Here is a 72,089-nt window from a genome sequence, read left to right on the forward strand (position 1 = left end):
GTTAGTGTGAGTGTGTTAGTGGTAGTGTGTTAGTGTGAGTGATTGTGTGAGTGAGTGTGTTAGTGAGTGTGTTAGTGAGTGTTAGTGAGTGTGTTAGTGTTAGTGAGTGAGTGTGTTAGTGAGTGAGTGTGTTAGTGAGTGAGTGTGTTAGTGAGTGAGTGTGTTAGTGAGTGAGTGTGTTAGTGAGTGAGTGTGTTAGTGAGTGAGTGTGTTAGTGAGTGAGTGTGTTAGTGAGTGAGTGTGTTAGTGAGTGAGTGTGTTAGTGAGTGAGTGTGTTAGTGAGTGAGTGTGTTAGTGTGAGTGATTGTGTTAGTGAGTTTGTTAGTGTGTGTGTCTGTTACTGAGTATGTTTGTGTGCGTCTGTCACTGAGTGTGTGTCTGTCAGTAAATGTGTGCGTCTGTTCATGAGATTGTGTGTGTGTGTGTCTAAAGCACTTACCTTTCTCCAGCGCCGGGCTCCCTTGGCGCTGGGGATCTCTCCGTCCCGATCCGCCTCTCAGCTCCGAATGCACATGCGTGGCAAGAGCCACGCGCGCATTCAAACCGCCCATATAGGAAAGCATTACTCAATGCTTTCCTATGGACGTTCAGCGTCTTCTCACTGTGATTTTCACAGTGAGAATCGCAGAAAATCCTCTAGCGGCTGTTAATGAGACAGCCACTAGAGATGGATTAACCCTCAGTGAAACATAGCAGTTTCTCTGAAACTGCTGTTTTCAGCTGCAGGGTTAAAACTAGAGAGACCTGGCACCCAGACCACTTCATTGAGCTGATTTGATCTGGGTGTCTGTAGTGGTCCTTTAAGTGTATGTGTTTATGCATGCACTGGCGTACATACCGCGGTCGCACGGGTCACAGCCCTGCGACCAGGTGCCCGCCCGCCATGTGTTGCGGCCCCAGCCCGCGCAGAGTAAGCGGGGGGGGTGGGGGGGCCCACAGATCAGTTTTCGCACCGGGGCCCGATGGGTTGTGTGTACGCCACTGGTGTGAAGGTACCATATGGCTGCAGGTTACACAACCTAAACATTGAATACTGCCACGTTTTTTAATCTTTTCTGCTTGCATGTAACTCTGTACGGGATCTGTTTTAACTAAAATGTCCCGGAGATTTCTATTCCGCTTGTAGCATATAAGTGGCTTGTGTCTAAATAGCGGTGGAAGGGAAGTGTCCTGTGCCAAAACATTCCAATTCCTTTTAATGGTATTTGATAACTTCACTGCCGTATCGTTATAAGTTATGGGGCAAAGCAGTCGATTTTCCATTTTTGTTGAACTTCTAGGTTTAAACTCTCTTGCTTGTTGTAATGCTTCCTCAAGCTGTTTATTCTTATATCCCCGATTTAAAAACTTTTGTTTCATTTGTTGTAATTGTTCTTCTTTCTTGGCTTCACTTGAATTGTTGCGTATAGTTCGAAGAAACTGAGCCTTGGGTAAGGAAGCCTTTAGTCGTTCTGGGTGTGCACTCTGTGCATGCAGTAGAGTATTGCGATCTGTCGGTTTTGTGTATAAAGAATATTGTATGCTATTATTTTCAACCCAGATTTGGAGATCCAAAAAAATTTACTTTGTCCATACTTATTTCAGAAGTAAATTTAACTGGACTATCTAATTGATTAAGATCCTCAATCATCTGTTGTGCTTCCTGTAAAGATCCAGTCCAAATAATGAACAAGTCGTCGATAAATCTATAATACTGTTATCACCATACACTGGGAGAATGTTAGTGGTTTCATACATATACATAAAAATATTGGCGTACATGGGGGCCATTGCTGCTCCCATCGATGTTCCTGCTATCTGCAAAAACCAGTCTTCCTCAAATCGAAAGTAGTTATTAGATAATGCCAATTCCAGTAATTGGAGAGTATATTTTATAGGCGGACCTGCATAGGATTTGGAGTCAGTTAAAACTTGCCTCGTAGCATCAATGCCCTGTGTATGAGGGATAATCGTGTAGAGGCTTTTGACGTATGAATCGCCAAGCCCGAGTACAGAGGCGAAAAGCAGATCCCAGTCGGGAAGCATACTGAGATCGTGCAGCATGGAGGGGGGAAGGCTGCAGAGAGGAGGCTGCTGGGGTTACTTTGCTGGAAGAAGGCAGGGCCCTGCAATTCAACTTATCTGTTCCTGTGTCGGGTCTGTCCGGTGTTGCGCTGCTTGGAGGGTGAAGAACGATTCATAGTCGTCTAGACGGCATTCCTCCGTTTGTCGCCAAGCAACTGGTTTTGCAGGGACAGCAGTACGCATGCACACCTACTGGACGAATGAAGAGGCCCACTATGTTAGAATGTCTGTGTGTATGTTAGAATGTCTGTGTGTATGTTAGAATGTCTGTATGTATGTTAGAATGTCTGTATGTATGTTAGAATGTCTGTGTGTATGTCAGAATGTCTTTGTGTATGTCAGAATGTCTGTGTGTATGTCAGTATGTCTGTGTGTATGTCAGTATGTCTGTGTGTATGTCAGAATGTCTGTATGTATGTTAGAATGTCTGTATGTATGTTAGAATGTCTGTGTGTATGTTAGAATGTCTGTGTGTATGTTAGAATGTCTGTACGTATGTCAGTATGTCTGTGTGTATGTTAGTATGTCTGTATGTATGTTAGAATGTCTGTGTGTATGTTAGAATGTCTGTGTGTATGTTAGAATGTCTGTATGTATGTTAGAATGTCTGTGTGTATGTTAGAATGTCTGTATGTATGTTAGAATGTCTGTATGTATGTTAGAATGTCTGTGTGTATGTTAGAATGTCTGTGTGTATGTTAGAATGTCTGTGTGTATGTCAGAATGTCTGTATGTATGTTAAAATGTCTGTGTGTATGTTAGAATGTCTGTGTGTATGTTAGAATGTCTGTGTGTATGTTAGAATGTCTGTGTGTATGTTAGAATGTCTGTATGTATGTTAGAATGTGTGTGTGTATGTTAGAATGTCTGTATGTATGTTAGAATGTCTGTATGTATGTTAGAATGTCTGTGTGTATGTTAGAATGTCTGTGTGTATGTTAGAATGTCTGTATGTATGTTAGAATGTCTGTGTGTATGTTAGAATGTCTGTATGTATGTTAGAATGTCTGTATGTATGTTAGAATGTCTGTGTGTATGTCAGAATGTCTTTGTGTATGTCAGAATGTCTGTGTGTATGTCAGTATGTCTGTGTGTATGTCAGTATGTCTGTGTGTATGTCAGAATGTCTGTATGTATGTTAGAATGTCTGTATGTATGTTAGAATGTCTGTGTGTATGTTAGAATGTCTGTACGTATGTCAGTATGTCTGTGTGTATGTTAGTATGTCTGTATGTATGTTAGAATGTCTGTGTGTATGTTAGAATGTCTGTGTGTATGTTAGAATGTCTGTATGTATGTTAGAATGTCTGTGTGTATGTCAGAATGTCTTTGTGTATGTCAGAATGTCTGTGTGTATGTCAGTATGTCTGTGTGTATGTCAGTATGTCTGTGTGTATGTCAGAATGTCTGTATGTATGTTAGAATGTCTGTATGTATGTTAGAATGTCTGTATGTATGTTAGAATGTCTGTGTGTATGTTAGAATGTCTGTACGTATGTCAGTATGTCTGTGTGTATGTTAGTATGTCTGTATGTATGTTAGAATGTCTGTGTGTATGTTAGAATGTCTGTGTGTATGTTAGCATGTCTGTATGTATGTTAGAATGTCTGTGTGTATGTTAGAATGTCTGTGTGTATGTTAGAATGTCTGTATGTATGTTAGAATGTCTGTATGTATGTTAGAATGTCTGTGTGTATGTTAGAATGTCTGTGTGTATGTTAGAATGTCTGTATGTATGTCAGAATGTCTGTGTGTATGTCAGAATGTCTGTGTGTATGTCAGAAAGTCTGTGTGTATGTCAGTATGTCTGTACGTATGTCAGTATGTCTGTACGTATGTCAGTATGTCTGTACGTATGTCAGTATGTCTGTGTGTATGTCAGTATGTCTGTACGTATGTCTGTACGTATGTCAGTATGTCTATGTGTATGTCAGAATGTCTGTACGTATGTCAGTATGTCTGTGTGTATGTTAGTATGTCTGTATGTATGTCAGAATGTCTGTGTGTATGTCAGAATGTCTGTGACTGTCTGTGTGTGTATGTCAGTATGTCAGTATTTCTATATGTATGTATGCCAGTATGAATTAATGTATGTCTGTGTGTATGTATGTGATGTCGGTGTATGTGTGTGTAAGTCCTCATGCATGTGTGTCTGTATGTATGTATGTTAGTATGTGTCTATCTGTCACTATGTATGCCTGTGTGTCTGTATATGTGTGTATGTCTCAGTATGTGTGTGTCAGTACGTATGCCTATATGCGTGTATTTCTGTTTCAGTATGTGTGTCTGTTAGTATGTATTTTTGTGTGTGTGTGTGTGTGTGTCTGTGTCCTTTTGTATCAGTGTGTGTTTTTGTGTCTGTGTGTATTCCTGTGGGCGGGATTTGGAGGCGGACCCTGTGGGCGGGATTGGAGGCGGGCCCCGGGGGGCCCAGACCCTGAGCTGAGTTAGGGGCCCCAAAATTTCTGGTGGCGGCCCTGACTGCACTTAATCATTCTTGATAACAAAACTTAGTATATACACTATCTAGGCAATTATCCGTCCTTAATAGGTACTTGAGAACCGTCTCATGACAATAATTGCATTAAACTTCATAACTAATACATCTCTATATATGGACATTTCCAATATTGGATCTGTCATAACTATCATTAAAAAAGTATAGAGGACCTTCGTCTTACTTGTGTAATCAAGAGGAGATATAGTATATTTCAATTCTCGCTGTAACTCCAAATAAGTTTTTTTGAGAGAATATCTAGATTAAATATCCAAATTGCCATTTATAATCAATTAAAGTGAAATCTCAAAATACACAAGAAAAATGTATGCCTCTATTAACTAAATCCTCAATTAAAGCAAGAGGGATGATATCACAGAAAGGAATGGTATGTTAACATCTCGTTAAGTCCTCTAGGTGAAACCGTATCAAGCCTAAATATCCAGCAGGTTTCTCTGTTGAGCAGTAGTTTTCCTCTATTACCTCCCCTTCGTGGCTCAGGAATATGATCAATTGCTGTGAATTTAAGCGAAGAAAGTAGATGTTGTTCATCCAAGAAATTCTTGGCGACCGGCTTGTCACTATTTCCATCCCTGTACGCTGTACGAATATTAGATCGATGGCCACATATATGGTAACATAAAGCAGTTTCTGCTTTACCTATATAAGATAGGCCGCAGGGACAAGTGAGCTTATATATAACGAACAACGTTTTACAGGTAATAGTGAAATTTATATTGAATTTCTCATTAGTATGTGGATGATTGAAAGTGTGTGAAGGTACCATATGGCTGCAGGTTACACAACCTAAACATTGAATACTGCCACGTTTTTTAATCTTTTCTGCTTGCATGTAACTCTGTACGGGATCTGTTTTAACTAAAATGTCCCGGAGATTTCTATTCCGCTTGTAGCATATAAGTGGCTTGTGTCTAAATAGCGGTGGAAGGGAAGTGTCCTGTGCCAAAACATTCCAATTCCTTTTAATGGTATTTGATAACTTCACTGCCGTATCGTTATAAGTTATGGGGCAAAGCAGTCGATTTTCCATTTTTGTTGAACTTCTAGGTTTAAACTCTCTTGCTTGTTGTAATGCTTCCTCAAGCTGTTTATTCTTATATCCCCGATTTAAAAACTTTTGTTTCATTTGTTGTAATTGTTCTTCTTTCTTGGCTTCACTTGAATTGTTGCGTATAGTTCGAAGAAACTGAGCCTTGGGTAAGGAAGCCTTTAGTCGTTCTGGGTGTGCACTCTGTGCATGCAGTAGAGTATTGCGATCTGTCGGTTTTGTGTATAAAGAATATTGTATGCTATTATTTTCAACCCAGATTTGGAGATCCAAAAAAATTTACTTTGTCCATACTTATTTCAGAAGTAAATTTAACTGGACTATCTAATTGATTAAGATCCTCAATCATCTGTTGTGCTTCCTGTAAAGATCCAGTCCAAATAATGAACAAGTCGTCGATAAATCTATAATACTGTTATCACCATACACTGGGAGAATGTTAGTGGTTTCATACATATACATAAAAATATTGGCGTACATGGGGGCCATTGCTGCTCCCATCGATGTTCCTGCTATCTGCAAAAACCAGTCTTCCTCAAATCGAAAGTAGTTATTAGATAATGCCAATTCCAGTAATTGGAGAGTATATTTTATAGGCGGACCTGCATAGGATTTGGAGTCAGTTAAAACTTGCCTCGTAGCATCAATGCCCTGTGTATGAGGGATAATCGTGTAGAGGCTTTTGACGTATGAATCGCCAAGCCCGAGTACAGAGGCGAAAAGCAGATCCCAGTCGGGAAGCATACTGAGATCGTGCAGCATGGAGGGGGGAAGGCTGCAGAGAGGAGGCTGCTGGGGTTACTTTGCTGGAAGAAGGCAGGGCCCTGCAATTCAACTTATCTGTTCCTGTGTCGGGTCTGTCCGGTGTTGCGCTGCTTGGAGGGTGAAGAACGATTCATAGTCGTCTAGACGGCATTCCTCCGTTTGTCGCCAAGCAACTGGTTTTGCAGGGACAGCAGTACGCATGCACACCTACTGGACGAATGAAGAGGCCCACTATCACTCAAGTTTGTAAATAGGTGAAAACATCATGGCACTCAGTGAAGGAGGAAATCGTTCAAAAAATGTGGCATTAGCAATGCTTTGGATGGAACCAAAGATGGTATCTTATATGAAGATAGCGAAGAAAGTGATGTCATTGATTGTGAGCAAATGAGCTTCATAAATTCTGACTCTAGCAATGATGAGTTCTTGGGGTACACAGAAAACTAGAGTACTCGAACCTTAAAGTCTCTCTTCGTTTGTTAATGACAGTGATGATGGTTCTCAATGCCCCTGTTGACTGCTGCTCACTTTACATGGTTGAAATATTATTCTGATATCGTTTATTAAATAGTTTAGTACACCATTTGATTTAGAATATTTTTTTATTGTTTTCCTCCTCTAAAAACTAGGAGCGTCTTATGGTCAGGTAGTCTTATGGAGCGACAAATACAATAAAATCTACACTCTAATCTATAGTTAATACAATGTTAAACAAAAAAACTAAAATCTGCACACCAGTCAAGCCATAAGACTTGCTTTTGCCACAGAAATCACAAATTTGCAGTGCTGTTACTGCCGCAAAGGACACATTTTTGCCTCATTCCATTTTAAACATGGAATCCTGAGTCTGTGTTTGCTGTATAAAACAGCTTTGACACACAACTTAGGAAAAGATGCAAAGCCAGTGAACCACTAATGGACAGTGGTTTCATTGCTAATGCAAATCATCAGCTTGAGGTTGGTTACTGGTTTGCTATTGAGGCTTGGTAGTGGATTAATTCCTTTAATAAAAACTTTTCCTGGTTCAAGCAGTGAAACAACTTCTTGATATTTAACATATATATATGCACAAGTCATGGGCTCAAGGGTCACCCCACCCACAAATTCTTCCCACAATGCCCATGTTTTATAAAATGTTGGAAGAGAGTTGTGGGCATATGCTGTCAATTTGTCCTGATCATATGGATCACCACTTCAAGCAGTGGCATCACACCCAGATATACCCCCACATATAATGATATGTTTCCCTATGAGCGCAACGTTTACAACAAATGCCAAAGTCAGATTTCCCCATGCAAAATATTTTTATTTTTTTTTGGTAGTTCTTTATTTTTGTTGTGCACAAGATACCAGGCAAGCAAGTACTGCAAATTCAAACATAAAGAAACATGTCATGGCATAGACAACTGCACATATTTTTAAGTAATAAACAAACATTCTAGATCAATAGTATAATGTTGCGTTGTGAGATTAATCCCCCAGGAGGCATACCTGCTAATGAAGCAAGGAGAGCAGGATGCAATATGTCAGACCAGACCCCAAGAGAATATAAATAAAGATAAGCAACAGCAAGAGGTGCATCAAAGTTAGCACTGAGCCCCAATCATTACGGTCCCCTCATGTTAAGTAACTGAACCTGGAAAGGTAAGTGACCAGGCGTGCTTTATGGATCAGTCCCAGTTCACCCTATGCAATCCACGGGCAGAGCACTATCCAGTACATATTGCCCTTTAAGCCGATATGTGAGCCGGTATGTCACTGCAGTGCAGACACAGGTTCCTCGCAGTACCTCTGGCTCTTTATTAGGCCCAGCTATGTGCTGCATGGAAGCTCACTTCCGTGCCGCCTGGTGTCTGGGCCGACCTTGTCGTGTAACCTGTCACCATTTTAGGAACAAACACGTAGAACTGGGGAGATCAGCTCCTGTGTATCATCTAGATCACCCCGCCTTCTCTTTCTGTATGGAATGCCTGGTGACAATGTAAGCCAGTTAGTCAGATAGGTAATAAGAGTACAGATGAAGCAATGACATCCTTTTGTGGTCGGTGCAAGACACCCCAGGCAACCCTGTGCCATTTATTTTGCCAAATAAAGTTTTCAATGGCTATCTGTAGATGGGCTAGATAGTTTCTAGTGACTAGAATTGTCAGGGACTGAAATAATAAACAGTCTAGGGAGGATATTAATTTTCACAACATGGATATGCTGTCTACCCATGCATCCAAGTCTGTGATCAGAGAACGGATTAGGGGCATATAGTTCTGATCATGTTAGGATGAGCCATTATGTTGATCCCAAGTCATTTAAAGGAATCCACAGTGAAACTAATGGGGAAGGAAGACCCAATGAGTGCTGCGTCCACAGCTGATTAATAGGCAGCTTATTAGACATTGCTGAACATTTTGTTAGGATAACCTTATAAACAGAAATGTTCTTAAAGTCTTAACAGCCAAATTCAAGTGATGCATGAAGGGGAGCTGACTAGTTATAGTGAGCAACAAATCATCTGCATAGGCAGATACAGTGAATGATGTAATTGGAGAGCCAAAGAGTGTGGACTGACTATGTGGCCAGAGCCAGCAGATCCATGGATTGCAAGAAATCCCAGATTTCATCTATGTGGTGTGTATTTGTGTCTGTGTGTTGAAGGAAAGGGTTATATAGAGTAGCAAAAAAATTTTATTAATTCCCTCCGAAGAGGTGATTATTTCCCCTCTGTCATCCATAAAAGGGGTAATAGGTTTAAACAACGGGCAAGGCCTAATGGCTTGTGTGAGCATGGTATCCATTTAATTCCTTTTTCATAAATTAGTCGCTTCAACCAGAAAATACAACAGGCGACCTAATTTGGGCCGTATCTAAAGACTCTGTTGGGGAGTTAAATCTTCCCAGCCACCATTAAAAGCTTTCCCTGGGTGCTCCTGGTTCGGCACTTTCCCTTCATTCAAATGGAACCAAACACTAGCTCCCTGGCGTCTGTTTGCATAAAGAAACCCACGAATTGGCCTAAGCGGTACCTAGCCGCGATTGTCATGGAACTAAAATCAGCATGACGACTTTGTGGGTTCCCGGTCACCTCAGCGGGACTTAGCCACAAAGCTTATGGAACTGTTTTCGGCATGAGGTGACCGTGCGGCTCCCGGACAACTTGATCCGGGAATTTTATCGACTTTGCAACCCTCCAGTAGAGCGCATTTGGAAGGAAGGTGTCTGAGACTAAGGGGAACAAATGCTACATGAGACTGAGGAACAGCACCCCATATTGCGGCCGCAGGAGCTGCCAAAAGTTGACTGGCCAAAGCACCAAACGCCCTGGAACTGTTTTGGGCATCGGACCACGTGTGCGGCCGGTCAGACCCCTATACTGGGAGCAGGAAACAACAAAAATACAGGGTGCGCTAGGTGGAATGGGAGGTAGTAAAAGGACAAGTCTCAAATACACAAGGGGGTCTTGGGTAGGTCTTCTTTGGTTCTTGATGAGGTCCTCAGTGGTTGATATGAAAAACAAAAATAGACAAAAAGGAAGACCAATAGTGCACAACCATAAAGGATAGTGTCACGGACAACACAGAAGTGAAAAATGACAACTCACAATCAGTAGAGCTATGCCCAGCTCTAGGTAAAACAGCATACAGTGGTATTTGAAACTCCCCACATGTAGGATATAGCTGGACAATAGGTGATTCTTCAATACTTTGTACAACGACTCAAATGCGTGTCAGCATATAAAAAACATAAGGGAAAAAAGCGGACCAATGGTACAATAACGTATGACACCTGCAGCTACAGACAAACACTGAAGTCCTGAGAGTGCTAACTTACAATAAAAAGAGCTATCACCAGCTCTGAGTAAAACAGCATACAGTGGTATTTAAACTCCCCACATGTAGGATATTCTTCTGGTGATGTATGGAGTGCAGGATTTATGAAAGACAAAAGCACAAAAAAGGGCCCATAGTGTTCTCAGTGAATAAAATAGTGCAAAAGGTAAAAATGAAACATACTTACAATAAATAGAGCAGCCACACTGCTCTATGAACCAGGCGTGAGTGGAATAATCCCCACCTAAGGATTTCTTTGCAGTACTGGATCTGGAGCTCCACTCTCACTCATCGTGGGTTTTCTCTTGGTGCCTTACAATATTTGGTCCACTGGAAGGGTTATGTGTGTGCGTTTTATGCTCGTTTTCCTCTGAAGCCATCTGCTTCCCGCCTTCCTGGTGATCCTTAAGGGGCGGGTCTGTCAGGCATTCTGCCTGCTTACCTCTTAACTCTCTCCAAATTGGTGTTCCCAACAGCCATATTGCCCCGCTACAGTCTGTAATGAATGCTGCCGCCAGACTGATTTTCCACTTTAGTTGGTCCTCTCACACCTCACCCCTCTGTCAGTCCTTACATTGGCTTCCTGTATCCTATAGGAGTCAATCCAAAGTGCTAACCCATACCTATAAAGCACTGAATAATTTTAGCCCCTCTTATATCTCCTCACAGATCCATAGGTATGCCCCTTCTCGGTCTCTCCGCTCTGCCTGTGACCTTCTTCTGTCCGCTGCTCGTACCCGTACGGACAACTCGCACTTGCAGGACTTTTCGCGGGCGGCTCCCGTCCTATGGAATAGCCTGCCTACCGCCATCAGACTCTCCCCTAGTCTTCAATCATTTAAGAAGTGCCTTAAAAGTAATTTCTTTAGGAAAGCCTATGGCCTCCCAGACTAACCTCTACCTCACATACCTGTCTCTCATAAAGGGCAGCACTCTACTCTCCCCTCCAGCTCTGCTTCACTCCCACCTATTTTGACTTCTATTCCCTGTCCTAATGTGTTTTATACCCCACTTCCTATAGACTGTAAGCTCGTTCGAGCAGGGCCCCCTTCAACCCTTCGTTTCTGTGAGTTTTCTTGTAGTTGCCTTATTTATAGTCAAATCCCCCTCTAATAATATCGTAAAGTGCTACGGAATCTGTTGGCGCTATATAAATCGCAATAATAATAATAATAACCTGTTGGCTTGGCAATCCCCTCTTGCATACCGTCTGATGCTGCATGCTTGAACAAACAACTGAATTTGGCATTGGCAGACAATCTTGGTGCGTACTGCGCATTTGCAGCCTGACACACAGGACAATGCTGCTGCTCCTATGTTTTCTGTTCCTGAACCTGTTTCTGGAGTACCAGCACATACTGTCCACATGACACTCCTACAACACTATAGTGGGGATCCTATGTTATGTTGTGTGTTTCTTTTTTTTTTGTAAATATATTTTTATTGTCATTTTTATATTCAATGTGAGACTCTCAGGTCTCAATAGCTGTAACATATTCAACATTCAAGTCGAGACTCGCAGGTCTCTTTAAGATTGGTAGAAACAAAGCACAACATGTGCTATAAAATGTAGGTTGGAATTGGAGCACGCAGGCCCCCAACAGTGGTGGACACGCAGGTCCTAGGAAGTGTGAACCTTGGTTAGGCTTTTGATAAAACATTCGTGTGTCCCTCTGGGTTTAACTACATATGAGGTTGCCACTGGTAATTGTCATGGTGCTTAGATTCAAAATGGATGTAGCTGCGGTTCATTGGATGAGGGGGTTGGGTAACCAAGTGTGCCAAACATCTCTAAGTCACCGTAGGTGAGCATTATGCGTCTACGTGGCTGCCTGAGCCTTCGTACAGTAATCATACGTGTCTCCGTGCTGTCGGGGCATTTGCCTACGCCCTTAATGGGGGATGTGGGAAATGCTAGAGGGGGGGGAAATGGGGGGTAGGGGGGGATCCTGAAGGGGGAGGGGGTATGAGCACTATGGTAGGTTGGGTAGGTGGGGTGGTGGGGTCAGTCCGTCCCGTCGTGTGAGTCTCCTGCTTCCAGGTGAGTGGTGAAGTCTGTCTGCATGGTGGATACAATCCAGTGTGTCCAGGTCTCCATATATTTCACAGTGGTATTAGTGGCCCCTGAGTGGAGTTCTTCTATAGCCCTGAGGTCCTCCATTTGGTTGAACCAGGCTCTTAGGGGGGGGGGGGGGGGTCTGTCCTGTCTCCAATATTGAGGGATGATCTGCTTTGCTACGTTGAGGATCCTAATGGTCAGGGATTTTTTATATCTAGATCTGGGTATTGTCGTGTGGTGTAACAGCATCGCCGCTGGATCCAGCGGTGGTGGTGCATCTGACAGCCTCGACAAGATATCGTGAATAGACTTCCAGAATGGTGTAATCTTACGACAGTCCCACCATAGATGTAGTATGGTGCCTGTAGCCTCTCCACATCTCCAACACAGGTCGGAGTGTGAGGGGTCTATGGCATGTAGTCTGTGTGGGGTGCGGTACCAGTGGCTCAATAGTTTAAACGTCTCTTGCGTCTTTGAAAAGGTGGAGCAGTGGTGTGTTAGATAGCAAATTTTGTCCCATTCTGTCTCTGTAAATGTCCTCCCCAGGATCGTTTCCCATGTTCCCTTAAAGGCAGGAGTCTCTGTGGGGGTCTCTCTCTGTAGCAGTGAGTACAGGATAGAAATGCTGTGGGGAAGGGGGTCTGGTTGGATACAGTAAGCCTCGAAGGTGGTCGGTTCCCTAGCGTAGTTCTGTCCTCCGGGCAGTGAGTCAATGTAGTTCGAAAGTTGTTTGTATTTGAAGGTTTGCATGAATGTGGGGTGTGTACATTCCGTCAGTTGCGTGAGTGTCTTCCGTCCGTTATGCGTGTGTATGTGGTGTAGTCTGGGAATTGGGTTGTGGATGAGGTCTCTGAAGGCCTTCGGATCCAGCCCAGGTGGGAAGTCCCGGTCATGGACGAGTGGCAGTAAGGGTGAGGGGTGTCGGGTGAGGCCATGTACCCGGGACGCTCTATGCCATACCCGTAGGGTATGTTGTGCCAAAGAGGAGCATCCCCGGCCCAGGCCCCCTCCGGAGCACCATGGTAGGGTCGACACCGGCCCTGCTGTCTCCGTCTCTTCCACCGTTTTCCATTGTTTGAGGACGTTAGTCTTGGTCCAGTCTAGGACCCTCCGTAGGTGTCCTGCCGTGTAATATAGATAGAAGTCGGGGATGGCCAACCCCCCCCTCTCCTTAGGTAGAGTGAGGGTCTGGTACTTGAGACGTGGTCTTTTCCCGTTCCATATGTATGCGCTAGTCAGCGTGCGTAAGGCAGTGAAAAATCTTTTAGGGATTGTTATAGGGAGTGTCTGGAATAAGTAGAGTAATCGTGGGAGAAGGTTCATTTTAATTACCTGAACCCTTCCCAGCCACGATATATGTGGGTGGGACCACTCGGCTAGTTCCCTTTTGAAAGTGTTCAGCATAGGGGTGAAGTTTTCTCTGTATATGTCTTCTTTCTGTCTAGTTAGCCATGTACCTCAGTAACGTATTTTGTGTTCTGCCCATTGGAATGGGAAGCTAGGGCGGATGGGGGTAGTTCTGTTGTCAGGTAAGTCTACATTCAGTATATGGGATTTGGAGTAGTTTATTTTGAGGTTGGAAATGTGTCCGAATGTCTTGAAGGCTTGCAGAATGTTGGGGAGAGAGATCTCCGGTTTCGTGACGTAAAAGAGGAGGTCATCCGCCTAGGCGGCCACCTTGTGATGTGTGTCTCTTTTGTGTATGCCCGTTATGTCGTGGTGTTCCCTGATGGCTATCATAAAGGGTTCAAGGGCAAGGACGAAGAGCAGTGGGGAAAGTGGGCAACCCTGACGGGTGCCGTTGTGTATCGGAAATTCGTCCGTCAGTGCCCCGTTTACTATGACATGAGCCGTGGGCCCATCATACATGGCTGTGATCCAGTCCTGCATGTGGGGTCCCAGTCCTATTTGACCCAGGTTCTGGAATAGGTACTCCCATCCCACTCTGTCGAAGGCCTTCTCCGCGTCCGTGGATAGAAGGAGAAGGCCTCCGGCGTCGCAGGTCTTGTTATGCATAAGGGCAAGGGTTCGAATGGTATTGTCTCTCGCTTCACGGTCTGTGACAAATCCGACTTGGTCGGGGTGTACCAGTACGGGGATGTGCGGTTGCAGGCGACCGGCAAGCATCTTCGCCATCAACTTAATGTCGCAATTGATGAGGGAGATGGGCCTGTAGTTCCCGCAGTGCTCCGCGTCCTTGCCCTCCTTTGGAATGATCGTAATGTGTGCTGTCAACGCCTGTTTGGGGAAATGGTGACCTTCTCTAATCGCGTTAAAGGAGGCCAGCATAGGTTGGTACAATTTATCTGCGAAGTGCTTGTAGTAGCAGAGAGGCAGGCCGTCGGGACCCGGACTCTTGCCAGGTTTAGTTCCTTTAATCGCCCTCGACAGCTCCTCAATTGAGAAGGGTTCATCAAGCTGGTCTGCCACCTGTTGATCTAGTGTGGGTAGTTTATGGGTCAGTAGATATTGTCGGATGGAGTCTTTTAGGTGGGCGGCCGCTGTCTCCGACTTCGGTCGGGGAAGCGAGTAGAGTTCTGAGTAGTAGGTTCTTATCGTTTGCATGATTTCGGACGGTAGGCGGCGCGTCACTCCCTGTTTGTCTCTTATTTTATTGATGTATGTCATTTGGCGTCGTTTCGCCAGCATCCTGGCTAAGAGCTTGCCACTCTTATTGCCGTGTAGGGAAAAAAAGGCCCTATGTCTGAGGGCTTCTCTATGATGTTTGGACTGGATCAGGGAGGTCAGGTCTCGTCGCAGTTGTAGGAGTTGTGTGTGGTGGGCTGGGGATTGTTTTTGTTTGTGAAGCGTGTCGTGTTTGTGTATGTCTGTTATGAGTTCTGTGATTCGGGCTTCCCGTTGTTTCTTGAGTTCTGCACCCTTTTGTATGAAGTGTCCCCGTATGACGCTTTTGTGTGCTTCCCATCTGATTGTCGGTGAGGTGTCCTCTGGTGCGTTGTCCTGAAAGTATTCGGTCAAAACTCTACCAAAGTGTGTGGTCATGTCTTGGCGTGATAGCAGGTATTCGTTCAGTCTCCATTTGGTTATTGCGGGTCTAAGAAGCGGGGATCGGAGGGTGATAAGGACTGGGGCGTGGTCCGACCAAGTCGCTACTCCTATCTTCGCGTCTCGTATTAAGGAGAGGTGATAGTGTGTGGTGAGAAAGTAGTCTATGCGAGTGTATGTCCGGTGGGGATGGGAGTAGAATGTGTAGTCCCGTTCGTCCGGGTGGTGTGCCCTCCAGCAGTCAATTAGTCTGTGTCTATTCAGTAGGGAGGTTATTGCTCTAAGGTGTTGTCTGGGGAGGTGGGAGGTGCCCGTGGAGCTGTCCCAGGTTGGGTCCATGGCAACGTTCAAGTCGCCCCCTATTATGAGGACCCCCTCTGTGAAAGCGTGAAGTTTCTGCAGAGTGCTTTTAAGGTAGCGGTGGTGTTTGTAGTTCGGTGCGTACAAAGTGGCAAAGGTGTAAAGGTGGTCGGACACTGTGCCTTTTACAAAGAGGTATCTCCCTTCCCTGTCGGTCATGCTTGCCTTCTCAACAAACGGTATTTTCTTATTAAACAGTATCGCCACCCCCCTGGATTTCCCCTCGTGGAAGTCACTGTAGTACCCTGTTGGGAAGTGATGGTTGGTCAGCTTGGGCCTGTCCCCATCTCTAAAGTGGGTCTCCTGTATCATTACTACGGATGCTTTCTGCGAGTGAAAGTCCCTCAGTGCCCCTGACCTTTTCTCCGGTTTGTTAAGCCCTTTGGCATTTATGGAGAGGACAGTGAGGTCGCACGGTAGTAGTGATCCATCGGTCATCGTGGGCGTGTGCACTTGTCTGTGTTGGGTCCAGTCAGTGCGTGTCGTGGGTCAGTCGGGTCGTCCGGTAGGGGAGGGAAAGGAGGGAGGGGGAAGGGGGGGGGGGACAGGTACGGGGCAGGAAGGGGAAGGGAATCTAGGTGGGGAAACTATGTACAGTGAACCAATCAGCCACTCGGTGGTGGCTGTTTAAGGGTCGAGCGTCGGGGGACAAGGAGTGGTGGGGTCCACCAGTGGTCCACCAAGTCCCGTCCACCTATCTGTGGGCGCTCTATTCCTATTGGGGAAAGCGGAGGAGGTCGAGGGTCTCCGTACGAGTCCCGCCCAGGATTCCCGGGGTTGTGTGGCCTCCCGTGCCCTCACACCCTGGGCTCTCGTGCGCCGGGTCTCGTCTGGAACCTCCAACTCCCCTGCGGCTTCAAGTGTGGGCGGTGGGTGAGTGATTGTTTCATCCTCGTCCTAAACTCGTATTGGCCGGAGGCTCTTAGTGGGTAGGGTTTGTTTCGTTGGGCGTTTGGTTTTGGTGTGGCGTGTGGCCCGGTGGGCAAGTCGGTGAGCAATAACAAATAATAACAGTTTAAATGAACATATTAAGCAAGTATAACAGTTTAAATGAACATATTAAACAAGTATATTGAGCAATCTATCTACCATAGAAAAAGTCCCGCTTCCCCATTCCTCAGGATTGGTCTCGGCCTTCCCATGCTACTTTACGGTTATAAGTTCCTTTACGTTCCCTGATTTTGTATGAAGGTTAGGACAGTATGCGACTCTCATGGTGTGAGTGGGAGGGGGTACCCCGTCCGTGATTTTAGCGGTTGCCGGGGGTGGGTTCAGATTTCAAGTTTGCATTCCTTAGTGTCTTGCACCCATCCCTAGGTCGAGGTAGGCCCTATATTCGTCCTCCGCCCACTGGTTTTAGTGTTGAGTTAACTCCCCTATTGCTATCTAGGAGGGGGGTCGTGCCCCGGGTGAACCGCACCAGCATCGGCCTCCGCCTCTGCTCCCCCACCGGTTCCTTACAGGGCGGTATCACCTCCGCGGTACGGTCCAGCCAGGAACGCCCCCCTCGCCCCTCCGCCAGGGGGGGTTCGCTAAAGTCGACTTAGGTCGTGTGTCTGGACCAGGGGGTAGTGATGGTGGGCCGGTTAGGATTTGCTCGGATGTGAGCTACCTGTCTCTCATGGAGTTGTACCTCTAGCGGGGTCCCAGGCTGCCTCAAGGCATTTAGCTCCTCTCCCCCCCATCCCCCTCCCTCCCCCCTCCCCCCTCCCCCATCCCCCCTCCCCCCTCCCCCCTCCCCCCTCCCCCCCGTTACTTGTTGTAATGATTCAAGTGGAGTCTAGTGGAACAAAAGGAAAAAGTCTTGTATGTGATGCATGGGTGATCACAGTCTCTGAGTTCATGAAGCGTATTAAATACTTGCGGTTGGAATCAGAGGTAGAAATGTCTCTCGGCTTAAGAGGTTGCTCCTGATTGGCGTATGGTCTGGGCTCTGGTTCTCCGTTGTCTGCGGGGTTGTGAGACCGTTCCGGGGTGGAAGGAGTAGAATGCCATCGGGTCTGGCCATGTGAGCTGAATAGGCGGTAGTTGCAGTTCAGTAGTCAGGTCTGCTAGGTCCTCTGGGGTTCTCACCACAAATAGGCCGCTGGGAGTGGAAGCTTGTAGTCCTGAGGGATAAGTCTATCGGTAACGTATTTTGTTAGATTGTAGGACACGAGTCAGGGGTTTAAGTGTCCTTCTGTAGGCCAGTGTTGCTGGCGACAGGTCGGGGTACAGTTGTAGGGGTGTGCCGTTCAACAGGACCCGGTCTGAGTCTCGGGCCTGTCTCAGGATGTCCTCCTTTAGTTGGTAGCTCGCTAGGCAGCAGATTGTGTCTCTGGGAGGGGACTCCGGGGGGCCCCTGGGTCTCAGGGCCCTATGTGCCCGCACAAATTCGATGTGCGTGGTGTCAGGCCGTCCGAGGAGCCTGTTAAATAGTCCCGTGAGCGTTGCGCGGATCGGAGTATTCTGATCCAATTCTTCCGGAATCCCCCTAACCCGGATATTTTGTCTGCGTCCCCTATTGTCCAGGTCTTCGAGGTGCAGGGCCATCTGGCGTAGTTGTGCCTCATGTACCTTCAGGGTATTCGTAGTGGCGTTTTGTGTGGCAGTCAGATGGTCACTGTCCGCTTCCAGCTGGGATACCTTGTGGTGCAGGCCCTGCAGTTCTTCTCGGAGGGAGTGGAGCTCTGCCGTGATGGAGTTTCGGAGCTCAGAGTTCGCCTCCTTAAGGTCTGCCTTGGTGGGTAGTGCCCGGATTAAAGTCACCCAGTCCGGTGTGTTTTCCGGGTGGGGGTTGATGTCGGGGGGTTCCGTGCAGGGCTCTGTGTTCGGGGAATGAGGGCGCGAGGCCCACGAGGTCCCGGAATCCGTCGAGGCCTGTGAAGCCAGGTCCGCCGGGGTTTTCAGGTATTTGTGCAATGTGGACGCCGGGGTGCCCTTGGTTGTGTCTGCGGGCTTACCAGCGTGTGATGAGCGGTGTGTTTTGCCCATTTTGTAGTTGTAGGGAGTGGATGGACGAGGATTCAAGATAAGCCTGCGGGGAGCTCTCAGGTTAAGCTGCCATTCCTCTCGGCCTCCAAGCCACGCCTCTTCATGTTGTGTGTTTCTTAACCAAATAGACATCCATTTGGTCATGAACCCACGTTCCTATCCCAACTACAGGACTAAAATAGTATTTATGATCAACCACCTGTCAGAGCATTGGTTTGGGATAATCCTATATATGACTCTAGTGCCTCTATAGCATATACTTATGCTGAGTTTCGCTCAGCTTTTAAGAGAACTTTTAACAAGCTAGGCAGTTAGTTCAGCAGATAAATCCTTATTGAGGATCAAACAAGGATTCTAGGTTTATAGCGGATTTTGCTATTGAATCCCTAGCATCAGAGGTAGTGTGGACCAATGAATCCCTAATGACAGCCTTTTAGGAGGGTTTAGCCAGCTATATCCTAGCTGAGATAGCATCTAGGGAATTACCCACTTTACTTGATGATCTCATCGATTTTTGTATCATAATAGACAACCACATAAGGGAGAGACGTACTGTAACAAACCACTGGGGTCGTGTTCAGTCCTGAAACTCAGGTGCAGTAACAGCTCTCCCTTACAAGTACGATTCATAGAGATCCTGAGGTTGAGAACAGGATTCTGTTGGTTAAGTGATGGCAAGGGGGCTTTAATAAAATAACAAAAAAATCCAAAGCAAGGTATCCAAAGAAGGGTCAGGCAGAAATCAGAGTCAGACGGTCCAGAGGTCAGGGCGGGCGTCAATCAGCAAAATCCAGAGAGCAGGCAATGTCAGGAAACCAGCAAGGGCAGGAAACACAGGTAAACAAATGCTAGGAGTTATGAGGCCGGCAACAATACAACCAAGTAGACATGTGCAATTAGTTTCGTTACAAATTTAAATTCGGACGAATTTCAGCAATTCGGACATTCAGATGTTTCCGAATGTCCAAATTGGCACATTTCCGAAGTGCCGAATTTCAGAATTACCAAACCGCCAAAGTGCCGAATTACTTCGGATTTCTGAAAAGATTGGTTACGTTGCATTTGAGACCGTATATATATACCCAAGGTATTGCAAATGGGGTATGTCCAGTCTTTTTTAGTAGCCACTTAGTCACAAACACTGGCCAAAATTGGCGTTCAAATGTTTTTTGCATTTTTCACACACAAACAAATATTAACGCTAACTTTGGCCAGTGTTTGTGACTAAGCGGCTACTAAAAAAAGACTTGACATATGCCATTTGCAATACCTTGGGTTGTCTACTATTGCAAATGGTATGCCATCATGGGGGTAATTCTCATTCCTGGGCTACAATACAGTCTCAAAGGCAACGTAACCAACCTGGCGAACTTCAATGTGAAATAACAAAAAAAACTTAACATGCCATATTTAACCCTTTAACTTCCCAAAACACCATAAAACCTGTACATAAGGGGTACTGTTTTACACGAGACATCGATGAATACAAATGTGTATGTTATTGCAGTAAAAGCAAACAGTATTATGACAGTTAAAATGTCATGCAGAACAAAAAAAGCCTTATTTTCTAACTTTTTTGATATTTTATTCATATGAAATGTTTCATAGCTAAATATTTGATGTTCAATGAAAGCACTATTTCTTCTGAATAAAATTATATAGAAGTGTGGGTGCACTTAATATGAAAGAGGTGAATTACGGTTGAACAGACATATAGTCAAAATGTGTACATGTGGCTCAGTCCTTAAGGGGTTCAAAATTATATTCTGGGGGCGGGACCAGACCATCATGCTGAGCGGACGCACAGAGAAACAGCTCCTGCTAAAATACCTAACTTGAGCCCCTAAAACCCAGCAAAATTGTATCAGACAACCTGCAGCTGTGCCCCGGTGCAAGAGGCGAGGCTTGCCCCGAGGTTTTAGTCCCTCGGTGGGGCGACTCCAGCCAGGCAAGATGGAGATCGCTCGGGCGGTGAGTGGGGTGGACGGCCGCTGCCCAGCTATCCTGCCCAGCAGCGGTACGGCAGAACCAAGCAGCTAAGCGGGTCCGGCCCTGTTCCCCCCCCTCTGGGCCGGCAGGGGTGATCCCGGTCCCCACCCTGTGACCCAATAAAGTGCCATAATACCAATGAGGGTCCGAGCCCAAGATGGCGGAGACCGCATGCCAACTCTAACGAGATAGCCGTCACACACCCCCTCTCCTGCTTCCACACGGAAGGGTCGCAGAACACATCTGAGAGGGAACCGGCAAGTATGAACTGAACCCAGGAGGAGCGGCAATGGAGCCCGACACAACGACGGGTACAGACCCTGAAGAGGGGAAGCGATATAAAGCACAGGACTAACCTGCCACATCGCACAACTTCCCACGGAGGGCCTGAATCAGAAGGCCTGCCCACTCACAGCCGATATGCAGAAGCCCTCTCCAAGCCTAAAACAAGCACCCGGCTGAACAGAAAGGAACCCAAGAGGGGAATCCAGACCCCCCCCCCTTACACCACCACCATCTGGGACTATAAACATAGCGGCAGCAATTAAGCATTCGGCCTCACTACAGGGACCTATGCCGCAAGCCGAAGGTTCGCCATAAATGCCAACAAAGACTCTGGCCGACTCAGGGTTAACATGGGGTGGTAACTTTAAGCACTGTATTCGCTAACCACATGTATAATGTCTGTCTCCCTAACCCATCATGCATGGGCCACGGGGCTCATATAGCTACTTATTCTTGTTCAGCAAGTTTTAAGAGCACTAGAATGTTATTATACTAGACGCCAAACTTAACATGTCTTATTACTGCAGCACACAATATGACTTAAATTGTCTACACACTGTAGTACTAAGCAGATCATTAGCAGCATCAGGTTCTTGACCTTCTGTAACTTAGTTATATGTGCTCTAACTTATCGTTACTAAACAAGCTTTGAGATATCTTTGTTCAAACTATTTAAAACTATAAAAATTGTGCAAGCTTAACAAAAATGACACTCCTAGAGACCAAAATACCAATATAGCATATAGGACATTCTACCCAAGTAAGATCTTCTTTATGTAGAATATAGGTTATGCCCTGCGCTATGCCAAGCAACTACTGCTAAATATTGAATAACCTGAGAGTACTAGCGGATGAATCTAGAGAATATATAAAACAAAAATTGTGTGATTAGGCACGCCACTGTCAAGTTCTTTTATATGTTATTATATGCTGATACACGCTGTTGTGGCATTTGAAGCAACTTTGTACCTACCCGCACTATAAAAATAAAGAATAAAAAAAAAAAAAATGATATTCTTTAATGTTTTTGTATGTATTTATCCATTTGCTGTGTAAACATCTGTACAGACTCTGATAAAATCACCTCTTCAGGCAGAGAATCCCGAATCCTTACTGTAAGAAACAACTACCCTTTGTCTTAGACCAGCATTTCCAAAAGATGTTCCGCCGTGACCTGACCATTGGGGGACCCATGTTCTTAGGGCCACCTATGGGTGTTGCTGAAAAGGGGCCCATTTGGGTGCCGCGGCCTAGAATTGGCTGACTGGGAGGAAGTGACAGCCTGTTACTTCTCCCTGCTTTACAGAACGAGCTGTGTGGGAGTAATGGAGGGAGGAGGAGGTAGTGACTCACAATGCAGCATAGAGGCAGAGGAGAGGCTTGAGTCATGTAAAGTATGACATGTATGTGTTTATGTAAGATTGTTTGTATGCATCTGTGCGTCAGTGTGTATGTATCTGTGTGTGTTAATATGTAAGTATATGGCAGTGTATGTGCAAACACCAACACAACATGCAAACACAAAAATTACATACAAAAACACCCCTGCATTCAAACTCCAAATTTATATACAAACACTCATACACCAATACGACACACAAATTTAGATCCACATTTAAAAGCAAATACAACATCCAAACACACCACTGCACACAAATGTAAATATTACAAACACACCCCTGTCTTAAAACGCTAACATTATATACAAACACCAACTTTACACACAAAAGCACACCTGCTCCTAAGTACTACAATCTGTAGAAATTAGTGTAACTACATTTGCTAAAAAAAAGGAAAACATTACACACTGCTGATTTAAAAGTTTGTGCTTGGCACATTTTTGGGGGTTCCACGATGTTGGTACACTAAGTCAAAGGGTTCCACAGGAAAAATTAAATGGGAAACCCTGCCTTAGACTAAACCTCCTTTCTTTGAGTCTAAACTCATAGCCTTGTGTCTTGTCTTACGTTCCTGTTTATGAATAGATTTATAGATAATGGTTTGCAATGGCCCTGAATATATTTGTTTAATGCTATCATGTCCCCTCTGAGATGCCATTTTTCAAAACTAAACAAATGTATGTTTGTCAACCTTTCTTCATAACTTATAAGGAATATTGTTTCATACTTACCGCAATGTTCTTTTCCTGATCATTATACATGACTACATTTACTTATGGGGTAGCTTCTCTCCTCACAGCAGAAAATATATGAAATATAACTCTGAAATTGGTGTAAAAAGATCTACCACCCCCCACCAAGCAGTCTTTGTAATTAACTTCACAACTTTCATAGTAGATTGGTGGGAACATAATGCTGCAATGTATAATGATCAGGAAACAATTTTACTCATTCCGAAGTGCTGTGAAGGACAGGGAAAAAAAAAAAAGACTGGCTGATGGGGAATGGGTGGATCTATTTACACCAATTGCAGTTTCATTTACTGTTCTTTCTGCTGTGAGTGGAGGACAATTTACCCACAAGTAAATGCCACCATGTTTGATAAGGAAAATGTTACATTTCTTTAATTTTGTAGCCCGCCTCTACACATTTTCTAGTGCCATACTTTCCTTCTTTAGAACAGGTGCCTAAATCGGACCATTGGTTTATAAAGAGGCAAAATTGTATTTTCATCCTGAGAATGAATACTCTATGCATGACAATTGCTGATTGTCATTGCATTTTGTTGCCTAGGTTGTTCTCTAAACAATTCCCAAATACTTCTTGTGTGCTGCTATCCTTAACCCCTAAGGACCAAACTTCTGGAATAAAAGGGAATCATGACATGTCATGTGTCCTTAAGGGGTTAATTCACTACCATTTAGAGTGCAAGTTGTTTGTGCATTCTTTACCCCTGGAGTACATAAATGTGCATTTATTTACATTAAATGTAATTTGTCATTTAAGTGCCCAGTCCCCCAATATATCTAAATCCCTTTGCAGCAAAGTAATATATTGCTCACATTATATTACTTGACAGAGCTTTATGTTACCTGCAAACACAGAAACATGACTTACAATGCCTATTTCAAGATCATTTATGTTTAATACAAGTTGGCCCAAAACAGAAACTTGAGGGACACCACTTAGTAATGTTGTCCAGCCTGAAAATGTGTACCACGAATGACAAATCTCTAATGGTTTTTTTCAGACAATGTTTTACCCAAGAACAAGAATTTTCATCTAGACCAAGTTCTAGTAAAATATAGTGTGGAACAGTTTTGAACGCCTTTGCAAAATTAGTAGATCATATCCATTGCAACACCCTGATCGATACTTCTACTTACTTCTTTGTGGAATGCAATTAAATTAGTTTGACAAGACCTATGTTTTATATACCAATGCTGATTTTTGCTAACGTTCTTCGCTATTATTCTGCCAATAATCCCTGAATAACTCCTCAAATACTTGCCTAGACACAGGTCTATAATTTACAGTCAAAGATTTTGAATATAGCAACCACATCTGCCTTCCTTGAAACCTCTGATACAATTCCCGAAAGATTAAGAAGAGAGGGTCTCTTATACCCCAATTAGCATCTTATGAACACATGGTTGAATGCCATTGGGACCTGGAGCTTTGTTTAACCCCTTAAGGACACATGACATGTGTGACATGTCATGATTCCCTTTTATTCCAGAAGTTTGGTCCTTAAGGGGTTAAAGATATATTTTGGTTCAACTGGCCATGTCTGTGATATATATATATATATATATATATATATATATAAAATCTGTCCTGTATAGACAATTGTAAGGTGGCTTTGCAAACATACTTGCCATAACTGGTCTTCCAAAGTTTTGAATATCCAAAATTTGAAAACAAACCGATGTCATCTACTATTTTTTTAATTTATTATTTAAATCAATTTTGCTTTGCACAAAATGCATTACCCTAGGTGTGTATCTACCTGTTCAGCATTAGGTGAAAATTCACAATGTAAACCACAATTTAAAATAGAATTAAACCGATGTTTTATTTCTTTTGATTAAATGATGACCTTTCAGCTTAATAAGTAAAGGCTAGAGTATATGGATGGTAGGTACTAATGCACAATATATCATCGATATGCAGAATGACAGACTAATAGTTCAGTAATACTCTTAACCCATTGCAGACCATTGACTTTAGAACTGTTGTTGGCCTAATAATTAACATAAAGGCGTTAAAATGTAGCATGTGGAAGCTACTGTCAATTGGCACATTGCTCTCTGTCCTTTACAAAAGGTATACACAGGGATAACCACAGCATGATACACCGATAGACAACAGGTTTAACTCCTATTTTGCAGAACTGACCGTTATTAGAGAGGCAGTACCCAGATAAATTATGGCTGAAAATATAGGAGTTATAGGTGGAATATTACCTCTTGCTACCAGTGGTATAGAGATAAGTTTCCCTGCTTGTTGTGGTCTTTAATTATTGTAAATACACTGGCTTTTTTGCTCCAGTAGATCAAAGATCCAAAGACTACTTTGACTTCAGTTTTGTTTGTGTAGCAGGCGGATGGGGGGAGGGGCGGGAGTGGGAAATCCATGGCAGAAAAGAGGTGATGAGTGAGGTTAAGACATCAGGGAGTATAAACTTTTCACATTTAACCATAAATAAAAGTGCACCAAGTGTTCAAGTACAGCAGGAGGTGATATTATACAGGAGTCGAGGCAAATCATCTCTTTGCTCTCCTTGGGTCTCTTCCATTGCCAATAGTCGACACAATTTGTTGAGGAACAGCAGCAGTTGATACACTGGTCAGTGCAGTTCCTGGTAATCTACCATTGGTTCGTCCATTGCCATTATAAGGGGCTGTATGAGTGGAGTATGATGACCCTACCGGTGAAGGACCTGTTTGTGAACCATTACCTGTATTAGGAAAAAATAGATTATCAGGTTTGTTCATAAAATAAACAAAAGCAGAAGTTTGATCTCAAACTCCATCTATGCATTTATAGTGATTGAAAACACATGAATCCGAGTTAATTTATCATTTTGGCCTTGCTATTTAAATTGACACTCCAGACCCTTAGAGGACTGTGTGAAGACTATTCTTTTTTTTTCATTTTTAAAAAAGTACAGATTACAATAGAAATGGGCTCCTTTAGAAATTAACCTGGTTACACCCCCCCTGGATTTCAATCAGGCAACCAGTCCTGTTACTCGCTGGTTTGGTTAGCTCAGTGGCGCTAAAAATCAAGCGGCTGGCAAATGCTCTGAGAACCTGCCTTGCAGAGACTTCTCATTGAGCTGTGTTGGATTGCCAGATTGGAGAGCCACAGAAAGTAAAGAGCCACAACATTAAAACTACTGACAGGCGAACAGAATAACATTAATTGTATAGTTAAAATGGCACCTGTAAAGAGGTTGGCTATATTAAGCAGTAAGTGCACAGTCAGTTCTTGAATTCCATGTGTTGGAAGCAGGAAGAATGGACACGCAAAAATATGTGAGTGACTGACAAAGGCCAAATAGTGATGTCAAGACAACTGGATTAGAGTATCTCCAAAACGGCAAGTCTTGTGGGGTGCTCTCAGTATTCAGTGGTTAGTACCTACTAAAAGTGGTGCAAAGAAGAACAACCAGTGAACCAGCATCAAGGTCATTGATGTACGTGGGGAATGATATGAAGTGGTCATGGTGACTGAAGTCTATGTGCAGCGTTTGGCTATGAAACTCTGCACAGAGTGTGACCACCACCTGTTGATTCATTAGGGGGTAATCAGGTCGGCTGGCTAATATAAATTCTGACAGGTCAACACTGTAAGCCAATATATGCCTCCCGGTTACTCCAGCTGTGCCAACGGTTTTAGGCATTACCAAGAAATCGGGCCAGGGTACTTCTGGCATCTTAACTGCTACAATAGGTTGTAGTGGTTATAATGCTTGTAGTAACCATGTAACTTATACTCTTACACACTTGTGACACACTAAGCAAACATATACCTAGCTGCTTTTATACATTTACTGAATATATGCAAAAAAGGATATTCAATGGCAATTCCGTCACTGGTGAGTTTTTTAAAGTATACTTCACACATTCTAATGACTTTGGGGCAAGGAACAGGAAGGACTTAAAATGATACAGAAGTCAAATACTACTTTAAATGTACCTGCTGTTTCCATTTCAGCTTTCTATAGCTATAGTACACAAACAGATTTGCACATGTAGGGCAGACTAAGAAAATAAATGACACACATTGAAAAGTATGTATACAAACTATGAAGTAAATTCATTATAATAATGATGGTGCCATGCATTTGTTAAGGAAGATATTGATCACAAAAAACAAAAGGTATGGGGGGGGAGGGGTCAGTTAAATAGTAAATGAAATGTCATCTTACCTATGTTGTTGGCAGGAGAGTTATTGACTAGATCATTCTATATTGGAAAGAGTTGCATTATGTAAATACATTTTCAAATTCTATGAAAACACAATTATAATTTTAATTATAAACATTTTCACTTTCAGGACACTAGCATTCAAAATAAATATTCCAAGGCAGTATTCCCATACCGATGACAGTACAGAAACCACTATCATATAGCATATTTTTTTCTATTTCTGGAAAGATTGATACACAGCTAATTTATTTCCTGTATTTTTTTTGTGTAAAAAAATGTGAGCGTAAAATATAAAATGGTGATTTTATAGTGTTGGTTTGCTCTGAGAGAGTGAAGGCACACAGACTGCATGGCCTCAAAAAACAATTGTCCAGGGTCCATATCATTAAGAGATGTATATGATCACCATTATACTAATACCCCTTACTTCAATGTTAAAAAGAAAAAGAAAAATGTTCTATGCTACTTTTAAAACAAGACCCAGATCAGCATTATATTTTGGATGAGCAAAAAGAGAGGAAACACCCAAATACATGTAAGGCACCATGTTAAAAATAAAATAGATCAATCCAAAATTTAAGGGTTGCAAAACACAAGATCACTGATGATGCCTAACAAGGTTGAAACGAGTCTGGGGTTGCCTGCATTTTGGATCTGTTCTGGGTTTTTTGGGTGTTATCAGTGTGAGATGTATGGCCTGGTTATCCCTGTAATGGCACAAGATGAGCTAAAACAAGCTTGAGAACTGAGCGGGAGGCCACCGAAGGGCAGGCTAATTGAGCTGTTGCCCGTTCTCAGCACTCTCTTGTGACTTGTTTTTTCCTCTCTAACATTTAAGGGTTACTCCAAACACCATGGCTACTTCTGCTTTTAGAAGTGGCCATCGTAGTAGGAGTCTGTATTTTCAGTGTTTCAGCTTGAAACTCTGCTTGAAACGTACATACAGAGTTATTAGTCCTTTTGTGCTGAGGGCTAGTTACACCCCATGCATGACTTAGGCAGCCTAATGTCAATTCTGAGAAAAATTACATATATTGTCAGTTTTCACTGCAAGCTGGAGACAGATGTCCACTTCTGCCCTTGCAGGAAGCTCTGGAAGCACATCTGCAAGGGAGGTCTCCTCTCCTTCAGTGCACTTCCTCCCAGCCCGCGCACCTGCACGGCGCTGGAAATAAGGAGAGTTTTAACATTTTATAGGGGGACAAAGGGGGGGAGGGGGGAAAGCCACCTAAATGGTGGGTTTAGCACTATAGGGTCAGGAATACATGTTTGTGTTCCTGACCCTATAGTGCTCCTTTAAGGCAAGCCCTTTAAAAATGTAAAAAATACTCTAGAAGGTTTTCAGAATTTAGGAATTACAGAGCACAGTAACAGAATATGAGAATTCAGAAAACTGGCATAAGCTAAAACACACCTTAACAGCTTGGCCTTTGGGTATTACAAAGCACAGCCATAAAACTTACACTTTTGGTTTGGTTCTGTTTTGAAGGCGGACCACAAAATTCTTGATTTGGTTCACTAAAATTTGGCAATTCTGAATACACCATGCAAAACCTGAAGGCAACAGAGAGATTATTAAAAGACTGCAATGTTTAGCATGCTATAATGTTAGATTAAACTAGACAAGCCAAGGACAAGCTATTTAATAGCCTGACTCATTAAAGAACCTAAAAATACCCGATAAGCACACAAGCATCCGCCACTGAAAATTGTTGAGGTAGCACTGCATACACAGTGCTCCCTCTCGGACATCAATAAAGAGTAAAGAAATGGCTAAGAGCTTTTAGACTCTCCCTAATTATAGTCGGCTTTAATAAAGGTCGATCAAAGCCTGGGGAAAAGTTGAAAGACATTTACAAGTGACTTGTTTTTATATAAACAATTTTAAAAAAATATTGTATACCGGTAATTAATTTAGCAAAATAATTAAAATGGCAATGATAGACTGGGTGCTAGTAAGTTTCCTAGAACCCAGCGTATTATTGCTGCCCAAACCCTAAACAGAAAGGCTACTCCAGAATTGTACTTCTGAATTCGCAGAGACACAATTAACGGGCTGTGCTTTAACCACTAAGGAGAGCTAGTCTTGCATTAACTGGGACAATACAGCACCCAAAGACTATGCAACAAAGCAGAGATGTTGTGGATCAGATACAGTGCTTAGACTAATGCCTACATCTTGGGATTCTTTCTTTGGGCTGAAAATGTTACACAAATACAAACATATGAAATCAATTAATTAGATTTACAGATTTGAGAACATATCTGTTCTGATCTAATAACAGTCATGCTGCACTGATAACCCTAGCATTTTATTCCAATTATTTCAGTATCTGAGAACACCATGACCAAAAGAAATACAACTGTAAATTAGTGTATACTAAGCAGACGGTACATCAAATCAGAAACCGCAAATATAGGACTAAACTAGCACAGAGGTTAAATTACCTTTTTCACAGCCCTAGAGAGGGTGGTCCCTCCAGTCAGGGTAGTGTGTGGAAGCTCGCATTGCGGCTGCCTGCACCGTACCTGGCCTGTGAATAAATAGAGGACTTCAGTTTCCCATGCTGTCAGTCCTTCAACATTAAGTAAAAAGAATTAAAAAAATAAACAAGAAAAGTATTTTCACTCTAAAGGTATCACACAAAAAATATTGTGCAAATGTTTCTGTATCCGAGCAATCTTAAACTCAAAGAGGTTAGCTGTGCAGTTTCTTTAAATCCACATCCATTTTAAAGAAAGACATTCAAAGGTTACTTTTAAATGGTTAGGTTTAACATTACAGTGAACAAACTGAACAGATACATTTATCAAGAAACGGGGGTGTTCTCTTGCATTTTTAGGTCTGTTCAAAACTAGTTATATATGGCCAAATATAAAATGATACACTCAAGTATTTTTCTTTTGTTCTAAGATCTATGCATCTATAATTAAATAAAAAGTCATTAGAAATTTCAGCCTGTTTACCGATTAAGGACACAGCTTCATTTTGCTTGCTTTGTACTTAAAGGATCACTAAAGGGTCAGGAATACAAACATGTATTCCTGACCCTATAGTGTTTAACCCACCATATAGGTGGCTTGCGCCCGCTTAGCCCACCAATAAAAGTTTAAAACTCTACTTATTTCCAGCACCCCGAGGGTGTGCCGACGCTGGCTCCGCCCCCTTTGTGACATAACAGCCAATTTCTAGCAAATGCATTGGATTGGCTAAAATCGGCACGGGGCGGTGCCGAATGTTGTTTTGGCCAATCAGCACCTTTTCATATAGATGCATTGAATCAATGCATCTCTATGAGGACAATTCAGCATCTCCATGCAGAGCATGGGGACGCTGAACAGCAGGGCTGCTTACTGTGCAGTCCTGAGCCAGGAAGTCCCTCCAATGGCCATCTAATGAGTGGCCACTTGGAGATGTTCCTAAGGGCAATTTAAACATTGCCTTTTCTCTGAAAAAGGCAGTGTTTACATTAAAATGCTTGAAGGGAGCTATTATACTCACCAGAACAACTACATTAAGCTGTGGTTGTTCTGGTGACTATAGAGTTCCTTTAACCCCTTAAGGACTAAACTTCTGGAATAAAAGGGAATCATGATATGTCACACATGTCATGTGTCCTTAAGGGGTTAAAGTGACACTATAGTCACCAGAACAACTATAGCTTATTATATTTGTTCTGGTGAGTATAATCACTCCCTTCACGCTTGCAGTAAACACTATTTTCAGAGAAAATGCAGTGTTTACATCACAGCCTAGAGATACCTGGCCACTCGAGGTGCTAGCGCTGACATTCAGTGTCTCCACCCTCTGCATGGAGACACTGAACTTTCCTCAGAGTAAATGCATTTCTATGAGGAGATGCTGATTGGCCAGGGCTTTGTGTGGCTTGTGCTGGCTCTGCTCCTGATCGGTCTCCTTGACAAGCTGAGTCAGTCCAATGCTTTCCTATGTAAAAACATTGTGATTTGCTCAGAACACAACTTATGATGATGTCAGCCAAGCAGCCAGATCACGGGCACAGCCATCAGCAGAAGACTGGAATAAAGGTAAGATTTGTGCTATATTTATTGGGGCCGGGGGGCTGATGGTGGTTTTAACACCATAGGGTCAGGAATACATGTTTGTGTTTCTGACCCAATAGTGTTCCTTCAAGGACACAAGCAGTTTTTTTTTTTTTGCTGTGTGTGTGTTCTCAACCACAATTCCCATCGTTCTCATTTATTGCACCAACATATATTACATACCATTTTTTTTCTTTAAAGGACAAAAAGAACTTTAATTCGATGTGACATGTACATACGTATATAAATTGTCATTTACAAAAAAAAAAGAAATCTGACAATGTTTGCATAATTAGTGCAGCTTAAGAAAAGCAAGTCAAAATGAATTTGTTTGTCCTGATTTACAGAATGCATATGTCTAATATTTTACAGTTTCATCAAGGAAAGATTTTAGCATCTGGTATGTTTGTCTTATATATTTAATAGGGATCACAGAAAACAAAACTGTCACGCAAAAGTATATATTTATATAAAACAGACACCACAGGCTATTTACCTAAATGTATTTTGATACATTAAGTATTTTTTATGTGTGATTTTAACTACACACATAGGTTTTCTTTAAAATGTATTTCCCAAACTAGATGTTGTCATTCTTGTACAAAACCCCAAATTCTGTTCAAATAGATGAGAATTTTGATTGATACATTTGATGCGCCTATGCCTCATTTTTGGGCGTTATAGCAGTGTGTCTGTTCAGATTACTTCACAAAGGCCATTTGTGAAAGTACCACTCCAAGTTATCTCATAATGTGCCTTAATAAGCTGCCAATTTGCTAGCGGTTAATGGCAACGTTTATGGTCATTTTTTTTACTAGTTATACTTTGCATTTTTGCTTTTGCATTTTTTGGGGATATTGTTGCAGTTTTACAGTCTAAATTATCCCATGCATCCTATCTGCAAAAGTAGACACCACAGGGTGTGTCATGGTACATTTGGAGCTTTATTGTACAGTCATTTTTGCACCAATGTTTTTGGTATTATTTTCCCTTTTTTACATGCACATTGCAATTTAGCAGTTTAATACTGTGCACTACTGTAGAGAAAGCAAAAAGATATATAAAATAAATTGTTTACAAAATTACCCAGTCACACATTGTTTTTGTGAAATTACAGGGTTGAATAATAATCTGCCCAGTTCAGTTTTTCCAACTCTGAACGAATTAAAGAGGAGTATATGATGCCTTTTGAGACATTTTAGTAGGTCACAGATTTAAATTATTACCAAGTTATTTATTATAAGTTGGTGCTATATATATTATGAAAGGGGGACATTTAACAATAAATGAGACAATTACAAAATAATCAATACAATAGATGAGGACCCTGCTCAAATGAGCTTACAGTCTAGAGGAGTGGAGTATAAAGACACAATAGGAATGGCAGCAAGGGGGACAGCAAACAAGGTGGAAAAGTAGAAGAAACTAAAGTGACAAAGGAGTGTAGCTCTTCAGGAGAGAGCAAAATTGGTCAATAAATGCATAGCATTTGCAAATGTGGACACCATGGGGATTCTCACATAATATACCAACAAAGGGGTTAATTCAGCATCAAAGATGGACCAGGATGGTTCTCCTATACTGGAACAGGGCCAGGTCGCTTACACTGTACTACAAGAGTTGACAACTTGCATCCACAATATCCACACAGATAGAAAGAAATGGTCTAGAAAAGCATGGGGGGCAAAAGCAGCTGCAACAGGGGCATCTGCGGAGGACCCAGCAAAATAGGCAACAACCTCCGAGGAGTAAGACATACTAACAGTTACAAATTACGGCAGAACAGGCAATTTATGCATACAGACTGAGCACAGAAGTCCAGAACAGTAAACACGCATAGGGACATGGGTTTTCTTAAAGGAGGGTTTTTCTTATGGCAATGCTGTCCCCCTTCCAGTGGTGTAAGTGGGTTTGGTACTTTACCCACAGAAGTAGTCAGAAATGCAAGAAACTGGAGGATCCCAAAGGCAGGAAGAGAGGCAGAAAAAGAAGTGTTTGTTAGAAGCACATTTAAGGAGTAAAGATTGACTGAATCTTTCCAGAGTCAATACCGATTATCAGTTGCCTTTCAGGACAATTACTGGTGCCAATATTCTGTACATTTAAAGTTTTGAAAAAGTAGCAATTTCTACACAAATCTGGCATTAATTGAACATGATGGCAGCATACTCTTTTCACTCACAGACAGACCGCACATGCTGGGACCACGGAGATCCCAGCACGTATATTCTTGTTACAAATAGGAGTGTGATTGTTGATAGCAATTACACTATTATTTTTAGCCAGCCTAGTACATTACAGTACCCCCTGCCTTCAGCTGAGCTCCACGTGCAGGTACCCACAGAAATGGACAAAGTGATGTCACAACAGGAGCAGAAGACAGCGTGTGGTGACTGGGAGAGGTCAGTAAGTGATAGGTAATATCAGTCAATTACAAGTCCAATCCCAAGTATCAGGAAAAATTATGAATATTGTCTCTAAAAATCGGCAGAACAGATAATCTGGCTATCCCTAGTTAGAAGTACAGGAAACTAGGCAATGCAAGGAGAGCAGAATAGGAAGGCACAGCTGGCAACTAGAAGTGAACTATATAGTGGTAATTGTCTTAATGCCACACTGTGGACCCCAGCTGTAATAAAGCATAGGGAAGTCCCACAAAAGTATCATGCACTATACAGGGCCAGCAGCAGGCAAGTAATGGCTAAAATAGGCAGCTGCAACGGAACTGTGCATTCACATTAGTGAAGCTAGATACAATTAAAACCTCCAAAAATTAGGGACACCTGGGGACGAGGATAACAGATACAGAGAGAGTAACTCACCACTTCAGGGCTCCTTGGAGAAGCACACAGTGTGGACACAGGAGCAGGTGAAGGGCCAAACACAGCAAAAGACATAATCCTATGATTACTCCCCAAAGGTGTTGCTTAAAGTGGTTCTGTCCATCCCACACAATTTCATAAAGATCATCACTATGACTCACTATGTAATACTTATAAAGACCGTGGAATTTCATTGAAATTCCATCCAGTCAAAAGATATAAAGGCAAAGTAGTATATTTCCTATGTTTGTCAAAAAAAAACAAAAAAAACAACCTGAAGTCAAACCCTCAGACGTCACTAGGTAAGGCTGAAGGGAAACAGGATCTGTCTATGGAGGATCCCAAGGCCCGGTGGGATCTTCCATGGACAGTGTTGTACTCTTGCCTATGAGCACTGACATCAGCTCCTGGCAGATGAAGCGCCAAGAGCTGAAGATGACCCTGTGGAAGCAGCCAGCGACAAAATCAGGTAAGTAAATCTTAGTGAAAAATAGAACATAGACATTGCAGACGAAGACAGGAGATCTAAGGTACTGGCACATGAATTTAGCCTAGGTCTCTATTCTTCCTGTACTTCCTTTAAAAAGCTACTAACATGTTATGAGATCTCTTGCAAGAATACTTTGATGACAGTACAAAATAATAAAACCTGCAGAGCTACATGATGCTCAGCCATCTCTAAGAGAGGGGGATATCTTTTGGTGGGTCAGGAAAGTGGAGGCATATCAAGGTTCTCTGGGATTTGTTCTACCCATTTGAGTATAAAGAATACAACATATATATAAAGCAACATATTCTAATGAACTGTTGTCATGTAAAGTTTGCATTTAAAGTTTGGTGCAATTCCAATTTATAAAATTTTGTGTAGGTTTTATTACCGATACATCTATCTGCACTGTCCTTTTGAGTGATCTTAGGTCAGAATCAGCTGTTATCATACTAACTTGCACATCTACAGGGCTGGTCACAGCCAGGCAGCTTTCACAGCGTTCTTTCTTGTCAGTAAAGTTGAGACACCCTGAGTACCAGAGTGCTCAGAGAGATGAAGTTTGATGTAAAAGCTTCCCAGTGGCAACAGCTGATTCCAACCAAAGATCACTCACAATGGAAGCATAGGCTAGGGAAAGATGGTATTCCAACAAAATAATAGGGATGATAAACTTCCTTGAAGGAAAAAAGGTAATTGAAGATTTTTTTTCCTTTAAAATAGACGTGCACCCCAAAAAAAAAAAAAAAAAAAACCACACACTAGATATCCTCATGCAAGTATCAAAGACAGGAGTCAATAAAAAAAGCAGTATTTGCAGAGACTTTATGGCTGAAAGCAAGAATAAAAAATAAAGAAAATAAAATACAATATCAGTTTTCCAAATAGTTGCCAGGTTTATTAGAATGACAAAATAAAAGCAATATGAGTTCCTATAAAAACACCATAAACACATTGTTTCGCCTTTGGTTACATAGTAGTCTAAGTTGGAAAAAAAAAAAGACAAAAGTTCATCAGGTATAGTCTTGAGATAGATACTTACTCTCCTATTTTATGAAGTTCACCTCCTCTTCCACTGTATAACGTCAGGGATCCTTTCCACATGGATGCATACCTACAAAACAATACAGGTTTTTAGGAAATATAATTTTATGTATCCAAACATTACACCTTTTCAGATAGAGTTGGGAAGATTAAAAACAAATAGATTTGGAGAAAAAAATAAATAAAGTGGCTGTGTCATATTTAGGAGTCTTTGTATTTTTTGCAAAATCCCAATGGTGACATCGCCTCCTGGGCTGTGGTGGCCCTAAGGTTCAGTAGAGATGAATTATGCTTATCTGGTACTGTCTATCGCAGGCCCATCCCATCTTCAATCTTGATCTCCTAGTGCAGGGGTAGGCAACCTTTTAGCAGCACTGTGCCGATATAGGATTGTGATGTCCCGTAGCGTGCCGGTCCTATTTTTTTTTATAAATCGAGGTGTGTATGCTGCCGTATTCTGCTTGTGTTATTTTTACTGTAATTGCTTTGTATCGTTGTATTTGTGCATATATATGCAGGGCTGTCTTTAATAATGACTGGACCCTGGGCAAAGCATTTGCTTAGGGCCCCCTGGACCCTGTCCTCCCTTCCCAGGCATGCAATCACGTCCTCCACCTCAACACAGTGGCGGACCTAAAGTAGAGAGGTGCAAGAATTTTTGGCGGTCTCCCTGTTGCACGGGTGATTAAAAAGGTAGATCCCCATCTGTCGTGCAACTCCAGAAATGCATTGACAGCTGGGGCTCTACCATTTACTCATGTTTGCAGGTCTGTATTTAGCACTAAGCAGTTTTTGTGGAATATGTTTGTATGTGGTGTTGGCGTGATTGCAAGCGCACACACACACACACACACACACACAGAGACATACACACAGACATGCTGTCATACAAACATACTGACACACACACACACAGAGATATACTGACACACACATAGACATGCTGACATACAAACATACTGACACACACACAGACATACTGACACACACAAAGACATACTGACACACACAGATATGACACACACAGATATGACACACACACACAAACATACTGACACACACACTGACATAGACATACACTTTAAAACTCACCCTCCAGTTTCCTACCTTTCCTGCTGGTGGCTGAAGGCGTTGGGAGTTGGGGTCTAGAGCTCTTGGCCAGCCCCCTCCAATCTGCCTACTCTTCTCTTCTTTCCTGCGCGCTCCTCTCTTTGTGGGAGGAAGTGATACGTGGCCGTCACTTCCTCCCAGCCTGCTGCCGAAAAGCAAGGGGCCCGCTCGCGCTGTTAAAGCACCTCAGCGTGTGACCGGGTCCCTGCTGACAGAAGCCCAGCAGGTGGTCCTTTGTGCATGGGCCACCCGGTGGGCCTCCTTAATGTGCAGATTACCAGCCAGAGGGTTAGAAATAGTTGAGGCCAGCAGGGCTCACGGTGCAGCTGCCCAGTTTGCCCCGCGTTAAAGAAGGCCCTGCGTATATGAGCCATTATATTGATTATGTTCATGAGTAGTTTATAGTATTGTGTATGATACATATGAATGTAAGCTGTGTATGGGTGCTGCTTGTGGAATTGTGTGTATGGATATGTCAAAGTGTGTGTTTGGTAGTGTGTGGGGGCTGTTTGGGGTATTGCATGTGGGGTTGTGTGCATGTATGTGGATTGTTAGTGGTGTTTCGTGCAGATTGTGTGTATGTTTGTGTGTGGGCTGTCCATATTATTTGTATGAGGGGAGGGTTATTCTGCATTTCTGTGTATATCTAGCAGTGTGGATGGCTTCCCTGGGTTCCAGTGGGGACTAGTCCGGCCAGGTACATGTCAAGGACAGGAGCTGCAACAGCAACTGAGAGCTGCTCTACTACAGAGTGGCTTCCTATTCACAAGTGCTGGGATGAAGTGATCTGAGATCACTACCTCTACGTGTTGCAATGCATAAATTGAGGATTATCCTTCACCACCTTTTCGAATTAGCAGATATCTGAAGTTTTACTGGGACTCCTGATAGGCCAGAGCCTGTTTGACTCTAGCAGCCTTGAGTGCCGTGCAAAGACACCTCGAGTGCCGTGCATGGCACTAGTGCCGTAGGTTGCCTACCCCTGTCCTAGTGCTTCACCCTCCATGAGCCCAAGTTAGAGCTGTACTCTCGTACATGTGCAAGAGTACATAACAGATGTCTATAAGGATCTTGCGGGAGTCTCCATAGATATTGTTTAGCAAAAATTAAGACAATAAAGTGTCAAAACTTGACAGTGGTAGTTTAGTCGTATCAAGTTGGGGATTAGCTATAAAACAAAGTAGTCCCTACTTAATCCTGATATCTTTTGACTGCATTGAAATTTTAATAAAAACTCCAAAAATCTTTATCTTAATGAAATGTTCAAAAATATTCTTGGGTAACAGACACTTTAATAGTAATGTACACCATCATATTCAAATAATATAATCACTTTGGCTATGTTGTCCTTAAATTTGAAACTCATTTTCCATTTCAGGAGTTCTCATTTTAGTGAATAACCCTGACAATAATGGTATAATTTACAGTAGAAACTGCAAAATTAGGTGAATACCATAAATAAAAATTATACTTTTTTTTTTAGGAAGTATTTAGGGAGGTGTGGATAGGCCTATATAAAAAAAAGTGATTTAACTCCTAAATGGCAGGCAATTAAGGCAGCGAAACTGTAGGGCAAAATATATACATCAACACTTCATTAAGGTGAAAATTGTTTTAGTGCTGCGATTGTCTCTTTAACCCCCATAAGGACGACCCCCATACAGTTATAATAAAATTACATACAGTATATATAATTTTTTTTTATTATTTTTAAATTTCATTTTTTTTAAATTGATTATTATTTATTTTTATAATATAGTATATATTATACAAATAAATAATAATCAATTTACTCTAAGTGTATTATTACATAAATATATGTATATATTAATAAAAAAATACACTTCATATGACATTATATACAAGATACATATATACATATATATTTATTAAAAAAAAATTATTAACATTAATATTTTTATTTAAAAACTTTTTTTTTTTACTTTTTTTCACCAGCAGGGGGACCAATGGACACCTATTGCGGTCCTTTTTTGCAGAGGAGGGGACTGTCTGGGCTGTCAGACAGTACCCCCAGTGGATCAAAACACTTATTGCCGGTAGGGGAACGGCGGCGATCGGGTAAGTACATGGGAATTGTGGGAGGGAGAGGGAGGGAATGGGTTAATTTATTTATTTTATCCTTCATTGAGTGCCTCGACCCCTCGAGGCACTCAGCACAGGCAGAGCATAGGAAGCCTTATAGCTTCCAATGCTCTGCCTCACTGCCAGGCGCCACGTGGGGCAACCCGGAAGTGATCGCTCCAGGGGAATTTTAGCGCCATCTCTTTACAGACGGGGAAACAGCAGACCAGGCTAGAAAGGGTTAGTTAAAAAAATATATATTTTCTTAACACTGGTTAAACACTGATTTTGGTTGGATTAACCCTCTAAACACACTGTTTAGTCAGTCTGCTTGCAGGCTACAGAAAGGCCCTTGCCCTCATCAAAAAGACATGCTTTACACAGTGGCATTTCATTCAAGTCTAGGTATTTATTTATTTCACAAATCCCTGTCCAGAGGGGGATTACCTCAAAGAACAGTTCCACTCTTACCTAGGATGAGTAGAACTAAACTGATGGCAGCCACAAGATAGCAGGTAAAATACACAGTGCAATTCATCATTTAGTGAACTGGCTTTGTGCATTGATTGGCAGAGTAGAGAGCGTATCCGATTTGTACACACGCATAACCAAAATAGAGCATTCCGGGTTTGCCTGTGACATTGAAGGGCTGTCTTAGAGCTGCAGAAATTTTTATAAAACTCTGCAGTTCTAAGCCACTGCAAAGGTGCAATTATGGAAATTTGTAAGGTGTAGAGGTGACCCTTTAATTGTGCAATAGACTTCCTTTTAATATTAAATTGTATTACGGGAACATTTCAGGAAGTGAGGTCTGCTTTCACAGACATAATTCAGGGTTACTTCCCCACATAAACTTAGCTGCAATATAGCCCTGATAAAAGTTATGTCTACAAATCACAAACAGTGTACACACTACTGATATTTAACTCTGTAAGGACCAAGGCTCTTTTGAGATTGTGTGACCATGGCATTATTGGCACTTTTGCCACGCATTTATTCTACCCCAGTTTCACCCTGTTTAAGTGAATCCAATGAAGTGTTTTAGTAACCCTTTAAAGCAGGCTTCCCCAAACTCCGGCCCTCCAGATGTTGCTGAACTACAACTCCCATGATTCTCAGCCTATCTATTTCATTCATAGAATCATGGGAGTTGTAGTTCAGCAACATCTGGAGGGCCGGAGTTTGGGGAAGCCTGCTTTAGAGGGTTAAAATGGGGGGGGGGGGGTAGTGTACAAAAAATATTTACATGCATAAATAAGTGCTGTGTTTTTGCTGCAAACACTACATCAGCCAAAACTATGTCAAACTAAATTCAATGACTTCTCACAAAACATTGTTCCCTGGAATAAGTATGGGTTTAAGTTTTGAAGGTGAAAAAAAACATAAGCAAACACTGGAATGTTCCACTCTTTAAACTTTGACCCACAACTGCTGCTTATGAATACTTCCCATAGAATTAGTGATAAGTGCATCAGATTTGAAACTGAAATTCCCATCATCCCTGAAAGTGGTTAGCAGAAGATAAGGAGCATACTACAACAGAGAAAGGCTGAAACCCCTTACATTTCTATATGCCGCAATAAACGGATGATAAATGCTGCTTTAACATTGCCTATGTATTTCTAAATTATGACAAATTGTGTATTTAGTGAACAGATCAGTTAACTTAAATGGGAATTACTCCCCAAGGAAAACTACATACAAAATTCAGCTATATATACACACCATCCATGCTAAATCTACCCTTACAAGTAAGGTTGGTAAGATCCACCATGTTTTCATGGGCACACCATATACATACTGATGGACAGCCCATGAAAAGTACTTCTCCTGACGTATGTATAATCAAGTTATGTATCAGAGGAATGTTGCAGCACACAAATTTTACACACTTTTCACATGTTGCCTGTCAACAATAATGGTCTGTGTTCAGAAAAATACATGTGTGCATGTGTATGCATGATTCTGTTAATCCTACCTTCAAGATAACTTTTTGCACCTTTTTCTAGCAGAGATACACCGACAGGGTAATTTACAGTGCTAACTGTACGGCAGCGTTTCCCAATTGGGGTTCTGCGAGAACAAAAATGAGGTTCCACCGTAATTTCGCCAAACAAAATGTCTGCCACAATTTTATCGCTTAACAGGGACCCGGTCCGATGCCTCGGCCTTTTAAGAGCACGACCGGGGCCCTTTTGTATTATCCGCCGGCTGGGAGGAGGCGGCTGGAGACGGAGGCTCAGAGAGGGAGCTTCATGGATAGCAGAGAAGAGGCTTGAGTGAGCATGCAGCAGCTCACTTCCATCAGGCTCAGCCAACATCACATCTGTGCACGTGTCAAAGTCTGTATCTTTGTGCCTGTGTATATATGAATGAATGTGTGTATGTACATGGCAGGATATGTACATACATCCCAGCAATCAAACATCAACGCAACATGCAAACACACCCCTGCAAACATATATTACATACAAAAACACCCCTGAATTCAAGTTTATATACAAACACAAATAATACACACAAATGTACATCCGCATTTAAAAGCCAACACTACATCCAAGCACATCCCTGCACACAAATGCAAACATTACATACAAACACACCACTGTATCAAAACACTAACATTATATACAAACATCAACTTTGCACACAAAAGCACACCTGCTTCTAAGTACTACTATTTGGTTACTATCTGCGCTACGACACCCCAAAATTTTAGGCGTTCCACGTTGTTAGAACATTATGTCAAAGGGTTCCATGGGAATCATTTATTGGGAACCCCTACTGTAGGGAGTTAAAATTGAATTCAAAATGTTGGCCAGTACAACAGCTAGCATTAATTCACTAAACAGACCTGAGCTTGGTATTACAGATGTTTAACACCCACCTCTGTAAGAAAAATGCTGCGGGGGAGTTGAGGGCATGGTAAGTGGTGACAGTTTTCCTTTAAAGGACCACTATAATGCCAGGAAAACAAACTCATTTTCCTGGCACTATAGGGTCTTTAGGGTCCCTCCCCCCGAACCTCAGGGTCCCCCTCTCCGCTGGCCTGAAGGGGTTAAATTCTTACCTTTCGCTGGGGAACTCTCCTCCCTCTTCTGGCATTAGCGCTGACGTCTAGCGTCCTGTCATTGTGATTTTCACAATGAGAAGCGCCTCTAGCGGCTGTCAATGAGACAGCCACTAGAGGCTGGCTAAACCCTAGTGTAAACATAGCGGTTTCTCTGAAACTACTATGTTTTCAGCTGCAGGGTTACCCCTAGATGGACCTGGCACCCAGACCACTTCATTGAGCTGAAGTGGTCTTGGTGCCTATAGTGGTCCTTTAAATCTCTCCAGCTACCTGCTTGACAGCCAGGTGTTACTAAAAGTTTAGAAATCTCTATGAAAATCAGCACTTTTATAAAATAAACCAGGAGACAAGTGTGTTACCAATAAACCATTTTAGCAAGCTGAAGTGTCCCTATTTATGACTAAAATAGCCAAGCTGTGAGTGTAGCAGAGATTGAGGACTTCTCCAAATCAGCTAGGTTTGCCTAGATTTTGCAAAATCTCTTTACAATCCACTGCACTTTGGAGTTTAAAGGGACACTATAGTCACTAGAACAACTACAGCTTAATGTAATTGTTCTGGTGTGTATAGTATGTCCCTGCAGGCATCTTAATGTAAACACTGCCCTTTCAGAGAGAAGGCAGTGTTTACACTGTTGCCTAGTAACACCTCTAGTGACTGTCACTCAGACGGCTGCTAGAGGTGATTCCTGGGTGAGTGCTGCACAATGTGGAGATGCTGAACGTATCTCAAAGAGATGCATTGATTCAAAGCATCTCAATGAGGAGATGTTGATTGCTCTACTATAGTGGCAAAGGACCTAAATAGTGTTATTAACACTTTAGTGTCAGAAATACACATTTGTATTTACGGTCTAGTGAATAAACCCAAGCGGACTGGTAAACTTTCCAATTCACTGGAATAGGAAGCACCCCTGATTGACTGCCCCTAGAGGTGTTACTAGGCACCAATGTAGGGCTTGCAGGTCTATAGTGTCCCTTTAAACCTATTTGAAATCTTCTCAATTCACACTTATGTAAATACAGCGGTGTGTGTTAGTTTTAGGAGCAATATCCACATACCCTCTTGTTAAGCGAATTATGTCTCCTGGCTGTATAAGGCTTCCAATTTCATCCCAAACTGAGACAGTGATGCTGCCCGTTTTATCTGCAACCTTGCACGACCTCACTTCATGCCCGTCTTTAGTTTTTGTAACTCTGCCTGCATAGAAATAAAAAAAAAATATATATATATATTTTATAGAATATTAGTAACCAAGTTGACATCAAATTGAAAGAAACCTGACAGCCTGGATTTTATAAAAAAAAAATAGATTCAAAAAGGAAACAGATCAAGGTTTTAAAGGCAAGAGATCAGCAGTGCCCATGTGTCTGCCATACAAAACAGTGTGTACTGATTGCTTCACGTTGCCACCTAGTGCCCATTCCTCAGAGGAAAAAAAAAAGGCATCATGTTTGTCAACTTACCTATCTCCAGGACAATAAAGACGACATTTAAATTTTTCTGCCCGGTCTTAATGTCTTTAATTGACACGAATGAATCGTTTAACCCATTCATGATCACTATTGAAAACCCTTGCGCATTAGTCATGCAGAGACCGGCTTTCTGTAATAAATTCAACACAAAGGATTTGATAGACAAGTAGGTTTGGGGGTGATTTAAAGGGCTAGCAATTTCCGCAGATACTGATTAGCCCACGGTTGGGAATCAGAGGCCAACACGGCAGATTGTGTTTGCTCATCAAGTTGCCACTAGCTTGGATCTGAATAACGCCGGCTTTTAAAAAAATATTTTAATGATGCTGTGTGGACAAAAGTAGTCTTTCAATGTGGGGATGTATAGCCGTATGTTTACTGTACTGCACACAGCTTGCTATGTTTAAAGTACTAATAATAACCGCATTTAAACTGTACGTCGGCGTTAAACAATCTCCTAACGTCTGTCCTAACTCTCTTCCTTTCACAAGGTCTTGAAACATGTGCTGCGTAACCAATATTTATGCAAATGGTCTGTACCACTAAGCGAACTGCTGCGGGGGGGATACCTCACCATGAAAAGCTTGAATAACGCACTAAGATAGTGCGCTGATTTCCGCCTCGTTTGTTTTGTTTGCTCCTACAACTAATACCCGAGTATTTTCTTATAAGGACTGTATAAATTGACGTGAGTAACGCAAAATTAATTTTAGGGTGCGTCGAAAATAAACATATAACAGTCCGTTGAAGCTGCCTGTTCTGTATCAACGAGTGTACCGAAATCCTGGCCTCTGATTGGTTCCCTGATATGGGAGAGGTGCGGCTTTTGTTCTTTTGTCCTGAGCTTTAGTCACGTAAGAGGTATTCTGGTCTGGTTAGCACAGTGCGGGCATAGGCTTGGTCTTGTAGTTGTACCAGGAGGTTACTGATGGTTAATTATGGAATGTCAGTCCTATGTGAGCTCCGTTTCCCATGATGCACTCTCACAGTTCTCCATAATTCAGAATGGCTAAATTGTTCACCAGTGATTTATAGACAGGCCTGGGGACACCAGTAGTGTTAAAAAGGGGCAACATATTGTCAAACAAAATATCAGCAGAAGAAAGAGGCTCTATCCACATTTTATTTTATTTTTTTCTGGTAAGATAAAAGTCCTATTTCAGGACCTGTAACAATGTTTATGTGGCTTCCCTTTATAACCATGGAAAATGGAACTTGTGAATATCTGAAGTGTCAATGTTAGCTATCCCTTTTAACATTAAAACACAGATTCTGGTATTTTATAGCTGTTAACAGGGCCGGACTGGGAAAAACTATTTGGCCCGTGCACTTTTTGTAATCGCAGCGGCCAAGTAAGAACGAGGCGGGGACAAAGATGGGGGATGTTGTGTCATCCCTAGTGACAAGTACGACCCCCTCCTCAAAGTGAGCATGTTTGTTCAATGCTCTTGCAGGGCAGCCCATGTGCAGAGCCCTGCTGGAAAAAACACATGAGAAAAATGCCTTTATTTGCTCTGCGCAGCGCTAACACATTTAATGACATGCTTGCCCTGCGTTTGCTTGTTACTTGTCTCCAAAAGAAGAATACCAGCAAATAAGTGGGCCAGGGGATGCAGTGAGTGTGTGCATAGGGGCTGTAGTTTATGTCAGGAGTTCCCAATTAATTTTTCCCGTGGAACCCTTTGACATAATGTGCTAACAACATGGACCCCCCAAAAAATGTTGTCACCACAGGGCATATAGTAAACAAATAGTAGTACTTAGGAGCAGGTGTGCTTTTGTGTGTACAGTTGGTGATTGTATATAATGTTAGCATTTTGATACAGGGGTATGTTTGTATGTAATGTTCGCATTTGCGTGCAGGGGTGTGTTTGTATGTAATGTTTGCATTTGCGTGCAGGGGTGTAGTGTTGGCTTTTAAATGGGGATGTACATTTGTGTGTAGTATTAGTGTTTGAATATAACTTTGGATCCAGGGGTTTTTGTATGTAATGGTTGTGTTTGCAGGAGTTTGTTTGCATGTTGTGTTGGTGTTTGATTGCTGGGATGTATGCACATATACTGCCACGTATGTACGTACATACACACATATAAAACCATTGACACACACATTCATATACACACAGACACAAAGATACACACCTTGACACATGTACAGACCTTGTCACACAGATACACACTGGCACATACACACATACTGACATACACACACACTCAGATACACATAGTGACACATACACAATCCTTGACACGAAGATACACACACACTGAGACACACACTTAGATGCGCACATTGGCACATACAAACACACCGATACACACACTGGCACATACAAACACACTGATACAGACATACTGACACATACACACAGAGATACACACACTGGCACATACACACACACCTTGACACATACACACTCAGATACATAAACCTTAACCCGCAGATAAACACAATGGCACATACAAACATATAAACACACACAACTTGACATACAGATAAACACACTCAGATATAGATACTGGCACATACACACACTCAGATGCATACAGTGGTACATACACACACCTTGACACACAGAAACACACACTGTCATATACACACTGACACACACATAAACACATTCCATGTGAAAACACACTGATACACACCAGACCGGGCTCCTGTTAAGCGATCAAATCGCAGCGGCTATTTTGTTTGGCGAAATTCCGTCAGGACACCAATTGATAAACGCTGTTTATGTGTTTATAAGTGACGTAGTGTGTATTTGCATATGGGGGATCTGGTGTGTGCATAAGGGCAATGTGTATCAGCAGGTGCTAAGGCCAATAAGGTATCGTCATTTTTAAAAAGTGGGATTCATTCTCAGGATGAAAATATAATATTGGTAAGACCACCCTTTTAATATGCTGTGCAATTTTGGGCACTTGTTCTAAAAAAAGATATTATGGCACTAGAAAAAGTGCAGAGGCGGGCCACAAAATTTAATAAAATGAATGGAACATTTTAGTTATGAAGTAAGGTTACATAAAACACGAAAACAGAAATGAAAAGGGTGCGCCTAACTTACATAAAAATAATATTATGCATAAATAAAATAATAATAAAATAATAGTCCAAAGTCCTACAATAAGTCCGAAGTGATAAGTTCCACAAAGTATGGAGGATGCTTGAGGATGATGTCAGTCTTTACGCCTATGCACTTGTAGTTCGGTGATGATATGTGAAGATAAAAGCAGGAAAACAAAAATCCCAATGGTACAGTATGTCAGCAAGGTGAAAGGGGATAAAATAGTGATAATGAAAATTACTCACAATTTTCAGAGCTAAAATCCAGCTCTGATATTATATGCGTGAAGTGGAATGATCCCCACTCAAGGATATATAGGGTGACGCTGGTCAGCAAGTAGTGCAGGTTAAAAGTCCAGCGATGATCCGGCTCGGCCGATAATAAGAGAAAATAAAATAAAAAATAAATTAAAGAAAAAAAAAAGAAAGAAAAAGTTAATTTGTCTAAACATCAGTCACGTGACGCGGAAGTATTCTAGTCGCGCGTCACATGACCCGTTTTCTTTCTTTAATTTATCAAGCTACAAGCTTCGTTTTTATAAACCAATATTACCACTCAGTTAGTTTGGGTTATAGCTTCACTTCTATACCTGTAAAAGTCATTTTTATTTTTTTATGCTAATTTCCGAATTCGTTCTTAATATATCATTTTTTACAGGATTAAAGCCTCTTTTCCTGTTCTTTCTGGTCCCATAAGATTGGCCTCTTATAATATTTTATCCTATTGTGTTTAAAAAACACTTTTATTATATTTTATGTTTTATGCTAATTATGGTAATGACGCCATTTTGGCGGGATATTCAAATTTTACTAATACTATTGTACCCTATATAAGTTCATGTATGTCAGGTTATGTTTTCTATTATCTACTTGAAGAAGCCTCTTTAGGCGAAACGCGTCTAGATATTATACATTTTATATTTTATATTTTATATTTGTAATAAAGGAATTTTTGGCACCAAAATATCTTGTTTGCCATATTCCTTTAAATATCCTTTTTTTTTTTTTTTTTTACCTTTTTTAACCTGACCTTACTTATAATTTATAAACCCACGCAATAGCGCAAAGAATCCATAGGTGGGGATTATACCACCCATACGCTTACACCGAGCAGTTCAGCCTGCTCTATATACTGTGAGTATATTTTTATTTTCTTCTAGCATTTTTATCTGCCATACAGAGAGCACTATATTTTATTTTCTCTTATTATCGGCCGAGCCGGATCATCGCTGGACTTTTAACCTGCACTACTTGCTGACCAGCGTCACCCTATATATCCTTGAGTGGGGATCATTCCACTTCACGCATATTATATCAGAGCTGGATTTTAGCTCTGAAAATTGTGAGTAATTTTCATTATCACTATTTTATCCCCTTTCACCTTGCTGACATACTGTACCATTGGGATTTTTGTTTTCCTGCTTTTATCTTCACATATCATCACCGAACTACAAGTGCATAGGCGTAAAGACTGACATCATCCTCAAGCATCCTCCATACTTTGTGGAACTTACCACTTCGGACTTATTGTAGGACTTTGGACTATTATTTTATTATTATTTTATTTATGCATAATATTATTTTTATGTAAGTTAGGCGCACCCTTTTCATTTCTGTTTTCGTGTTTTATGTTACTTATATAAGGGGATTAGGGGAACTCCCCTTTTAAGGTGTGCAGCCGTTCTAAACTATATTTCTCTGTGGCTACGTAGCGCTGACTCTTCAACCCATTCCTTTTTATATGAAGTAAGGTTAACCTGCCCTGCTGTGTGCTACGAGGGCCAGTGGGGAGAAAGATCTCACTCATCCAGCCGCTGGTACTTTAAATGGCAGGGGGGGAGAGGGGAGGAGGACCCGGGAGCTCTAGCCTTTAGCCTGCTGGGTCCTATACGTTCCTTTTGCGAGATTGGAGCGTTGCCGCAGAAACCATGGCAACGCCCCAACAAAGATCTTGCGAGAGTGAACTCTAGCCCAAGGAGTTACATTAGGTTTTTGAACTTGTTAAATGACACCTTCATGTGACAACTTGTACAAGCACCAACTAGAAAGGACGCTTGTCTGGACCTGGTTCTAACAAACAACGTTGATCTTTTGACCAACATTCAAGTAGGTGAGCACTTGGGAAATAGTGATCACGATATAGTGTCCTTTGAAATAAACTCAAAAAAAAAAGCATATGGGGTATACTAAAACATATATAATTTTAAAAAGGCCAATTCATATAAGTTAATGGCAGCTTTACATTATATTGACTGGCATAAACTCTTTAGTGAAAAGAACACTGAGGATAAATGGATCATCTTTCAAAAAATATTAGAAAGGTACATTTCTCAGTATGTACCATTGGGTAAAAAAAATAAAAGAAACAAATTGGAACCATTAGAGGCGTGCCTAGGGTCTCCAGTGCCCTTGGCGAGGAACCATATCGGCGCTCCTCCCAACCCCCCCATATCATGAAAAAACAAACACTTAATTTTTTTAGATCAAAGTTTTTCACCATGTAAAGTGAAGCTAAATAAATAAGTCTAGCATTATATTTTGTTTCCTCATCCTCCATGTCCCATAAAAAGTGAATAATGAGGAATTGAAAGTTCATGAGATTTCTTAGGAACAGAGTCCTATCAGTCACCCAAAGCCCCCCCTCTCTATATGAAACCACTACAAGGAGTATTCCATCAGCTAGTGCACATGAAATCGCAAATATTCTTATACAGTGCTTTCCCAATAATGCCAATGATAGGGTTTGCTCTAATGTAGCGTTTCCCAAACCAGTCCTCAAGACCCACCAACAGTCCAGGTTTTGTTAGTATCTCCATTGGAATAAAACAAGGAAATACATAAATCCTGGACTGTTGGTGGGCCATGAGGACTGGTTTGGGAACCACTGCTCTTATGAATATGTTATAAGCTTTAACCCTTTAAGACCGGAGGGTGTACTATTACGCCCTATTTTAAGCGGCTCTAAACGCTGCCGGGCTTAATAGTACGCCCTCCGTTTTTTTCTTACTTACCCGGTTGCCGGCAATCCCACGCCGGCGATCGCGGTTAGGGGGACTCCCAGGGAGCCCCCCCGCGGCACATCCATCTTCTTGCAGCCCCCCCGGCCACAATCACATGGCCGGGTTAGCTGGCTCAGGCTTTGCCAGCAGGGGGACTAACTGTAATGACAGTTAGTCCCCCTGCTGGCTGAATTCAAATAAAAAAAAAGTTAAGTAAGTGTAAAAAAAATATATACATATACTTAGATCATATATATATATGATCTAAGTATATATATATATATATACACATACACTGTCTAGGTGTATTTTACTATTAATATATATATATATAATTATATATATATATATTAATATCAAATTACACGTAGACTGATACTGATTAAATATATATATCATTATTGTTATATATATATATATTTATATATAATATAAAAAAATAATATGTAAATACGTTAAAAAATAAAATTAAAAAAATTATTAAAAATAAATCATTAAAAAATATATAGATGTGTGTTATTTCGTTCTAACTGTATTGTGATATTAATATATATATATTTATATCAAAATACACGTAGAACGAAATAATATATATATCTATATACATAAATATATACGTATATATCACTATATATACCTATATATAAATAAAAATACTTAAAAAAAAAAAAAAAATATATATATATACACATACGTATATATATATATATATATATATATATATATATATATATATACATATATTAATTCTACATATATATTTATGTAATATTTTTACATAATTAGGTATCTTAATTGATTACAATTAGCGGGACCTGCCTGACAACCCATGCCGAAAGTATAGGGAATATAATTTGCTAGCACTATATTTAACCCTATAACTTTCCAAGACACCATAAAACCTGTACATGGGGGGTACTGTTTTACTCGGGAGACTTCGCTGAACACAAATATTAGTGTTTCAAAACAGTAAAATGTATTACAACAATGATATCGCCAGTAAAAGGGAAGTTTTTTGCATTTTTCACGCACAAACAGCACTTACACGGACGATATTATTGCTGTGATACTTTTTACTGTTTTGAAACACAAATATTTGTGTTCAGCGAAGTCTCCCGAGTACAACAGTACCCCTCATGTACAGGTTTTATGGTGTTTTCAAAAGTTACAGCGTCAAATATAAGGCTTGTGTTTCATTTTTTTCACATTAAAATTCGCCAGATTACTTACGTTGCCTTTGTGACCCTATGGTAGCCCAAGAATGAAAATTACCCCTATGATGGCATACCATTTTCAATAGTAGACAACCCAAGGTATTGCAAATGGGATATGTCCAGTATTTTTTAGTAGCCACTGGCTAAAATTTGCTTTTTTTGCATTTTTCACACACAAACAAATACTAACGCTAACTTTGGCCAGTGTTTGTGACCAAATGGCTACTAAAAAAGACTGAACATACCCCATTTGCAATACCTTGGGTTGTCTACTATTGCAAATGGTATGCCATTATGGGTGTAAATTTAATTCCTGGGCTACTATACAGTCTCAAAGGCAACGTAACCAATCTGGCGAATTTCAATTTAAAATGTAACGTGCTATATTTGACCCTGTAACTTCCCAAAACACCATAAAACCTGTACATAGGGGGTACTGTTTTACACGTGAGACTTTACAATATATATCACCAGTATTTACACAAGGTGATACCGCACACATTGCCCTGATATATATACCCCATGCACAGGGCAATATATAGGCCCCAGTACAAGGTTATTTGAATTGCCCTGTGCATGGGTATATATATCAGGGCCGTGTGTGAGATATAATCCTTTGTATATAGTGGAAGCATATATTAACTTACCCGAGCACACAGATTGCATTCCCAGGACTTGCTACAGCAAGCAGGACTTACCCAAGCACTGAGATTGCACTCATGGTACTTGGTCGAGCACCCAGGACTTACCCAGGCATTTAGATTGCTCTTACAGGATTTGCCCCAGGACTTCAAACAGCCTCTTGCATGTACCATGCAAGAGGGAAAAGATGCCTGACAAGATTTTTTTCAGTGGCAACAAAGACATAACATTGGCCGCGAGAGTGCTCTCTCACACTCTTGGTGACGCATCTGCATCCCGCCACGGCTAAATTATTAAAGGCCGCATCAAGCAGCTGCCCCATGGCACTCAGGCCTTGCACAATATTACAAGATGGAGTCTTTACTGGTATCTTTTTTTTTTTTTTTTTTTTTTTAAATAACAAATATCTTGGCTGTGACAGTTGAACTCAGGCTGTCTGAGTATAGTGGGAACTGCATGTGATGTACTGGGCTGTCTGAGTGAAATGGTTACAGTTTGTGTGTGATATATTTGGCTGTCTGAGTGTGATGGGGACTGCATGTAATGTATTGGGCTGTCTGTGTGTGATAAGAATAGTTTGTGTGTGATGATATTGGGCTGTGTACATGCGATGGAAACTGTGTGTTAGCACTGAGCTGGCTCTGTTTGATGAGAATGTGTGTAATCATTTTGTGCTATCAATGTGTGATGGTTTTGTACTGGCTGTGTATGGTGCTACTGTGTTTATTTTATCAATAACCTGATGCGTAGATAGAATAATGTAACTTGTTATCTGTGCTGCCTGTGACCTGTATGAAAGTTGGTGAATCCTAGAACAAAACAAACTGAAATTGTGTTTTTCATTCTCAAACAATATGTAATCTGGGGACATACATTTAATCTATATAAAAGCTTCACTTCAAGTTACTTACTGTCTTAGTAGTAATGCCACTGTCCAGAGTGTCCACTTGCTCCCTCAGTCCCTCTGCAAACTGCAGTCTCAGCCAGGTAGGTTAGGTAAGGTGTCACACCTTAGGTGTAGCCGCACTATCTACTCCACTCGCTCCCTAGTCCCTCTGCAATCTCTAGGCAGGGTAAGGTGTTGCTGAACTCTCTGCTTCGCTCGCTTCTATCCCCCTTCCTTCCATGTCTCTTCGTTCCCTTTCATGTCTCTCCCCCACTTCCATCTCTATTCCCCTTCCATCCATATCTCGCTCCACCCTTCATCCATATCTCATTCCCTCCTTCATCCATGTCTCTCCCCAAATTCCATCTCTCTGTTCCTCCATGTCCTTCCCTATTTCATTCATATCTCGCTCCCATGTCCTCCTTTCATCCATATCCCTTGCCTCCTATCCATGTCCCCTTCCCATGTCTCCGACCCATGTCCCCCACCCATCCGTGTCTCCGTTTACCCCTCATGTCCCCCACCCATCCGTGTCTCCGTCTCCCCCTCATGTCCCCCACCCATCCGTGTCTCCGTCTCCCCCTCATGTCCCCCACCCATTCGTGTCTCAGTCTCTCCCTCATGTCCCCCACCCATCCGTGTCTCAGTCTCCCCCTCATGTCCCCCACCCATCCGTGTCTCAGTCTCCTCCTCATGTCCCCCACCCATCCATGTCTCCCTCCCCCTCATGTCCCCCACCCCATGTCTCTATCCCCATCCCATGTCTCTATCCCCCATCCCATGTCTCTATCCCCCATTGTATGTTTCTCTCCCCCATCCCATGTCTCTCTCCCCATCCCATGTCCCCATCCCATGTCTCTCTCCCCATCCCATGTCCCCTCCTATGTCTCTCTCTCTCCCCCTTGTCCCCATCCCATGTCTCTATCCCCATCCCATGTCTCTATCCCCATCCCATGTCTCTATCCCCATCCCATGTCTCTATCCCCCATCCCATGTCTCTATCCCCCATCCCATGTCTCTATCCCCCATCCCATGTCTCTATCCCCCATTCCATATCTCTATCCCCCATTCCATGTCCACATCCCATGTCTCTATCCCCCATGCTATGTTTATCTCCCCCATCCCATGTCTCTCTCCCCATCCCATGTCCCCACCCCATGTATCTCTCTCCATCCCATGCCCCCCTCCTATGTCTCTCTCTCCCCCCATGTCCCCATCCCATGTCTCTATCCCCATCCCATGTCTCTATCCCCCATCCCATGTCTCTATCCCCCATCCCATGTCTTTATCCCCCATTCCATGTCCCCATCCCATGTCTCTACCCCCATTCCATGTCCCCATCCCATGTTTCTCTCCCCCGTCCCATATCCCCATCCCATGTCTCTCTCCCCATCCCATGTCTCTCTCCCCCATCCCATGACTCTATCCCCATCCCATGTCTCTATCCCCCATCCCATGTCCCTATCCCCCATCCCATGTCCCTATCCCCCATTCCATGTCTCTATCCCCCATCCCATGTCTCTATCCCCCATCCCATGTCTCTATCCCCCATCCCATGTCTCTATCCCCCATCCCATGTCTCTATCCCCCATCCCATGTCTCTATCCCCCATCCCATGTTTCTATCCCCATCCCATGTCTCTATCCCCGATCTAATGTCTCTATCCCCATCCCATGTCCGTATCCCATGTCTCTCTCCCCCATCCCATGTCCCCATCCCATGTCTCTCCTCCCATCCCATGTCCCCATCCCATGTCCCCATCCCATGTCTCTCTCCCCATCCCATGTCCCCCTCCTATGTCTCTCTCTCTCTCTCCCCATGTCCCTTCCCATGTCTCTCTCTCCCCCCATGTCCCTTCCCATGTCTCTCTCTCTCTCTCCCATGTCCCCTCCCATGTCTCTCTCTCTCCCCCATGCCCCCTCCATTGTCTCTCTCTCTCCCCATGCCCCCCTCCATTGTCTCTCTGTCCCCATGCCCCCTCCCATGCCTCTCTCTCTCCCCATGCCCCCCTCCCATGTCTCTCTCTCTCTCCCCATGCCCCCTCCCATGTCTCTCTCTCTCTCCCCATGCCCCCTTCCATGTCTCTCTCTCCCCATGCCCCCTCCCATGTCTCTCTCTCTCCATGCCCCCTCCCATTTCTCTCTCTCCATGTCACCTCCCATGTCTCTCTCTCCATGCCCCCTCCCATGTCTCTCTCTCCATGCCCCTCCCATGTCTCTCTCTCCCCATGCCCCCTCCCATCTCTCTCTCTCTCTCTCCCCATGCCCCCTCCCATGTCTCTCTCTTTCAACCATGACTCCCTCCCATGTCTCTCTCTTTCCCCCATGACTCCCTCTCATGTTTCTCTCTCTCCCCATGACTCCCTCTCATGTTTCTCTCTCTCTCCCCCATTGACTCCCTCTCACATTTCTCTCTCTCCCCCATGACTCCCTCCCATGTTTCTCTCTCTCCCCCATGACTCCCTCTCACGTTTCTCTCTCTCCCCCATGACTCACTCCCATGTCTCTCTCTCACCACTTACCTTTATCCAGCGCCGGGCTCCCTTGGTGCTGGTGACCTCTCCTCCGCCAGAGCCGCGCACGAATTGAAAACACCCATAGGAAAGCATTTCTCAATCCTTTCCTATGGACGTTCTGCGTGCTCAATGCAATTTTCCATCGAAGGGGCTATCAAGGTCCCGAGCGCGCAGCCCAGCACCCTACCGACATTTGAGAGACACCCGGTACCTAACTGACAACGGAGAGACCTTCTATACATCCAGGGAGAAATAGCAGGATTACAAAGTACCATCTAATTGTACATACTACAGCTTTGCCTGTAGCAGGACCTGCCTCTACGGAAATATTGGTGAGATTCACCAAAACATCATAAACATCATAGTTATTATATTTGTAAAATTAATTCATTATTAAATAGAGCTATTACTTATATTCGATATTATTGAGTGCGGTATCATTTGTTATTATATAATCATGACTAGCAGCCAGGGCCGGACTGGGAAGAAAATTCGTCCCGGGCATTTTTTATTACAGCGGCTCACTAAAAAGGGGGAAGGGCCAGATAGAGTATGTTTTGTCATCACCAATGACCACCACGTCCTATCACATAGTGAGCATGTTGGTTCAATGCTCTTCCAGGGCAGACCATGCGCAGAACTCTGTATTTGTTCTGCACAGCGCAAGCAAATTTAATAACATGCTTGCACTGTGTTTACTTGAAATTTGTCTCTGGTGTCTCCATAGATGGGATACCAGGAGACAAAAATGCCAGGAAAGAGTATTGTGCAGTGTGTGTGTGTCTGTATTTGTTCTGCACAGCGCAAGCAAATTTAATAACATGCTTGCACTGTGTTTGCTTGAAATTTGTCTCTGGTGTCTCCATAGATGGGATACCAGGAGACAAAAATGCCAGGAAAGAGTATTGTGCAGTGTGTGTGTGGGTGCTATGTGCGTGTAAGGAAGCTGTGTGTGAGGGTGCTGTGAGTGTCAGGGGTGCAGTGTGTGGGTGTGAGGGGGCTGTGAGTGTCAGGGGTGCAGTGTTAGTGTAAGGGTGCTGTGAGTGTAGGGTGCAGTGTGTGTGAGTAAGGGTGCTGTGAGTTTCAGGGGTGTAGTGTGTGCAAGAGGAGTGCTGTGTGTGTGTGTGTGAGATGGGTGCTGTGTGTGTGTGATGGGTACTATGTGTGAGTGGGGATGCTGTGAGTGCAGGGGTCCAGTGTGTGTGAGGGTGCTGTGAGTGTCAGGGGTCCAGTGTGTGTGATGTGAGGGTGATGTGAGTGTCAGTGGTGCAGTGTGTGTGTGTGTGTGTGGTGTGAGGGTGATGTGAGTGTCAGTGGTGCAGTGTGTGTGTGTGGTGTGAGGGTGATGTGAGTGTCGGGGTGCAGTGTGAGTTAGGGTGCTCTGTGAGTGTCAGGGGTGCAGTATGTGAGTGACGGTGCTGTGAGTGTCAGGGGTGCAGGGTGTGAGTGAGGGTGCTGCGAGTGTTAGGGGTGCAGGGTGTGAGTGAGGGTGCTACGAGTGTCTGGGGTGCAGTGTGTGAGAGTGAGGGTGCTGTGTTTGTGTGTGTGGGGGGGGGGGGGTTGCTGTGAGTGACGGGTGCAGTGTGTCTTTTTTTGCCGTCTCTGCCTGGACACAGCCGCCTGCTGGGGGGGGGGGGGGGGGGATGAGGGGAGTGTGTCTGTGAGTCTCTACATGTCTGTGTGTGTCTGTATGTATGAGTTATTAAGTTAGAGACCGAGTAGAGAGAATGTGTCAGGTTGCTATTATTTAATGGGGGGTAACCCCTAGATATAACATGAACAAAAAAGCTAGGAAGGGAACAGATAGGTCTAAACTGTTTCACTTAAAGCTTTGAATATCAGAGCAACCCCATATAAATAGTAAAGGCTGATAAAATATAGCTTTTCATTTGCTTGAGTAAAAATATATGTATCCCTACATATCATTAACCTACAAGAAACTAAATAGTGGTAACAGATCCCCCCCAACTCCCATCACCCAGTGCCAACGGGATAGCATAATCTCCTCCCCCTCACGAACAATGTAGCTAGAACTACAAAAATCTTCTCTTAAAATAATTTAGCAGGGTGGCTAATCTGGGAAGGATATTTGGCGAAACGCGCGTCAGGACTTCAGTAGCAGAGGGAGGCAGGGGTGACAGGGGATCTAGCTGCAGCCTTAACTTCCTTCCCAGATTAGCCACCCTGCTAAATTACTTTAAGAGAAGATTTTTGTAGCAAATAGGTAGTTCTAGCTACATTGTTCGTGAGGGGGAGAAGGAGATTATGCTATCCAGTTGGCACTAGGTGATGGGAGTTGGGAGGGATATGTTACCACTATTGAGTTTCTTGGACAATTTAAACTATTTTCTCATTATCTATTTACTTCAAATCCCTGTGCCACAGGTGCTATTACTAGATAAGGGGAGCACTTTTTAGCATATATCTTCTTTTTTTTTTCTCTCCCCCCCCCCCTGTTTACTTGTATTGGTTAATGATATGTAGGGATATAGTTTTACTCAAGCTAAATAAAAGTTATATTTTATTTTATCAGCCTTTACTATTTATATGGGGTTGCTCTAATATTCAAAGCTTTAAGTGGAACAGTTTAGAGTGACCTATCTGTTCCCTTCCTAGCTTTTTTGTTCTCTTTTTTTCGTTTCTGTATGTATGAGTCTCTGTGTGTGTGTGTATGTGCGTGTGTGTGTCTGCATGTGTATCTGTTTGTCTTCACGTGTGGGGGGCGGGGACGTATGGGGGGCGGGTAATGTATTGGATGGGAGGTAGATGTATGGGACGGACCCTAGGGCAATTTTCGCACCGGGGCCCCATGGTTTTTAGTTACGCCTCTGTGTGCAGGCCACTGGCGTGGTCACATTCCTTTTTGGTGCTATTCCTGATTGTAGTGTTGGTCAAGCTCTGCATCTCAGCTTTGGCAAAGCAGCAGGTTCTTTTTCGTACAGATAACCTTGAATTTTTTATTTGGTGATGTAATACTGATCAATCGGGTAGAGGTAGAGTGATTAGGATTGGAGCCACCATTATTGGGAGATTCGTCCCAATGCTGCAGGTTATTTATTGTTCACTAGCATGTTTATTTTGGGGTTGTGCTAGTTTAGGAGTGGATGATAGTGGTTACTCAATTCATTCATTACGTATTGGTCCGACTATGCAGGCAAGCGGCTGTCACGATTTGGGGAACCCAACACGCTAACACACACACAGACACACACACAGAAAGTGTGCAGTACCGGACCTTAGAGTGGCCGGGCTAAGCACACACAGAATAGTCAGGAGACAAGCCGAGTAAGGGGAACCAGAAGACAGGATAACGATAAACAAGCCGAGGTCAAAGGGTAGGAGAAAGTCACAAAGTCAGTATAACAAGCCAGAGAGTACGTAACCAGAAAGCACACGTTCAGTATCAATACATAAAGCAAAGACCACAACAGGGCACTGAGAGGCAGGAAAGGTAAGTATAAATATCCTAGCCTTAATTCTGATTGGATAACTTCCAATCAGAATTAACAAACACACGTGGGGGGGATCTATACCCCCCACTGTGATTTTTGTACTGTCACTTTAAAGCCGGGTCACGTGAGTGACCCCGGCGTACTGATATGGGTGCCGGCTCCCAGCGTGCAGCGTTAGACATGCTGCCGCTGGGGGGAGGAGAAGGAGAGGACGCGAGCGGCGTGTCAAGAGGAGAGGACGCCGCTCGCCGAACGGTAAGAGGAGGGGGACCGCGGGCAGCGATGGACCGAGGGTGAGTGCTGCGAGCAGATTGCAGCCTCCCCTCACCGCTGCCCGCGGAGCCCTGACATAACCCCCCCCTCGAGGACCGCCCGGAGGGCGGGAAGCCGAAGGCTTCAAAGGAAACCGCGCATGAAAGGAGCGGATCAAAGAGGGCGCGTCCAAGTCAGAGACAGAAACCCACGACCGCTCCTCCGGGCCGTAACCCTTCCAATCAACCAGATACTGCAACCGACCTCGAGAGAAACGAGAATCAAGGAGAGCACCTCATATACGTCACTAGAGACCGCGGTAGGGCATCGGAACGCCTGAGAGTCCCAGAGAACCGATTACAGAGAAAGGGCCTCAAAAGGGAGATGTGAAAGGTGTTAGGTATGCGCATGGAAGGGGGCAAGGCCAGGGAGTAGGATACAGGATTCACCCTACGCAACACCTTATAGGGACCAAGGAACTTGGGCGCGAACTTCATCGAGGGAACCCTAAGGCGGAGATTCCTAGAGGACAACCAAACCCTATCACCCGGAGCATAAGAAGGAGCCGCACACCTACGACGATCAGCAAATCTCTTTTGAGTAGCAGCAGCACGACAAAGAGCAGCATGGACCTGATCCCACATCTTCCGTAAGGAGGCGAGGTGCTCGTCCAAAGCGGGCATTCCCTTGTCGGAGAACACACCGGGAAGGACAGCGGGTTGGAACCCATAAGCCACCATAAAAGGACTTACGCCAGTAGAAGAATGAGACACAGTGTTCCTGGCAAACTAAGCCCAGGGAAGGAGACGGGACCAGTTGTCCTGGTGTGCATTCGTGAAACAGCGTAAATACAACTCCACAGACTGATTTGCTCGTTCGGCTGCTCCATTAGATTGCGGATGATAGGAGGAAGTAAACGATAAGGAGACCCCCATCTCAGCACAAAAGCCTCTCCAAAACCGAGAGACAAACTGAGGGCCCCTGTCAGATACGATATCTTGTGGTATACCATGCAAGCGGAACACTTCTTTGGCAAACACCTGAGCCAACTGAACCGCAGAAGGTAGCTTCTTAAGCGGAATGAAGTGCGCCATTTTGGAGAACCTATCCGTTACAGTCAAAATTACTGTCTGCCCATCAGATGAAGGAAGATCCACAATAAAGTCCATGGATAAGTGTGTCCACGGTTTCTTGGGTACAGATAGGGGCATAAGGAGTCCCAGGGGTTTAACATTAGGGGATCTTACACTGTGTACAGACACGGCAAGCCTGCACATAATCTACCACGTCTTTTTTGAGTGAGGGCCACCAAAACTGTTGGAAAAGACCCTTGTAAGTCTTGGTAACCCCTGGATGACCAGCCGTTTTGGCGGTGTGAAATAAAGTTAACAACTTCTTTCTGTCTTTTACTTTCACGTACAGCTTACCAATAGGAGTCTCGGAGGGTGCTTGGGATTGGTATGACTTGATACCATCAAGAAAAAGAGACGAGATTACCAAACGGGTAGTAGCTATTATATTAGTTGTGGATACAATGGGCTCAGGAGTGGAGGTAACAGAATCTACAGGTTCGTACTGGCGGGAGATAGCATCAGCCTTGACATTTCGATAACCAGGCCTGTATGTGATTATGTACTGAAAACGTGAGAGAAATAAAGACCATCTAGCCTGACGGGAGGATAACCTCTTAGCATCTGCGATATAGGATAGATTTTTATGATCGGTTATAACCAGAATCTTGTGTCTAGCTCCTTCTAACAAGTACCTCCATTCCTTAAATGCCATCACTATGGCCAATAATTCCCTGTTCCCAACGTCGTAATTCTTTTCAGACTCTGACAAGCGTTTAGAAAAGTAACCACAGGGAAGGAGGGGTTCGTCATATGATTGTCTTTGTGACAACACTGCTCCTATACCTGATTCAGAGGCGTCTACTTCCAGTACAAAGGGAAGGGAAGGATCAGGATGGTGTAACACAGGGGCAGTGGCAAATGCCTTTTTTAGAGTCTCGAAGGCCACAATAGCATTAGGATTCCAAACCCTGGGGTGTAAACCCTTTTTTGTCAGTTTAGTGATAGGGGAAATGATGGATGAGAAGTTTTTAATGAACTTTCTATAATAATTGGCAAACCCTATAAATCGCTGTATAGCCTTAAGACCTTGGGGAAGGGGCCAGGACAATATGGCTTCCAATTTAGAAGGATCCATGCTGAATCCTTGTTCAGAAATAACATAACCCAGGAATTGTACAGAAGTCTCGGGAGACACAGTAGGTCATGCCTGACTTGTGGTTTCCCATTCCTCCATATGTATTGCAGTGTCATGGAGCATAAGAAAGTGAAGTATGACGTGGGCAGGGCCAAAGAGGTAGAGGAGTCTAGGTAGGATGTTTATCTTGATGACCACTATGTGTCCAAGCCATGATATGTTAGGGAAGTGCCACTTCGTGAGATCTTGCTGTATTCTGAGCAGCAAGGGCACAGAATTCCCCTCATTCTGCCGTGATCCAAATCCCCAGATATTTCATCTGGGAGTGGCACGAGTGGAAGGGCAGCCAAGATTGAAGGTCCGCAGCGGTAGACAGAGAACCCCGCCTTCCCTTTTTTCCTTGCAGGTTATGTGACTCATGAGCACTTTTTCTATAAGAACTCTATTGTATAGAACGCATGTCCCTAAAGAACTATGGACTCATATGGACACTTGTGGAACGCATATGCGTTCCATAGACGGAACGTATATGAAGGATTGCTAGGATTCCCGATATTGGATGCAGTCCTCCAGCGTCTGAAATCTACTATGTTCGACAGACGCCGTTCCATTAGAAGGAATTCTAATCAAGGAGCATGATGATGACGTCAGTGGAACGCATATGTGTACAACTGGCGCTGAAAAATCGGAACTCCAAAAAAGGAAGTAATTTGGGTGACACCTACCATCAGGTGAGAATATACAAGCGGATTGGCTTATGCAGTCTGCCAGAAGCAAGAAAAGACCTATAAATTGAGACCAGGAAACATTTTGAATCTTATTGCAGCAACAGACTCAGATCTTTCAATGCTTCTGAGGAAGCTGCTTACAATTTATATTTTATTTAGCACCATTTATTATTTTGCTGCTTTCTTCCAACCTTTGTACCGAAGTATACTTTTCACCATACCTCTCTGGACCAGAACGGGTGTCTACAGGACATATTGGTTAATGGGCATTCTTTTAATTTTTATCTTGTGAGTGTAACCTAATAAAGTGTCTGTTATTTGTACCACAGTGCTGAACTATGTTTTGCTTTTGTTTCATAGAAAATAGAGTGATGGCAGATAAGAACCATTCGGCCCATCGAGTCTGCCCAATTTTCTAAATACTTTCATTAGTCCCTGGCCTTATCTTATAGTTATTATAGCCTTATGCCTATCCCACGCATGCTTAAACTCTTTTACTGTGTTAAACTCTACCATTTCAGCTGGAAGGCTATTCCATGCATCCACTACCCTCTCAGTAAAGTAATACTTTGTGATATTATTTTTATACCTTTGCCCCTCTAATTTAAGACTATGTCCTCTTGTTGTGGTAGTTTTCCTTCTTTTAAATATAGTCTCCTCCTTTATGTATTTAAATGTTTCTATCATATCCCCCCTGTCTCTTCTTTCCTCCAAGCAATACATGTTAAGTTCCTTTAACTTTTCCTTGTAATTTTTTTATCTTGCAATCCATGAACCAGTTTAGTAGCCCTTCTCTGAACTCTCTCTAAAGTATCAATATCCTTCTGGAGATACGGTCTCCAGTACTGCATAGAATAATCCAAGTGAGGTCTCACCAGTGTTCTGTACAATGGCATGAGCACTTCCCTCTTTCTACTGCTAAAACCTCTCCTTATACAACCAAGCATTCTGCTAGCATTTCCTGTTGCTCTATTACATTGTCTGCCTACCTTTACGTCATCAGAAATAATCACCCCTACTCCCTTTCTTCAGATGTTGAGGTTAGGACTCTATCAAATATTCTGTACTCTGCCCTTAAGTTTTTACGTCCAAGATGCATTATCTTGCACTTATCCACATTAAATGTCAGTTGCCACAACTCTGATTTTTTTTTTCTAATTTACCTAAATCATTTGCCATTGGCTTATCCCTCCTGGAACATCAGCCCTGTTACATATCTTAGTATCATCAGCAAAAAGACATACCTTACCATCAGGACCTTCTGCAATATCACTAATAAAAATTTTAAGAGAATGGATCTAAGTATAGATCCCTGATCCTTTTGTTGCAGCAGGAATGGAACTTCTGGTAGACGCCATGGGACTTTCTTGCAGAGACTCAGTAGGAGTGGAAACCATGGTCTGCGTGGCCAGAATGGGGCTATTAGAATTAATGAAACTTTCTCTTGTCTTAACCCTTAGCAGCGGAAAGATGAGCGGAGTTGAAGGAAATGCTTAAGCTGGGTTGAATTCCCATTTGCATGATAATGCATCTCTTCCTATGGCTTGTGGGTCTGGCATTTTCAAGAAGAAATTCTTTACTTTCCTGTTGTTGCTTGTTGCCATCAAATCTATTTGAGGAAAACCTAATTTCTCTGTAATCAATAGGAATATCTTGTACGATAGACTCCATTCTCCCGGGTCTATCCTCACTCTGCTGAGGAAGTCTTCTACAGAATTTTGTATTCCTTGGAGATGTATGGCTGAGATGCCTGCCAGTTTTTCTTGCGCCCAAGACATAAGAGGTTTTATTATTTTCCTATTTTCCTCATTCTGTGACTCCGCATCCCTCCTTGGTGATTGATATATGCTGCTAACGTGGCATTGTCTGTCCCGATCTTGACCCACTTGTGAAGTAGAAGCTGTTTCAGGGCTTTGAAAACTGCAAGAAGCTCTAGGAGATTCGAAGGTGTATTGGCTGAAAAGAAAGTCCATTTTCCTTGGATGTATTTGTTCTGAAGGTGGGCTCCCCAACCCCATTGGTTGGCATCTGTAGTTATAACAATCCATGGAATGTTTCTGTAACGGAACCGCTGGCACCCCGACCGGGTACCCTCCGCTGACTGATGCTCCTAGTGCTTTCCGAGTGTCAGGGTACCTGTGGTCTCTACCTCCGAAAGAGGTAGAGACTTAGCTGTTCCTCCATCCAGACGGCCTGATGGCTCCCTTCCCCACGGTCTATCCGGTCATGCAAGGCCGGCCGCGAGGGAGTGACTGCCTTTTACAGCATCTAGGCAGGAAGTTGTCATCAGGACACTCCTCCGGAACGACCTGTCACTCAATTGCTGCAGGACCAATCAGGACGCCTTGGAGGCGTGGTTACTGCTCTGAACAGGGTATTTAACAGAGCTTCTTTCATTAGCTCATTGCCCTGTCGTGGTTCTAGCTTGTTCTAGTCACTCAGTGCTTGTGTATTCTATTAAGGTCCGGTATACGTATCTGGCTACTGTTTGTACTCTGCGTGTTGGATCCCTGTCCCGATCCTGACATTACGACAGGGCCAATGGATCCTGCAAGTACAAACAGTCAGCTGGCTTCTCCTGATCCTAGGTTTGAAGCCATGGATCACAGAATGGATCAGATGGCGCTTGCGCTACAGGCTCTATTATCTTGTGCCAATAACCCACCAGAGGAGATACGTAATACCCCTGTTTCTCCTGTCGGTTCAGGTCTAGAGGTAGCCACAGTGGGTGCTTCTTCTCGCATTACCCCCCCAGTACGCTATGGTGGGGCTCCTGAGAAGTGTCGTGGTTTCTTAAACCAAATTAGTATCCACTTTGAATTGCAACCTCGCTCTTATCCTACAGATAGGGCAAAGGTAGGATTTATTATCACCCTACTTATTGAGAAAGCTCTGAGATGGGCCAACCCATTATGGGAGAACGATAACCCATTAGTTTATAACTATAACGCCTTTGTAACTGCTTTTAGAAGAACATTTGACCCTCCAGGTAGAAAGGTTAATGCAGCCAGATTACTGTTGCGTCTGAAACAGGAGAACCAAACACTGGTGGATTATGCACTAGAGTTCAGGTCTCTGGCATCAGAAGTCAAGTGGAATGAGCAGGCGTATATGGATGTATTTTTGAATGGCTTATCTGAAGTAATCCTTGATGAGGTTGCTACCAGAGAACTCCCTGAGAATTTAGAGGATTTAATTTCGTTCATCTCTCGTATAGATGAACGTTTAAGAGAGAGACAGAACACTCGAGAGAGGAACCGGAGACCTTCTTTTAGGTTAGGGTATACCCGCCTCTCTGAGGAGGAAAGACAGTACAGGAGAAGAGAGGGTTTGTGTATTATTGTGGAGCTAAGGGTCATTTACTCTCGAACTGTTCTAACCGCCCAGGAAACGCTCGCACCTAAGTCTCTCTAGAGGACAGGCCTTGGGTGTTTCTATTTTGTCCTCTACTCCTAATTATAAAGATCACAGGCTTCTGCTACCAGTTTCCTTAACTTGCGGGAGGGAAGTAGTAAGGGCTATGGCTTTGATAGATTCCGGTGCTGCTGAGAATTTTATCGACCAAGCCTTTGCTAGTAAAAACTATTTCCCATCTCAGCTAAGGGAGACACCCTTGGCCGTTGAGGCCATAGATGGTAGACCACTACTAGACCCTGTTATCTTTCGTGAGACCATACCCATTGAGTTAAATGTTGGTATCCTACACGTGGAGAATTTATCTCTTCTGCTCATTTCGTCTCCTTCCGTTCCCATAGTTCTGGGGTACCCATGGTTGAAAGAACATAACCCTATTATCGATTGGGAGTTAGGGGAGATACTCTCGTGGGGCCAGGGCTGCCAGGATCGGTGTTTGTGCAAGGTTTCTCCATTAGCTAATTGTCAGGGTACCTGAGGTCTCTACCTCTGAGAGAGGTAGAGACTTAGTCGTTTATCCGTCTAGACGAACCGTTTCCTCCGTTCCTCGCGGTCCATCCAGTCACTTAAACGCTGGCCGCGAGGGATCCGCTTCCTTTTCTAACATGACGCTCAGTACGTGACGTCATGACGCCAATCCCGAGTGACCTGTCACTCAATTGTCCGATATCAAATCAGGACTTGTCGGAGGCGTGTCTACTCTCCGGAGTCAGGGTATTTAAGCTTGCTTCTCTCTTCAGCTCATTGCCCTGTCGTGGTTCTAGCTTGTCTAGTCACTCAGTGCTCTTGTATTCTAGTATTCTCTTTGGTTCTGACCCGGCTTGTTGTACTATTCTGCTTATCTCTGTTATCCCTCTGACCCGGCTTGTCTCTCGCTTACCTGTCTTCTCGTTCCCTCGACCTCGGCTTGTCTCTGACCATTCTCTGTTATTCTCTGTACGTTAGTCCGGCCATTCTAAGGCCCGGTACACGTACCTTTCTACTGTTTGGACTCTGCGTGTTGGATCCCTGTCCCGATCCTGACATTACGACAGGGCCAATGGATCCTGCAGGTACAAACAGTCAGCTTGGTTCTTCCGACCCCAGGTTTGATGCCATGGAACACAGGATGGATCAGATGGCCCTAGCACTACAGGCGCTATTGTCTCGTGCTAGTAACCCACCAGAGGAGACACGTACTCCTTCGATCTCTCCTGCAAGTTCAGGTCTAGAAGTAGCTACTGTAGGTGCTTCTTCTCGTATTACTCCACCAGTACGTTATGGCGGTTCTCCTGAGAAGTGTCGTGGCTTTTTGAACCAGATCAGCATCCATTTCGAATTACAACCCTGCTCCTATCCTACAGATAGAGCGAAGGTTGGATTTATTGTTACGTTACTCATTGAGAAGGCTCTGAGATGGGCTAATCCTTTATGGGAGAATGATAACCCGTTAGTGTATAACTATAATGCCTTTGTAGCTGCTTTTAAAAGAACTTTTGACCCCCCTGGTAGGAAGGTCAATGCAGCTAGATTACTGTTGCGCCTTAGACAGGAAAATCGAACACTTGTGGATTATGCACTAGAGTTCAGATCCTTGGCGGCAGAAGTTAAGTGGAATGAACAGGCTTATATAGACGTATTTTTAAATGGGTTATCAGATGTAATCCTTGACGAGGTCGCTACTAGAGAGCTCCCTGAGAATTTGGAGGATTTAATTTCTTTTATCTCTCGCATTGATGAACGCTTAAGAGAGAGGCAGAACACTCGAGATAGGACTCGTAGACCCTCCTTTAAACTAGCTCCTGCATTTCAAAATTCTGAGATCAAAACCTCACGTTTCCCAGAGCCTATGCAGATAGGTAATACTCACCTCACAGAGGAGGAGAGACAGTACAGGAGAAGGGAGGGTTTATGTATGTACTGTGGAGTCAGAGGTCATTTACGCCTAAATTGTCCCAATCGTTCGGGAAACGCTCGCACCTAAGTTTCTCTAGAGGACAGGCCTTGGGTGTATCTATTTTGTCCTCTGTTCACAATTATAAAGATCACAGGCTTCTGTTACCCGTTTCTTTGACTTGGGAGAAGGGAGTAGTAAAAACCATGGCTTTGATCGATTCTGGAGCCGCTGAGAGCTTTATCGATCAAGTTTTTGTTAACAAGCATACTATCCCATCCCAGTTAAGGGAGACACCCCTGGCCGTTGAGGCCATAGATGGTAGACCTTTACTTGAGCCTGTTATTTTCCGTGAGACCATACCTGTTAATTTAACTGTTGGTATCTTGCATGAGGAAGACCTATCCCTGTTGATCATTTCCTCTCCTTCTATTCCCATAGTCCTGGGGTACTCCTGGTTAAAGATACATAACCCTATCATTAATTGGGAGTTAGGGGAGATAGTTTCATGGGGTCAGAATTGTCAAGAGAAATGTTTGCGGAAGGTCTCGCCTCTTTGCCTGGCTAACACGTCGGCTAACTCCTCTAATCCTACAGAGACACAAATACCGCCTCAGTACCTGGATTTAAAGGCAGTATTTGATAAAAAGAGAGCCGATACCTTACCTCCACACAGATCCTTTGACTGCAAGATTAACCTACTCCCTGGTACTATGCCTCCCAGGGGTCATGTATACCCGTTATCTACTAAAGAGAATTCAGTTCTAGAGGAGTATATTCACAAGAATTTAGACAAGGGATTCATTAGGAGATCCTCCTCCCCTGCCGGGGCTGGATTCTTTTTTGTTAAAAAGAAGGATGGTACACTTAGGCCTTGTATTGATTATCGAGGTTTGAACAAGATAACCATTAGGAATGCTTATCCCATTCCTTTGATTACCGAACTCTTTGATCGTTTAAAGGGTTCTAACATTTTCACCAAGTTAGATCTCAGAGGGGCATATAACTTGGTGAGAGTCCAGCAGGGACACGAGTGGATGACGGCGTTCAATACTCGATACGGTCACTATGAATATACAGTTATGCCTTTTGGGTTATGTAATGCACCGGCTGTATTCCAGGATCTGATAAATGAGGTTCTTAGGGAATTTCAGCATGAGTGTGTTATTGTATACCTGGACGATATACTCATACATTCTAGAGAGATTGAGACTCACCACGAACAAGTCAGAAGGGTTTTGCACAAACTTCTTCAACATGGTCTGTACTGCAAATTGGAGAAATGTAGTTTCGATCAATCCCAAGTAAACTTCCTCGGTTATGTGATCTCTGGGGAGGGATTTAAGATGGACCCGGATAAACTCCAGTCCATTCTAGATTGGCCTCTACCCAAGGGTCTTAAGGCCGTTCAGAGATTTATTGGGTTCTCCAATTATTATAGGCGCTTTATTAAGGGTTATTCTTCTATTATTGCGCCCATTACCAATATGACCAAACAGGGGGCTGATACTAAGAATTGGTCTAAGGAAGCTCTCCTTGCTTTCAAAACTCTCAAGGAGCTTTTTGCTTCCGCCCCAATTTTAGTTCACCCTAATACCACTCTTCCTTTCCTACTTGAGGTTGACGCCTCGGAGACTGGCATAGGTGCTATCCTATCCCAAAGGCTAGGTGTGGATAAACCGTTACACCCATGTGGATTTTTTTCTAAAAAATTGTCTGGTGCTGAGAGCAGATATGACATTGGTGACAGAGAACTACTAGCTGTTATCAAGGCTTTAAAAGAATGGAGACATTTATTGGAAGGGACATTACATCCTGTTACTATTTTAACGGATCACAAGAACTTGTCCTATATTGGAGAGGCCAAGCGATTGTCTTCCAGGCAAGCTCGTTGGTCGTTATTCCTCACCCATTTCAATTACGTTCTCACTTATAGGCCTGGTTCGAAGAATTCTAAAGCCGATGCCCTATCTCGCCAATATGAACCTTCTGCTTCATCTGAACCGGTTCTGTCCTCTATTGTACCTAAATGCAATATTATTGCTAACACAAGTCTCAAAATCCATTCTCCGTTGCTTGCCCAGATCATGAAGTCACAACATCTGGCACCTGGACAGACTCCTGAGGGAAGAAACTTTGTTCCTCCTGAACTCCAATTGGAGCTCTTACAGTGTTTCCACGAAAGTAAGGTGGCTGGTCATCCTGGCATTCGCAAGACTTATTCCCTGATCTCCAAGGATTTCTGGTGGCCTTCCTTACGAAAGGATATTAAGGAGTTCATCGGAGCTTGTGAGATTTGTACCAAGACTAAACAGCCTCACACATCGCCATGTGGTCTATTACACCCTTTGGACATTCCAGAGAAACCATGGTCCTGCTTGGCCATGGACTTTATCGTGGATTTACCTGCTTCCAAGAGACAGACTGTTATTCTCACGGTGGTTGATAGATTTACTAAGATGGCTCATTTTGTGCCGTTACCTAAACTCCCGACTTCTCCTGAATTGGCGGAGATTTTCGCGAGAGAGGTTTTTCGCTTACATGGGATACCTTCTGAAATTGTTTCTGATAGAGGTTCTCAATTTGTCTCACGATTCTGGAGATCCTTCTGTTCTCAATTAGGCATCAAATTGAACTTTTCCTCTGCCTATCACCCCCAGTCTAACGGGGCTGCTGAACGTACCAATCAAAAGATTGAACAATATCTGCGCTGCTTTGTTTCCGAACACCAGGATGATTGGGTCGGTTTGATTCCTTGGGCGGAGTTCGCACACAATAATCTCGTTTGTGATTCTACTCGTTCTAGCCCCTTCTTCATGAACTATGGCTTTCATCCTTCCATTTTTCCTTCGGTCTCTTCTTCCCAAGATGATCATGTCGCCAATCTGAAGAAGTTGTGGGATCAGACTCGTCAAATTCTCCTGCATAATTCTATGTTGTTCAAAAAACACGCTGATAAGCACAGAAGGGCGGCTCCAGTTTTTGTTCCTGGGGATAGAGTATGGCTGAGTACTAAGAACATTCGTTTAAAGGTTCCCTCTATGAAGTTTGCTCCTCGTTACATAGGTCCTTACAGGGTTCTGACTCGTATCAACCCGGTTGCGTATCGCCTAGCTCTGCCATCTGCCTTACGCATCCCCAACTCCTTCCATGTGTCTTTGCTGAAACCGCTAATTTGCAACAGATTTTCCTCTACGGTTTCCTCACCTCGTTCAGTTCAGGTGGAGGGTCAGGAGGAGTACGAGGTCAACTCCATTATCGATTCCCGAGTCTCCCGGGGGAAGCTACAATATCTAGTCAACTGGAAGGGATATGGTCCTGAGGAGAGGAGTTGGGTACCTCAGGAGGATGTTCATGCCCCTCGCCTCCGCAGGGCGTTTCACTCCCGCTTTCCATCTCGTCCCGGTTCCTTCCGCCCGGTGGGCGTATCTGAGAGGGGGGGTACTGTCAGGGTACCTGAGGTCTCTACCTCTGAGAGAGGTAGAGACTTAGTCGTTTATCCGTCTAGACGAACCGTTTCCTCCGTTCCTCGCGGTCCATCCAGTCACTTAAACGCTGGCCGCGAGGGATCCGCTTCCTTTTCTAACATGACGCTCAGTACGTGACGTCATGACGCCAATCCCGAGTGACCTGTCACTCAATTGTCCGATATCAAATCAGGACTTGTCGGAGGCGTGTCTACTCTCCGGAGTCAGGGTATTTAAGCTTGCTTCTCTCTTCAGCTCATTGCCCTGTCGTGGTTCTAGCTTGTCTAGTCACTCAGTGCTCTTGTATTCTAGTATTCTCTTTGGTTCTGACCCGGCTTGTTGTACTATTCTGCTTATCTCTGTTATCCCTCTGACCCGGCTTGTCTCTCGCTTACCTGTCTTCTCGTTCCCTCGACCTCGGCTTGTCTCTGACCATTCTCTGTTATTCTCTGTACGTTAGTCCGGCCATTCTAAGGCCCGGTACACGTACCTTTCTACTGTTTGGACTCTGCGTGTTGGATCCCTGTCCCGATCCTGACACTAATATTAACATACAGGAGAATCCTACTCAGTCCACAGAGAGACAAATACCAGACCTTTACCTAGACTTAAGGGCAGTGTTTGACAAGAAGAATGCCGATTCTTTGCCGCCACACAGGTCATTTGACTGTAAAATTAAGCTTCTACCCGGGACTATGCCTCCGAGGGGCCATGTATATCCTTTGTCTGTTCAGGAAAACTCGGTTCTAGAAGAGTATATTCAGGAGAATTTAGAAAAGGGATTTATCAGGAGGTCTTCTTCTCCGGCCGGGGCGGGGTTCTTTTTCATTAAGAAGAAGGATGGCACGCTGAGACCTTGTATCGATTACCGAGGCTTGAATAAAATAACTGTCAGAAATGCCTATCCTATCCCACTGATTACCGAGTTATTTGATCGTCTTAAGGGCTCCAAAATCTTCACCAAGTTAGATCTCAGAGGGGCTTACAATTTGGTGAGAATCCAGCAAGGTCACGAGTGGATGACGGCATTCAATACCCGGTATGGCCATTACGAATACACTGTTATGCCATTTGGACTATGCAATGCTCCTGCAGTATTTCAAGATTTGATTAATGAGGTACTTAGGGAGTTTCAGCATGATTGTGTCATTGTTTACCTGGACGACATACTAATACACTCTAAGGAGATTGAGACTCACCATAGACAGGTCAGAAAGGTGTTACACAAACTTCTGCAACATGGCCTATACTGCAAATTGGAGAAGTGCAGTTTTGATCAGTCTCAGGTAGACTTTCTTGGGTACGTGATTTCTGGGGAAGGTTTTAAAATGGATCCTGGTAAACTCCAATCTATTTTAGACTGGCCTTTGCCCAAAGGACTCAAGGCTATCCAAAGGTTTATTGGTTTTTCCAACTACTATAGGCGCTTCATTAAGGGTTACTCCTCTATCATTGCGCCTATTACCAATATGACCAAACAAGGGGCTGATACTAAGTTCTGGTCTGAGGAAGCTCTTGGTGCTTTTAAGACTCTCAAGGAACTTTTTGCCTCAGCTCCCATTCTAGTTCATCCTGATATGACTCTGCCTTTCTTGCTCGAGGTCGATGCTTCTGAGACAGGAGTTGGGGCTGTTCTGTCTCAAAGGTTAGGGGTGGATAAACCGTTACACCCTTGTGGTTTCTTCTCTAAAAAAATTTCTGGGCCTGAGAGCAGATATGACATCGGGGAGAGGGAACTGTTAGCGGTCATTAAGGCTTTAAAGGAGTGGAGACATTTACTGGAAGGGACACTACACCCTGTTACTATTCTAACGGATCATAAGAACTTTCTTATATTGGGGAGGCGAAGCGCTTGTCCGCCAGGCAGGCTCGCTGGGCCTTGTTCCTCACTCACTTTAATTATGTACTTACGTATAGACCTGGTTCTAAGAACTCTAAAGCCGATGCATTGTCTCGTCAATATGAACCATCCACTATAACTGAACCACTTCT

At 43.2% G+C, this 72,089-nt stretch overlaps 1 protein-coding gene across 1 annotated transcript; it reads right to left on the bottom strand.

Moving 5' to 3' along the window:
- Positions 1-24,837: 24,837 nt before the first annotated feature.
- NABP1 (nucleic acid binding protein 1) lies at positions 24,838-43,856 on the bottom strand. The gene is made up of 6 exons (XM_063428816.1): positions 43,372-43,856; positions 42,967-43,105; positions 35,639-35,710; positions 28,689-28,779; positions 27,225-27,261; positions 24,838-25,748 (listed from the first exon to the last, which is right to left on the bottom strand). Exons 1-6 carry the CDS (start codon positions 43,493-43,495, stop codon positions 25,555-25,557), a joined length of 657 nt encoding a protein of 218 aa, XP_063284886.1. The 5' UTR covers positions 43,496-43,856; the 3' UTR covers positions 24,838-25,554.
- Between the last annotated feature and the right edge of the window lie 28,233 nt (positions 43,857-72,089).

Source organism: Pelobates fuscus, chromosome 8, assembly GCF_036172605.1.
Source record: "Pelobates fuscus isolate aPelFus1 chromosome 8, aPelFus1.pri, whole genome shotgun sequence".
NCBI lineage: Eukaryota > Metazoa > Chordata > Amphibia > Anura > Pelobatidae > Pelobates > Pelobates fuscus.

What these genes read in the sequence shown, in the direction of transcription:
- NABP1 (XM_063428816.1), bottom strand. Translation starts at nt 43,495, where the DNA reads ATGACTAATGCGCAAGGGTTTTCAATAGTGATCATGAATGGGTTAAAC. An exon ending in AACAGAACCAAACCAAAAGT is followed by an intron (nt 27,262 to 28,688) that starts GTAAGTTTTATG and finishes TTTCCAATATAG; the next exon opens with AATGATCTAGTCAATAACTC. An exon ending in CTCTCCTGCCAACAACATAG is followed by an intron (nt 25,749 to 27,224) that starts GTAAGATGACAT and finishes TTCCTAATACAG; the next exon opens with GTAATGGTTCACAAACAGGT.